The following is a 72,089-nucleotide window of genomic DNA, read 5'->3' on the forward strand; positions in this document are numbered from 1 at the left end:
AGAGTGAATGCATGTATGTTGTACTCGTCTAAGGGTGTTTTGGATGTGCATTTTGCTTTATCCGTTGTGTTTGTTATGTCAATTTACCCGTAGACCTCGTTAGACCTACTTAGGGTTCTCGAGGCAAAAATCAAATGGGTTACAAGAAAAGCAACCATTAAGATGCAAGTAGACTAGCTATGATTGGAAATGAATCGCAAAGGAGGTAACAAATTAAAGCCGCCTTTTCACAAACTAGAGACCTCCCACTAACATAGTGTAGGCTTTCATTTTCAAGTTATATGTTTGACCTAAGACCGCATGCAAATTAAAGCCACGCGCACCACCAGTGGCCACTCACCCGCGCTCCTTTTCTCGCACACTGATGACGTCCTCTCAGTGTCAACATTAGTTGTAAATTGTAATATACATGCACAATACAGTTACATACTTGTGGGAAAAATGATTTAAAATGAATGCCATTTTTATTCATAACGGTACAGTACAATCATGTTGTAACACCGATGATGCCATTGGTGTTTAGTAGGTACAAAGTTACATATTTCACATAGATCCAACAGGAATTTGCCGTTACTGAAATTTCGCAAATTAAATGTGATTTTCTATGTCACACTTTCATATTTGAATGCAAGCAACTCCCTAGGAACTCAAGCAAACTGTTGAGGAAGTGTCATGTACTGGCTTCTGCATCAAGTGTACTTCTGACTCCATCTTGAAATGAGATTGGCTTGATACCAAGAATCTGGGTTAGCTTGGTGATGTCCATGGATATGTCTGGTGGAGAAGCTACCCCTCGATTAACCTGGGCAACAGGTAGCTGCGGGCATTACAAGATATTATAATGGAAAAATAAGCACATGGAAGCAAAATGTTTAAAGGGACCTCAATGCTCAATGTTGGATACTATTTCAGTTGTAAAGTTAAGACCAACTTGTATCTAAAACATCATGCTTATTGAGTAAATGTGTTCTAATAGTACTCGCGTTAACACTAAATAGGCAGATATCATATGGATGCTTCAAAAGTTTGCATCAGCTATAAGTTAAACATGCCCAGATTTTGGATAGCTGTCAAATTAATGGGAAGAAGCAGTGGGTTTACTGCAATGCATGCTTCTCTTTCAGGTGGGCAGGTCGATGTCTGCTTAATACCTGAGGTAATATAAATGTAACTGTTACTATATTTAAAATTGCCATATGGTTTCCTCACACATGGATGCAGTAACAGAAGCTTACAATATGAATGAAGGTTTCCTCACACATGGATGCCATATCGTTCACTCTAGATGGTGAATTTGGTGTTTTGCGGCACCTTGAGCATTTGCTAAATAGTAAGGGATTCTGTGTGGTTTGTGTTGCAGAAGCTGCAGGACAAGTAAGCTGAAATTCACATCTGACTGGCATCTATCTACATCTGACACACCCATACTGAGGCTAGAGGTAGAGGAATCGAAGAGACACGGATCCAAGGAGACATAATCACATTAATAAACCTGACACGCCGCATGGGTTGATTTTGAAACTGATAATTGATAACTTGATATGTATGGTTTGAGGCATGAGAGTCATCGCGGCGAAGGAGAAAAGGCTGTGGTGCAGTTTGATGGACATTTAGTGGAGAAGATCAGGTGGCCACGTAGTGGACCCATGAAGGTATGAAGACTGCGTGCCGAAATTTTGATGACATGGCAGCATGAAGAGCGAGAAATCGCTAGCTGCATTGAGAAAAAATCATAACTGCTGCTGCTAACTTTCATCTATTTTGCTGCTCCAAGACTATATGAACAGTTCTACCAGTTTGGTACTCTCAGTGCAGACAATGCTACAAATGTACTATTAACTTTGAGTAATTTTAAAAGCACCTAGATTCACAGACAACCAAAATGATCATAGAGTATGACAGCTATCCAAAATCTGGTCTTGTTTAACTTATAGCTGATGCAAATCACAATAGAAGAAACTGTCACCTCACTACATAGGCCTGTAGCATCATTAGAAGGCCACAATTTGATCCATACAAGAGCGCATCACTGCATAGAAATGATAGGTAAAATAGAAGAAAAATAGGTGAAGCTTACATGTGTTAGAGTTTGAGCCAAGAGCAGTAGGAGGCATATAGAAGACATTAGATTCCTGCAAGGTATAAATGATACTGCTGGTCAAGGAGCTTTTTGATAGTGCTGGCTGGTCAAGGAGCTTCCTCTCAATTAGACATAAGATTCATGCAGTACTCTCTCTATCTCTCTCTCTTTCTCTATCTCTCTCAGGAACAATACATTCAGTTTTAGTTAATTTGCCTGTAATTGCACAATGACATTCAGTTTCAGGATTGTCTTTGCTTAACAGGAAGAGGCGATGAGGCTAATTTTAACAAAAACAACACTGGCATAATTGTCCAATATAAATTAGACTATTAATATTAATTTGCAGTGCCCATCATATATTAATTATAGAACCCACACAATATCAGGATTGCAAGCATAGGCCAAGATGCCTGAATCAGTCGTCTAGTAAAAAGAGAGCATAGTACCCGAGATCCAAGTCGTTCACGGCAAAGAGAAGAATCGCGAAAAAGACTCCGGAGATCCCTGCATCTGCATGCATGCCACCGGCAACCGGCCAGATTCATCCTTTTCTATAGACCAGACCGAGTAACAAATTAACAACCTTTCAATGCACGTGCCAACTGTTTCAAGCGCAAAGGTTTTTTTATTACTTACCAATTTTTTTTTGCATTCAAAATTGTTATGATTACCCATCAAATTGCAGGCAAATTTATTATGACCGTCTCATTTTGTTTTTTCCTTCCCCTATTTGCATTAAAAATTGTCTAATATTAATGTACATTGGGTGTATTATAATTAAGCCATTAAATTTTTTAAGAATTTGTTTTCCATATAAAAGGCAGGTTGCTTCTGTACCAACACTCGTGGTTGCACGAAAGGCAACACAACAGCCTCGCTTTGCTCCGCTGCAGCAACGGCGTACAGCTCTAAAACACGCAGTATATATATTTTACGAGGCTAAAGTTCATCATAAACAAATAAACCAAACTAAGCATGAGGCTCGCAGCAAGTTCGCCAAAACAAAACACAGTACAAACTACTAATTACATTTGCCAACCAGATAGAGATAGGCCTGCTGGCTGGGCACAGAAACAAAAGGCTGCATACAGAGCATCAAATCCCGAAATCCTTAAAACCCTATTTACCATGGTGATGCAACTGCCAATCAAACTAAAACGACATCCCCATAGCAACATGCAGCACGCCTTCATGTACCATCACGAACTATATTTTCTGGCAGTGCTGTACATCACATTCATTGCTGGTACCATCATATTCGGCAAACTGCTCTTGTGAATCATCTCCGCTTGGAACTTCATCCTCAGCTTGTGCAGTCCCACTTCCAAACACAGCTGCAACACAAGACGTACCAAATGCTTTGTCATTGGGGCCCACATCAACATGCGTGTTCACCTACCAATCAAATAAAGTAATAAGCCACAAGAAAAGAAGGTAAAATCTAGTTGAACAACAGGAACAATTATCTTACATTATTGGCCCGGTATATACTTTCAGGCATACCAGGGATGACCACAGGTAGCACGCTGGCCAGCCGAGGATTGCTTGCAGGAGGTGTCGAAGCTATGAGCCTCATCAGTGTTTCCCTTGCGCTTCTCTCGACTAACGATTCTGCTACTGGCAGCAGAGGCTTCAAGCTCGGGAGCAGGGGAACTGCTGAAGTTATAGAAGGCCCACAACTCACTAGATATGACTGCCCCGACGAACACACATCAATGACTGGGACATGCACAATGGGATCAGACATCAATGGCGTGAATGTTGGAACCTGTGAACCATGTAGGGGGAATAAGTGGTGAAGTGGGGAGTGGAAGGTGAATTAATGGGTCATGTAGTATGGAGGGAAGATTAAGGGAAGGGAGATCAGTTGTATCCAGCTTTACAGAAACTGTTGAAGACGGTGGCTGCTCTCTTGCTAGCAGCGAACTCAAAGGTGGTAGGGGCAGCGGATCTACAGATGTAGCTGGCAGATGCAAAGGGGTGACAATGTATTGCAGTAATGATGGGCATGGTGGGCACCAGCAATAGTAAGGCTTAAACTGTTTCTCCAAAGAAACCTCAGGAGCTGGACAAGTGCCAAGGGAGTAAATAGGCGGCAACAAGGGAAATGAAAGAGGCATGTCCAACGGAACTGAGCTAACATTGTTCTTTGAACAATCTGCATCGCACTTCTCACTGGTAGAATCAGGGTTGATTGTCAAAGGATTTGTATCAAGCGGAGCAGTTAACGGGGCCGACCATTCCGCACGGCGCTTCAGTTTGTCCCTCTCAACAACCCTTGCACATGAAGCCCTTGGTACCCCATCTTTAAAAGTGCCAGATCTCGGACTTAGGCTGGCTTGATAGACAGAGCTTGACTTGGTTGCACTAGTAGCCGAGGCACGGAACCTGGAAGTTTTGGAAACAACTGATTGGAGCTGTAAATATTGATCATGTGACCTTGAAGTACTCAGGAAGCCATTAAGTGGTCCCAACGATTTAACATCACCAATACTTGATGCAAGAAGATAAGCATGTAAATGAGTGGCAAAAGCGTCAAGTCGTGAATTGGAGATGCCAGTGAGATCAGAGAGTGTTGGCCTCCCGTCCAAAAGGTTTTTCATCTATGCACACAAAAACAAGAATAAGAATCCTTATCAGTACGTGTATTGCTATAGATAACACCGTTTTATGTTTTGTTTTCATTTCCATGTAGATAACAATTTGGCATAACGCAGTTAAGATAAAGGCAATGTATATTTATACAAACCTTTGTAAGAAGTTCCATTCCATGTTCCTTGGACTTCTCAGCACACCAGTAGTATAATACTTTAGATTCTGATATTCTGATTAGGAAAGAGCGTCCAGAATTATCAGCTGATATTTCTTCAACCACAACCTCTGGAAATTCAAAGCGAGCAAACTTTCCCATTCACAAATCATTTTCTCAGTGGCCTAGTGACAAGTAGATAGCTTTTAATGAACTGAGAACAGACCAAAAAGAACTTACTGGTTCTAAAATGTCCAAGATACGCACATTATATGATCACGACACCATCTGTTGCAAGACATGCACATTTGAGATAAGTCAGTTCAAGAAAAGTGGAAAATAACGGAATAAAGAGCCATCATAATCAATAGCCAAATACTATCATTGACTAATATTCTCATCACTGCAATTTCTGAGATGATTCAAACATTTCACATAGACATACAAGATTGATATAATGCAAGGGAGGACTTGCTGGTTCCTAGTTCAAGACACAGGAGTGAACATCTAAGAAGACGGAGGACCTCTCGCACTAGCAGAAGACCATAATTTATTACCAGTTACACCCGCAGATGATGAACACCAGACGAAGTCGCAGAGAAGTACCTGCAACTCTCAACGAGCAGCACTGAGATCTGGCGAGGGGAACGCCGCACGGCCTGGGGTGGGGCAGCAAGCGCGGCTCCACGTGCCCTCACGAGGGCCGCTGCCACGTGGCCGGGGCTGGGGCGGCGAGCTTGACTCCGGGCTGCCAAGCGAGGTCTCCATGGCGTGGACAGCGAGATCCGCGGCGACAAAAACCCTAGTCGGCCAGATCAGAGCAGGATACGACGCCATGGATCCCGCTGGCCTCAACCAAGTTGTCGTAGATCCCGCCCCCCCTCGACCGAGCTGCCATAGATCTGGCCCCCCTCGACCGAGCCCATCCTGGCGACGCAAATGGAGGTGCCCATGCCAGGATCTAGAAGCAGCCACCATTGGGATCCGCCCGCCACCACCGCCGTCACCCACGCCAGGATCCCACCGCCCTACGCCCTTAGCCGCCGCTTGTGGTTGTGGATTTGAGAAGAGGAAGGAAATGAGAGGAGAGTGGAAGACAGAGAGCGAGGAGAAAGGGAGAGGAGACAGGAGGGAGCGGCGTCGGCGGGTTGGCAGGCTAGCAGGCCGGCGGCGGCGACTAGAGAGATGGGGAAGATGAGAGATACCCGGGAGACGAGAGAGTGATTGCCATCGCGGGGATCCGGACATGCTGGGGCCCCTGGGCGGGCCGACAGGATGGACGCGGGTGTTGGTGAGGAAGACGAAGACAAAGCTAGGCCTCCCGAGCGTGGGGGGTCGTCCGCAGGCGCAACAAGGGCGGAGCAGCAGAGGTGGAGCGAGCGCAGGCCAACACAGGCGATGGGGAAGGGCGGCGTTGTGGGAGGAGGAGGAGCGGCGGAGCGGCGGCGCGACGGAAGGAGCGAGGCAGAAGAGGATTTAGAAGACTGTGCGAGGAAGGTGCGGGTCAATGGGGATGGGGATTTTTTTGGTCCCTGTGTATGTATACGATGGGAGAGGGATAATGCTGATGTGGGTTGGCCAGGCTGGTATGCCTTGGTGGTTCCAGAAGCCGTGATACATGGACGGTGACTGTACATGGAGGACGAAGGTACAGAAGATCGGACGGTTCACGCTTGTGTCCTGTAGATCTACATGGATCCGTGAGAGGGAAGCAAGGAAGCACTGCCAACCCCAACCACCAACCATGCATGCAAAGCAAACAATGCCCCAGCAGCATGCATGCATGCGTAGTCGCATGCGTGCCGACCACCGTACTAATTAGGCACTGGCCATGCATGCCGAGAATCCACCGTCCCTTGCTACGCGCCACCGTCCATTTGCGTGCCACGTACAATCACCAGGGAAGGCCTACTTCATTGAATGCGTCCACCTGTTTGATCTATCCACCGCCGAACGCATGGAGGAAGGCTAGCTGTGACGCGCTTCATCTGAGCCATGGAACTTCTATCTAACGCACCAGCTAAATAAAACGTACGTGGACACTCTGGGAGGCCGCCGATTCGGCGTGCCATATATCTTTAATATGCTAAGTTCATAACATAAGAACTATATGCCAATTCATATGCTATGATCATAACATAAGAACTATACTCTAGTTCATAAGTATGACTATATTGATAAATACAGAACAAGATTTTGTAGAAAAGCTTCATCTTATTCATACCAAGATCTCTCTCCAAGATGTCAAGTCCCCCAAGGTAGCCTGCCTAGCTCCAAATGACTAAGAAAAGTAAAACAGTATGAGTGTGGAATGAGGTAGAGGCTCCAAATGGTGTGTGTGGGAGAGGGGGCTCTCCCCCTCCTCTTATACTAGCTCAACGATGGTTTGGAGATCATATTCCACTAACATCCCGCCGAAACCGCCTTCAGGGGCATTAATTGAACCGCCGCGACGAAGCTGGGCCCGGGTGTTAGCCACAGGGGGCGGCCACCAACTGGGTGCACCTGCCCCCTGGGTGGCGCCTCCCCGCGCCGCCTCGTGTTGTCGGTTACTCCTTTGTCCTGGACCGTATCCCCATGGGTTTTGAGCCCAAATTCGTCGGTTGAGTGGGCCTTCTTCCTATTCCTTTGCGCAAATTCTGTTTTACGCTTTCCTGGATTGCGCCTTTTGTTTTATTTTCCACTGTATTTGTGTATATGTCCTACAAAACAATGTTCTTCCAAATACATGTGGAATTATATTAGTAGTAATGACATATGTGTATAAGTTTGCTTATTTCTTCTGTTTTTAAATCTTGATTGGCAGTCGGATTTGATCGTTATGGACCGCCAACACCACGTACGCGTGCAATAGGGTGCAGCAGAGTCTGGACTCTTCCTGCCTCAACCCTAATGAATTGCCTCCTCAAATACTACAACATTATCTGCACTCATCGACAACCAGATGGCCATGCTCTACTCCAAGTTCCTCACCACCGGCATCGACACCACCTCCACGGGTCTACTGTGGATCATGCTGAGCTTGTAAAGAACCCCGCTGTCCATGATCAGCTCCACGTCGATATCAAGTCCACATGCGGTGACGAGGCAGAAGCGGTCTCGGAGGAGGCCGTGCAAGGGATGCCATACCTTAAGATGGTGATCTGAAGGGCTTGCCCAAGCACCCGCCAGGCTAGGCCACTACATGTTACCGCACAAGGATGCCACCGACATGGACGTCCATGGGTACTTGATCCCAAAGGACGTGACGGTGAAGTTCATGGTGGCCGTCTAGCCAAGATGGGCCGGGACAAGCAGGAGTGGGAAATCGAGGCGACGGAGTTCACCCTGGCGTGGTTCCTAGAGGGCGGTGACAGTGTGGGCGTGGACATATGACGGGCACTAAGGGGATCAGGATGCATGATGCCAATTGGCGTGGGGCGGACGATCTGTGCCGGGCTGTCCATCGCCATGCTGCCCCTCGAGTCCTTTGTGGCCAACATGGTGAGGGACTTCGAGTGGAGAGAGGCACCCGTACACGAGGTAGAGTTCGGGGAGAAAAGTGAACTCACCACCGTCCTGAAGAAGCAGCACAATAAAAACAAGTTAGAGCAGTGGTGTACGTCCAGATACGGTATAAGGTTTGAATTTAAATATATGATGCAATCTCAAACAATATTTAGAGTCCGATCTCAAGACAAATTGAAATACGCATACGATCAATGGATAATTGTCAAAGCGTCCCATGTTCAAATATACCGAGCTCGCACCACACACATTTGCTGGATAAATTTTCGAGCTGTAAGTCATCTAGAAAAACTATGCAAAAAAGTTGTACTTCTAGTTGCAACACATGGGCATATTTTCTAGTAAATATAAAGGGTGAGGCCAATTGAGAGATCCAACATCCAATTGTCAAAATTGATCTACCTTACTTTTTATCTTTTATCTCAAGCTCTTCCAACCACCTTGCTGTCCAGCACATCTCTTTACGAGATATTTCGACGTTCTAGGTGGCCTTGCCGATCCTAGGACACCCCGCTATGCATCTCCCCGACAACTCTTCCTAGGAGGCATTCGTGGGTTTATTGGATGAAGAACGAGCGTCTAATCAGCCTCGTCAGCCTGCTGGTCGGCCTTGCGGTTGGGACCTCCCTCCACTGCGTGCTTTTTCTGTGTGCGGCCTCGGGCGATCTAGCCCCTACCAGTGCGGTGACCGAATAAGTGTCAACAGTTCATTCTTAACACGGTGCAAGTTTGTGTCATACTCGCAATATCATTTCAAAGATCCGAGGGCTGCTCCGTATAACTAGGGTTATCAAATTCTAACACTAGCGACCCTATGAATACAAAGGGCTATGGCCGATTGGATAAACTAATAATTGAGCTAAAATCATTCCACTATGTTTCTTTCTTAGTTGTCCACACTTTTCCAATCTCCAATTAGACCTAATTTGGAAACACCAATTCCTCCAGGATCCCAGACTTTTCCCGGGGTGAGAAATCCATGGGGATATCATTTTAGTTATTATCTTAGTTCTTATTGCAGGGTTTTCCATCCATGGGTTTGGTCCCCCTTGCTTCTGAAAGGAGCCTAATTGATATATCCCTGTCCTGATGTCGACTCAACATATAGGACAAAGTGACCAGACACGTGTGAGGCACATATTCGTCGTGGAGCATTTTGAGCCTAGACGAAAAAGCGAGGGGGTGGGTGTTAACGTCCAATCCCCAACAATACCTGTTGGCGTCTCTCCATGGGATGCACATCCAGAGGCTTATGTTCTACACATGGCTCTGAGGAACATAGTCCTGCCTCATGGCGATAACATTGAGTCGTTAACTAGCTTGCAGTAGTGGCTACTACTATCAATATGGAGAGACATGCAGTTTGGATTCTTACACTTTTCTCAATCTAAGATGGAGGATGTGATAGCTGACACTATTAGTACTGGACAACAACAAATGTACCCTCACATCATTAGCTATCTGCTACGCACGATTGACTCTAAAAAGAATGGGCTGTTGTACAATGAGTTGACCTGCGAGGTTATGACCTACATGCCAGCAAGTTCGGACGATCATCATTGTGGACAGCGTGCCCATAGGTCTGTTCAAGAGCTGTTACCTATACAGGATAGAGAAGACACAAAATGGTAGATGCAACCCTATAGCAGGCAGAGCAGCAGTCTTGGATTGGAGGAATCTTGAATGTACGAATGCAAGATTTAGACTCTGATGATAGCGACTACTGTGACCCTACGTCAGACGACCACGATGAGGGAGGGTCATCCTCCGGTGGTGTTGTCGACAAAGAGATGGACAATGTTCCACCTACTATAGAGACATTAGCCAAGCAGGCACCGCCTCTAGTGTCCGTTTAGCAACCGTTGGAGCTTGGACAGAGACTTGCTAGGCTAGTTGTTGGCTAGGAAGAAAACCAAAAGTGTAAGGAACGGCAAGAGAGGTGTTTGAAAGCAAATATTGATAAGCAAGCGGAGAGTGTGGTCCTTCTCAAAGAGCAGATGAGCTAGCAATCATTTGCTTTTTGTGAGGCCATCAACCAACAAGGCCAAAAAATCGATCTGATGTGCAATATGTTCACTAGTTACTTTAATCAACTATACAGTGCCCCCGGGGTTAAGGACCCTGATTTTTAGATGCTTCAGTTGTAATGTGGTAGTCAGGTCAACCCCATTGCTGGTTATTGGACTGGTCCTGTTAATACAACTGTCTTCACAGAATTACCCATTGCGATGATGCTACATAAGTAGAGTTCAGCTTCAGGTCCTGATCAGGCTGGTGATCCACCTTCTTCACCCCCTCAGGTCAAGGTGCAAGTCACCATGGAGGCACATACAGAGCCTCTTAGGGCTTCTCCAATGCCTGAGATACCTGAGCTAGCTTCAGGTTCGAATGAGGTAGGTGATCCACCTTCTTCGCCCCCTCAGGTCAAGGTGCAAGCTGCCATGGGGACACATACAGAGCCTCTCGGGGTTTCTCCAACGAACAAGATGCCTGAACCTGCTAATGCTAGTATTACTATAGTCAAGCATAAGTAGAGTTCAACTTTAGCTTATGAGGTAGCTAATTGACCATCTCCGCCCAATTAGGTTGAGGGGCCAGATACTGCGTGTGACGCCACAGTGGCACATACAGAGCCTCCTAGGGATTCCCCAACAATCATGGAGCCTGAAGCAACCACCGAGCCTACTAATCCTACCATTAATAGAGCTAAGTCGAGCCCAAGGTCTAACACTACTACTTCAGTTCGGCAGACCAGAGAGTCCACCATTTGTCTAGGTAACCACTTCACTAAGCATGATGAGACATCAGATTTGGATGATGAGATTTTAGCGTACTCACCAAGTGAGATGCACTCACCAGGTGAGTTCGAAGTCAACAGCACCGTCATGACTTCAATGCCTGCTTCGTCATCATCACCACTTCCTTCGGATGCGTAGTCACCTTGATTCCCTACCGAGGAAGGGACGTACAAGAGATTGGTGATAGTTCGATAGTCGAAGGGAGGGATGCAATAGAAGGTGAGGGAACGGAGGCATCAAAATTTGGATTTAGAATGATTCTTAATGTAATAGCTGAAGTCTTGCTTACGACACAATGTCTATTTTATGGTTCTATAATAAGTTGTACATGTTGAACCATTTTTATCACTATGTTGCCATGTAGGCATCAAAATTTGGATTTAAAATGATTCTTGATGCAATAATTGAAGTCTTGCTTAGGACACAATGTCTATTTTATGGTTCTATAATAAGTTGTACATGTTGAACCATTTTGATCACTATGTTGCCACGTAGGCATCAAAATTTGGATTTAAAACAATTCTTGATGTAATAATTGAAGTCTTCCTTAGTACACAATGTCTATTTTACGGTTCTGCAATAAGTTGTACATGTTGAACCATTTTTATCACTATGTTGCCACTGTAAATTAAACCTAACATCTAAGTGTGATATGAGTGACATCTATCTAGTCTGACTACCTTGTTGCAACTCAAGCTGTTCCTCTTATGCGAGAACTACAGGGTCGAACAACCCCATTACAGGGACACGAAATCTATTGTCCAATGTGTTACAATCGCATAGCATCAGACTTCCTCGTGTGTGCATTTAGAAAAGAGTAATAAACATTGTGTCGATGATTAACATTTAAAATGCTAACGCAGGTGGAAGCATTTGGAATAAAAATATGCGAAGTTACTAAGTTACCTACGGTGTTTCATAAGAGGAAAGAAAACTTCCCTAAAACCTAACTCCCTTTTGAGAGGGGAGACAGGATTCGGCCCATGACCTCCTAATCACCTCATCCGAGCATGTCGGCTACACAAGCCTTTCACATCAAAGCACGAGAAGCAAACACCGTGAAAGATAAAGCGATGCACATAAGTTGCTCTTTGAATTAAAGTAATAAACTAGACTTTCATTACAATTGGAATGACCCTAGATACAATCTACGGCTCAAACAAGCCAGTGCGGACGACATCTCCTGCATGCATGGCCACCACGATGGCCTCCATTGTGGTGGTAAAGTTGCCAGTGAGCTCCTCCTTCTCCTCATTGGCACCAACTAGAAAGCCAGGTTCAAGCAGGCGGAGATCGTGGCCGAAATGAAGCTACGCCGCAGCCAGGTCCAAGGCAGCCCGATGGCGCACCCCGCGAAGGGCCACCATCCTAACCTTTGCTGGCATGGCCTGTAGATGTTCCTCAAGTAGGACACCCCCTGCATTCACATCATTGATGGCGATGAGGGCCGCCTCTCAAAGAGCGGCCAAGTTCTCCTCTAGGGCTGATAACACTAAAAACCATCAAAACAAGGCCGTGGACATTTGGATAGAGCTTCTCGACGAAGGAAACCATACCAATTGTCCTGTCCTAGGCATCAGCAACTCCCACCTGGGCATCAGTAGTCTCCCGCTCTAAGGTGGCAAGGGTAGTCTAGATGGCATCAAGGCAGAGCATGAGCTGACTAACCTCGCCCCCAGGCTCGAAGCGCGGGTAGTGAGCCGCATCCCAATTATGGAGGGGCTCGTGGACTTCCTGGTGGCCAGGGGGAGATGACCCCTCTGATTCCATAGGGTGCATGTCCGAAGAGCGAGCTGCACAGGATAACTGCCCGACCTATAGTGTCACAGCGTGAGAAATGGCCCTAAAAAGATTAAGGAGAAGAGAACGGAATGACTCCGACAACTAAGAAAAAGACCACCTTACCCAAGGTGCCACAAATGGGAGTGGAGACACGGCGGAGCCCACTCCCCTCTGAAGGGTTCTCCATCGGGCTCTTCCCAAGGTCCATCACTCTGGCCAAAGATGCGACTCGCTCGAGGCTGGATAGAAGGCAAAGGAGTACAACAGGAAGACAAAGAAGAGTGGTTGCCTCACTCTTACCTCTCTCATAGATTTATGGCTAAACTAGGCACACTGGGCTGTCTAAGTTTCATGCAAATTTAATACAAATTTAATTGCTGTGGATTTCCAAGCAACAGGTTGCAGCGGGTGCAATCAGAAAAAGAGTAATAGATATTGTCTGGCATATTACAATCACATTGTATCGGACTTTCTCGCATGTGCATTCAGAAAAGAGTAGTACATATTGTGCCCACGATTAACATTTATACAATGCATGACACAGGTGAAAGCATTCAGTCATTGTCCAGCACGTTACAATCACATAGTATTAGACTTTCTGGCATTTGCATTCAGAAAAGAGTAGTACACATTGTGCCAATGATTAACATTTAATATACAATGCCTGACATAGGTGAAAGCATTCAGTCATTGTCCAGCGCGTTACAATCACATAGCGTTGGACTTTCTCATGTGTACATTCATAAAAGAATAATACACATTGTGCCAATGATTAATATTTACAATGCCTGACATAGGTCCAATCATTTGGAATAGAAGTACACTAATCAGTTACTAAGTTACCTACAGTATTTCAAATGTTTCATGGATCAGTTGGTGGCCATTGTGCATTTCACTATCGATGGCAAGCAGATTCGACGTCAAGAGCCGCATCCACTCTTGGCACCAGGCCATGGCATACTCCTTTGTGGGTTGTGCATCGAACAACCAGCGGCATAGCCCGTCGGTCGATTTCTCCATGAAGCACTTTAGGACTTCTTCATCATCAACTCTGGCGACATGACCGGCTTCCACCTTGTGAGGAGCACATGGAACACATCATACCGTTCATTCTGTGGGACGACACTAATGGCAACAAACTGAGACGCCAAACGTGGTACAATGAGCTTATTGATGAATGGCGTCCACCAATCGGTCCCACCGAAAGCGAGCTCATACTGCAGCACCATCTAGTTGTCGCAATCGGCCATGAAGAACCACCTACATAGAGCACCCTGTCAATCTTTTATAGGGAACTCACCCTGTTGGAGGTCAAGCATTTTCTGGGGCAAAATCTCAGATGCCCACCTCATTAGGTGGTCAACCCTCATGTTCGTAGCTGCCATTCATCCTGGCGGTGGCTTGTTGCGGACATTCCAAGTCCGTGCTTTAGGTAAGGAATGATGACACCATCGACAATCCTGTTCGAAACCTTAGGCCAAGCCGCTTGCTTCCATGGCAGCTCAATGTCATAATTTTTGTGCGCGTCTTAACCAGTACACTTCAATAGGAACTTTTGGACCGTGGTCAGTACCTTGGTGAGCATCTGCTATAGAAAGTCCCGATCGATGGTCGACATCCATGGATGCAGGAATATGTTAACTAGAACAATCTCCCAGGAAGCGCCGTACGTGTCGACAGCGCCGAATAGTCCGAGCAACACTACATCATGCAGGAATTCCCTAGCATGAGGGAACTCTAGCAGTAGGTTGTGCAAGAACTATACCAGTTGTTCATGCTGCGGGAATTTGGTGGGAGTCCACGTCTCCTTCAACCATTTCATAATGGGGTCGACCACCAGTTCAATGAGCAGCCCGACATACGGCGAGGAGGCAGATCCATCATCTAAGAGTATGTACTTGAGCTTGCTCACCGCCTCCATCTTCCTATTCGACTGCTCCATCGGATCGTACCACGTCGACTGCTTGAATGTCTCCTGCATGATAGGGACCAACATCTTGCACGCTGTGTCTAGCAGGGACATCTCATTGTAATAGGAGGGATACTTAGTTAACAACTTGGTGAACTCACTGATAACTGTATCTAAGACAACCTTGGTGTGGGTCTGCTATGGGCATGGTGGTGCATGACCTCATCATCATGAGGACTCAAATTGATTGCGCCCTCATCATCAGACGAGGTTGAATCGTTGGAGGGATTATTGGCTGCAAGGATGATGTAGGAGGCATCGGCGCGGTCGATGTCAAGACCCGAGTACCTATGGCGTACTCACACCAAGATGAGGTTGGTGTCCGCTTGGTGGTTGTAGATGGTAGTTAACAACCATTATAAACCATCAATATAACATGCATAAGGGCAAAAATATAATCATCAACGAAGGTCTAGGGGTTTAAACTAACAAATTCCACAAGTTTTTGTGAATCTGTATTTTGTGTAGGGTTTATCCAAAAAATTGTCAAGGTGGACCTACATGTCAAATTTAATCGTGCTTATCCGCAGTGAAATGAACACTAGAGGACTCTCAAAGACTCAAGAGGATTCCACACCTAGGTGGAGACCGAGTGGCTATCAGGTGGGGTTGGCCAGCCCCTAGGGCCGACTGTCAGCCTCCGCATCGCAATGTCGGTTCCCCATCGCCTCCTAGGTTGCATCTATGTTGTCCTTTAAGTTGGTATGATCTAGGGGCTCACGTTGGATGCTCTGGCCCATATATACCAGCCCTTGCCACCCCCCTGAGGCATCCGCAATAGAGATAAGTCATTTGAGAAGATAGAAACCCTAATCATCCTCAAAACTCCATCAATTCTAGGGCATAGCTAGTTAGGCTAGGTCTAGAGGGAGGCAAGCAGGCTTCGCTTGGATTCCTGATCATGTCAAGAGCGTGGTTTGGTGTAATCTTTGTACCCCATGGTTGAAGGTAATATGGGTGAGTTTGAAAGTTAGAACGGTTTATTCTAATCCGAAGGAGAATTCTTGTTTGAACGCATGTGTACTTTTGAGGAGTTGCATCAATGTTTTCAAAATCCTTAAACTCCTGATCCATTTGCTAAGTTTAGCTTTGCTAAGGGACTAGCAAAGGTTAAGCTTGGGGGAGCTTGTTGACGGTAGTTAACAACCGTTATAAACCATTAATATGACATGCATAAGGGCATAAATATAATCACCAACGAAGGTCTAGTTGTCTAAACTAACAAATTCCACAAGTTTTGCTGAATCTGTATTTTCTGCAGGGTTTATCTAGAAAACTGTCAAGGTGGACCTACATGTCAGATTTAATCGCGCTTATCCATAGCAAAACGGACAACAAAAGACTCTAGAAGACTCAAGAAGACTCCACACTGAGGTAGAGCCCGAGTGGCTGCTAGGTGGGGCCAGCTAGCACCACCTGTTGGCCACCCCACCTAGCAGCCACTATCAGCCTTCACGTCGTAATGTCGGTTCTCCACCACCTCCTAGGTTGCATCTACGCCATCCTTTAAGTCGGTTTGATCTAAGGGCTCATGTTGGACGCTCTAGCCTATATATACCAGCCCCTACCACCCCCTGAGGCATCCCCAATAGAGATAAGTCATTTGAGAAGATAGAAACCCAAATCATCCTCAAAGCTCCATCAATTCTAGGGCATAGCTAGTTAGGCTAGGTCTAGAGGGAGGCAAGTAGGCTTCGCTTAGATTCCTAATCGTGTTAAGAGCGTTGTTTGGTATAATCTTTGTACCCCCTCTCTTTTGTATCTCCATTAGTTTTATATGCTTGCTACAATTGTTATGACAATATTAATATTAATCTCATTTATGTTCTTCATTATAATGTTCATCGTCTAGTTTGATTATATGCTTAGTATAGTTGGATTATCATCATGTTCATGCATAAATTCGTATAGCGCTCACTCTAAGAATCCATGGGTGGGTGGTCGACATTGTATAAGCAAGGTGCTTATACGTTGTTTACCTATGGATACACCTTATATTGTAGGTCATGTGGTAGATCATGGACGTGACACTCCCATTGAGTCCTTTGTAGTCCACTCCCTGAATGTAGGTGCACGTAGGATGCGGTTACGAAGGAAGACAAGCTCAGTTCTTAATCTTCCTTAGTAATACCCCTTATGTGTAGATATGACGATGGTCTTAGCAATGATTACTAGGTATAATTGCACTAATCAATGTATGCTTTGACTTGTAATTAAGAATGACTTTGGAATTATTCCTCTAATATTCTTCCTAACCATGCTAATGCTATAGAAAGGAGTACTCTGAGTGATTTATCATTATTATTGATCAATACTTATCATATATATCTTATCCTATGACTTACCCCTGTCATGAGAAGAATATTGGTTATGGTTTACTTATCCATCAATAGTATAAGTTATCAATACATGTCCATACTAGACCTTCCCTATGGTAAAAATATAAATAACGATACCTGGAATACTCTTAGGTGAAGTGCTATAATGGTATATTATCTGTGTGCTTGTTGATTCCTTTTCATTCATATCTATATATTCTTTCTAGTCACATGAAATAATAACAAACTACTTAGTATCATTCTAGTAGTAATACTAGGCAAACCCAACAAGCATCTCTAGCACCATCATTAGGGATGACAACCTAGTACAAGTAATGCTAGCAGATGCAGGCATATCATATGTTACTACTTAAACCAAGTGACAAGTTAATAAATACCAACAAGCATTTTGGCACCATTGTCGGGGAAGGTAGCTAGGCAAAGGAAGTATTGATAAACTTATACTTATTAATGTGATCGAAATAACCATTGACCCTTGCTCAAGCAGAGTTACCTTTGTTTTGTCTACTTTTATATCTTATGTAGGGTAATGTATGATTGGTTTTGGCCTTCCGACAAACTACGTTGATGATCTAGAAGCATTAATTAGGAGGACTAGAGCTAAACTCAAGAAAGTCCTAGATTTAGAATCGAAAGACAACAAGATAAGGTGAAGCTTAACACAAGAATTTGAAGCCATGGCTAACAAGACTCTCTGTGAATTCTCTGCTCCAAGTACATCCAACATCTGAACCAGACCAACAGTCAATATTGGAGACAATGGATTCGAGCTCAAGCCAGCCCTCATCAACATGGTGCAAGAAAGCCAGTTTTGTAGAAAGGCACATGAAGATGCGAGTGCATATCTCCAACACTTCTTAGAGATCTGTAGCACTTTCACCATTAAAGGAGTAACCCAAGATGCCATACTACTTTGCCTTTTCCCATTCTCACTCTTGGCGAAGGCAAAGCAATGGTTCTATGCTAACAAATATAGAAATACTACATGAGATAACTGCTCCACTGCCTTCCTAGTAAAGTTCTTTCCTACAGGCAAGACCAATGCTCTGCATGGGAGAATCTCAAGCTTTTGGCAACAATATGATGAACCTGTCCTTGAGGCATGGGAACGCTTTCAAGATTACATATTAGAATGTCCCCATCATGTGATGGAGAATTGGCTACTCATGTAGATTTTCTACCATGGGTTGACCAACAATACCCGTGAGACTATGGATGCTGCTGCTGGAGGTGCATTCCTATCACTCGTGATTTTAGCTACAACAACTCATGTAGAGAAGATGGCCTCCAACCAAGGTTGGAATGAAGAATGTCTTCAGACCCGCAAGAGAGGTAGAGGTATGCATCAACTCAAGGAGGTTGACATGTTGTCTGCCAAGATGGATTTGCTGATGAAGAAGCTCGAAGATTGAGCCAATGAGAAGCAAAAAGTCATGCACATTCATGATTCATGCATGATGTGTGAAGAGTGTGAAAACACTGGGCATTCAGGGAGCAACTGCCCTAAGACCCATGAGGATGTGAACTTTGACAACAATAACTATTTTTGTCCTTAACAGAATCAAGGATAGAAAGGAGAAGTTTTCTTCCAAGAACAGCATCCAGCAATCTCCTCGACATCCACAAATGTTGTACCTGCCCAAAGAGACAACAATGACCAAGAAGAAGGACAACAGGAGAGGGTGGAAGAACAAGGCCAGGCAGCCACAAGAAGAATCAGTTAACATGATTATCACACTTCGATCAGAGCACGACCTCCACCTCGCTTCACCATTCCTTGCTAAGAGGGATGATCCAGGTGTACCAACGATAGAGTATACCATTGGACAAAGAATCTTCCACAAGACCTTCTGCGACATTGGATCAGGTGTCAACATAATGTCCAAGGTAACATATGAATATTTATTTGGTAACGAACCTTTGTTCCCTACATATATGCAACTGCAGATGGCGGACCAATCAATCCAATTTCTGGAAGGAATAACAAAAGATGTCATGGTAAGAATACATGATCAGTTCACCCCTGCTGATTTCATGGTTTTGGACATGGGAGAAGAAGAAGATGATACACCCATCATCCTTGGAAGGCTGTTCCTCAACACTACCAACATGATCATCTACGTCGGATCTAGACAAGTCGACTTTCACTTCCCTGGAGAAAGGTATGCTGTTATTTTAATAGTTATACCACTTATGATTAGCCAAAGAAGTCCCGCTCTAGGAGATGTCGATCATCCTGAAACCAAATGAACCAATCCCCAAAGAAAAGTTGGGAGGAAGATGAGGAACCTAAAGAAGTTGTAAAAAATGAACCCACTCTGCCAAAGTCAAGTCTAGCAACACCTAAATCACTATCACAAGAGGTGCAACCATCTAGGTCTCCATCTTCGGGACCGACAGATGCACCTAAAGAATAAAGGGCAATTCTCCAGTAAAGTCCTGTCTGAAGGACTTAAAATTTTGAACCCTCGCCGAGAGGTAACATTGGTAGTTATCTATATTTACTTCCTAGGATTGCATGAATTACTTTTTACTTTGGCATATTTACTTTTCTGCTATAGCATTGCATTTAGAAATATTCACTGTGGTGGCAAAAAAATTTAAGCCCCATGTGAATAAATCTACGATGTAAATAAAAAGTTTCATGACTGCATTATATCGTTGCATCATAAATCCTAAGCCCCATGTGAATAAATCTACGGTGTAAATACCCATGGAAATATTCACTATGGTGGCAAAAAAATTTAAAAATACAATACATACATATTTCTTGCATGTATATAAAAATGAAAAATCCAAAAAGATATTAAAAACATCTTGTTAAAAATCTGCCAAAATAGAAATATTTCCAAACCACAAGAACAACTAATCTCTGGACGGCTGACTAGTAACCCTTTTATCCTAATCCATTTCACGAGTTTTGGTATTCTTCTTGATATTTTGCAGGATGATGCACCAAGATCAAGAGCAAATTCACCCGATTGTCTTCATGTCATTCCATCACGAGACGACAAGGACATCTGCTAGCAAATCTGCTCCGAAAAGGATCACTCAACTTCAACATTCGACCGCGCTAACATCTAGCTTGGGGGAAAGGCATCCCCCATATATCTAGCTAAGTATGTCTTTCCCTTTTATTCTATTCTTTCTAAGTCATAAAAAGATGCATAATAAACTAAAAGCAAAATAAAAAATTATTATTATTATCTTTGTCTTAAATATATAATAGTAAGGTGTGATCTTAAAAATAAAAACACAATAAAAAGTGTGTGTCTTGTTTTCTATTTTTAAGAGCTAAATTAATGGACTCTGAGGATAATCTCTTGCAATAGAAATGATGAATAGTTACTCTATCGTAATTCCTTTTAAGTACCTAGTTTTCAGCCATGAATTCTCCCAAGTTTTGGATACGATTGTTTTGATAAAAGAATTTAATCTAAACTTGAAACTCATGGGTAGCATATGCTTAATCTAAGTTTAGGTAATTGACGGATATGATATGAGAAGGTCTGAGCTGTTGTTTATCTTATTCTAAGTGATACTAAAGTTCTGGAGTTTAATCTTTTGAAAAATATGAAAATCCTACATGATGAGCTCTTGTATGACAAAGCTTGAATTCCTACCAAAGCCATACATGATATTTAGATTAGGAAAATTTCCACTTATATGTTGCTTGGTTTGCATTGAGTTTAGTCAAGCTTTGTTGACCCTTATGAGAGGCTTGTCATGATCTTAAAATCAAGATCACGTACACACCACCCAAATATGCACTACTCCTACATTGGGGGTAGGCGCAACAACTTGCCATTCCATCTAGATCCACCCAAAAATGTTTTACTCCTACACTAGGAGAAAACACCAAAAAGATTCATGATAGGATATCCACCAAATAAATGCTCCAAGTTCTTGTTGCTATCTCTCAAAAGTCTTGTTGCAGAAAAGACACATGGGGCTATGCAAAAGTTATTCATAAAAAAAAGAAAAAAAAGAAAAAAAAGAGATCAGAAAAATTGGACAAGTGTCTGAGATATTTAAAACAATGGGTACTTAAATGCCCGCCTGAAAAAAGAGAAAGAGAGTTGAATAAGATAAACTATGTTTTCTTGCAAAGTTGTTTTCAAGTTTCAAAGGAGAGATATGTTTTCAAGCAGCATAGTAGAAATAGGTTAGCCACCATATATATCCACCACATACATCCACACACATGCACATTTTGATTTTATTATATGACTCAACTCTCTTTGGATCTGAGGTTTGACTTTACAATATATGTAATACAAGTATGCTCTTTTATGCTTTCTCCACTCCTATGACCTCCGCATAAGCCTTAGTTGTAGGAAGAGAAAGTCATAACACCACTATTGCCTTGGTGAGGATCCACAAATACCATATATATTGAGAGACTTGAGAGTGTCATACAAAGGAAGCTCTGAGTTTTATTTTGAAAATCTATAAAAACTCTAGAATAATGGTTGAAGAAAGAACTTGAGACATAGTGCTTGACTTGATTGTTTCATCTTTCAATTGCTCAAGACTCAAGTGAAGATTAAAAAACCCCATGGTTGATGGTAATATGGGTGAGTTTGAAAGTCAGATCGGTTTATTCTAATCCGGAGGAGAATTCTTGTTTGAACGCATGTGTACTTTTGAGGAGTTGCATCAATGTTTTCAAAATCCTTAAACTCTTGATCCATTTGCTAAGTTTAGCTTTGCTAAGGAACTAGCAAAGGTTAAGCTTGGGGGAACTTGTTGATGGTAGTTAACAACCATTATAAACCATCAATATAACATGCATAAGGGCATAAACATAATCACCAACGAAGGTCTAGTGGTCTGAACTAACAAATTCCGCAAGTTTTGCTGAATGTGTATTTTCTACAAGGTTTATCTAGAAAACCGTCAAGGTAGACCTACATGTCAGATTTAATTGCGCTTATTCACAGTAAAACGGACACCAGAAGACTCAAGAGGACTCCACAATGAGGCAGAGCCTGAGTGGCTGCTAGGTGGGGCTGGCCAGCCACACCTGCAGGCCGCCCGGCTCCTAGGGCCCATTGTCAGCCTTCGTGTCGCAATGTCGGTTCTCCACCACCACCTAGGTTGCATCTACGCTGTCTTTTAAGTCGATTTGATCTGAGGACTCACGTTGGATGCTCTAGCCTATATATACTAGCCCCTGCCACCCCCTAAGGCATGCCCAATAGAGATAAGTCATTTGAGAAGATAGAAACCCTAATCATCCTCAAAGTTCCATCAATTCTAGGGCATAGATAGTTAGGCTAGGTCTAGAGGGAGGCAAGCAGGCTTTGCTTAGATTCCTGATCGTGTCAAGATCATGGTTTCGTGTAATCTTTGTACCTCCTCTCTTTTGTATCTCCATTACTTTTATATGCTTGCTACAATTGTTATGACAATATTATATTCATCTCATTTATGTTCTTCATTATAATGTTCATCATCTACTTTAATTATATGCTTAGTATAGTTGGATCATCATCTTGTTCTTGCATAAGTTCGTATAGAGCTCACTCTAAGGATCCATGGGTGGGTGCTCGACATTGTGTAAGCATGGTGCTTATACATTGTTTACCTACGGATACACCCTATATTATGGGTCATGTGCTAGATCGCAGACGTGACACTTCTGTTGAGTCCTTTGTATTCCACTCCCCGAATGTAGGTGCATGTAGGATGCGGTTACGAAGGAAGACAAGCTCTATTCTTAATCTTCCTTAGTAATATCCCTTATGTGTAGATATGACGATGGTCTTAGCAGTGATTACTAGGTATAATTGCACTAAGCAATGTTTGCTTTGACTTGTAATCAAGAATAACTTAGGAATTATTCCTCTAATATTCTACCTGACCATGCTAATGCCATAGAAATGAGTACTCAGAGTGATTTATAATTATCATTGATCAATACTTATCATATATATATATATACATATATATATACATATACATATATATATCTTATCCTATGACTTACCCCTGTTATGAGTAGAATATTGGTTATGGTTTACTTATCCATCAATAGTATAAGTTATCAATACATGTCCATTCTTGATCTTCCCCGTGGTAAAAATATAAATAATGATACCTAGAATACTCTCGGGTGAAGTGCTACAATGGTATATTATCTGTGCGCTTAAAGATTCCTTTTCATTCATATCTATATATTCTTTCTAGTAAGATGAAATAATAACAAACTACTAAGTATCATTCTAGTAGTAATACTAGGTAAAACCAACAAGCATCTCTGGCACCATCATTAGGGATGACAACTTAGTATAAGTAATGCTAGGAGATATAAGCATATCATAGGTGACTACTTAAAACAAGTGACAAGTTAATAAATACTAACAGTGGTGCAGTCTGGGGCCAGGGCCAGCACTATAGCCCATGCGTTCCATTATCCGTTGAACCACAAGGTTGTTCACAGCGGTCGTCATCGGTGCCATCGGACAGGGCGACGCTCGATGCACGCCAAGCGGAGCGGAATGGCTGGACCACGATGCCAGGCCCCCAGAGACAAATGGCATGGGTCGCCTGTAATTGACGACAGCAATGGGCATGGCATCCATGTCGGCAACCATGGATCCATCAGCATCGACAATCGTGGCACCACCAGCATCGGCAACTACTGCGCCATCAACATCGACAACCATAGCACCAAGGACAGTGCCAGTGTTGTGCTCTGTTGGTGCCGTATGCTGGATGTTGCCACCGGTGGGCTCGTCGAAGGCCATGGGAAGCGGCGACAGTCATGTGGATGGATGTCACAACAAAGTGGGAGGCAAAAGAAGTTGTGCACTACTAACTTTTTCACTTAAGTACGGGAATGTGTTGTGTAACACCCTAAAATTTGCACTTTTGAAAATAAGATTAAAATGATTCATTTATCAATTTTGTGCTCATAAAAACCTAGGAAAATAATTTTTTTTATTAAATTAAAATTCTTCATAAGCTAGCAACATGGATGTGCATACATACCGGTGCATTTGTTTCTTTGTATTGTGTGGATTTGATTTAAATGGAAAATATGCCAAAATGTTTTTGAAGTTGGCTTTGAAGTAAAAAAAAGAAAATTTGAAAATAAAAGAATTTCAAAAGTTGTAAAAATTATTTTTGGGAAGACTTACTAAAATTCCTCATTTTTACTTGAGTTGAAAAAGTATATTTGAAACCTCATTTGAATTTGACTTTGGTTTAAAAAAATGAAATAGGAAAAAAATTGAAAATGGAAACTCACTTTCTCCCTCTCTCCACTGCGCCGGCCTGTTCAGCTCTGTTCGGCACCGTCCGGCCGCTTCCCGCTCCCCAGTCGGCCTGTGCTTCCGGCGGCCAATCCCGGTCTCCCTCTCCCTCGCTGGCCTAGCTTCGCAGCCAGCAAGGCCCGCAGTGTGCCCCTCCTTTCCTTCCGCGCTCACCGATAGCCCGCAGGTCAGGCCTTTCTCCTACCTCACGTAACTTGGCTGGACTCCACGGCCGAGAGTCTGAGGTCACCTAGCGTCGCCTTGCCTTGCGCCTCAAGCAGCCGGTCTCATAAATACCAAGCCCCGGCACTGCTACGCTCTTGCCGAATCCAAGCGCAAGCTATCGCCTCCATCTGAGCTCACGTCGCTGTCGTCGTTAACATCGCCTGCCGTTTCACCGCTGTCCATGCCCGAGCTCACGCTGCTGCCCAATTGAATCTTGCCAAGGAGCCAAGCCTGTCCGCCGAAGCCGCCGCGACATCATGCTGTTTTTTGGTCAACTCAAGCTAGCCGACGAGCTTTACCCTGTGGAAGTCACTGCTGCTCCGCTAAGCCCGGTGCCGCCTCTGGTCCATCTCTCCGTTCAGTGCCCAGGTGAGCTCGCCGTTGCTCTCTCGGTATCCTAGTGCTGTCCTTTTGGTCAACCGAGGCCCTAGGCCTTTTCTCTAGCTATTCTGGCGAGCTCTGGTCGCCGCTGTACATGGTGCCACCGCCGTGAGCCGTGCATGCATCACCGTGATTCAATTTGCTTGTTAGCTTGTTGACATCATCGTGACATCACTCGCATTTATGGCTATTTTCCTTTGGAAAAATAAATCTAGAAATACAACTCCAAATACACCATTGTGGACATGGTCCATGGTGGACTGCTCTCACAGCACATCCACCGGTTCATGGCCCGCAGACTCGGTCCACAGCATAGTGCACGCACACTTTGCGTTCTAACCCCTGTACTTTTCCATAATCGATCTACTGTTTTATGAGTCTTGTATATCTTTCAAGCTAGCCCCTGTCATCTATGGTTATTTCTATTTTAGCCCAGTCAGCAACCGCAGGCAGCCCAAGCCACACACGTTTTGCAGTTAAGACCCTCTGTTTTTTGCAAATTGACCCGCAGTCCATGATGTATTCCCACAATACGTTTTCTTCTTTTAGAAAGTGTAGTTTCTTCGGTTTAGATCTAAAACATGTTTTTAGTTATTTACAGATTTGCCACTGATTTTGTTTTAGCATAACTTCTCCGTTTTAACTCCGATTTGATCCGTTCAAATTGCGTTATATTCGTAATTTCATAATCTACATGTTCATACTACTGTTAAGTATGTTTTCAACTTTTAAAATTTGTGGTTATATTTAATCTATTATTTTAATAAAGGAAATCTCGTTTACTCCATATCTTATACGTTTTAACTCTGAATTGAACCATTCAAGTTGCGTTAGATTCATAGCGACGGGATCTACATGTTAGTAACAATGTTTATCATATTACTATTTCTGGAATTTCATGGTTTAAATCATATCTTAAATAATAATTATGCAACTGGGTTTTATAAATAAAACATGATCTGTTTTACTTTCGTTTTATATTTCAAATCTAAATTTGACTTCATTCAATTTATAGTATTTATAAAATATCTTATCTATATTTAAAATGAATGAAGCCTATAGTTTTATTTTCCACATATGAAGCAAATCTTTTCATAGTTGTATCTTTTTAACCATAGCTCCGATTAGCGTGCCTATCGCGACTATGTGTTCGTAGCGATGCGTAGAATCGTGTTTCAAAGTCTTTGACTTATTTTTCCTATGATTTGTGTATTGTTCTAATTTAAATCTATTGTTTGCTTCGTGTATGATTCTATGGATGCTTGTGTGGTGCTCTATGATTTTGTCCAGCCGGTGAGATATACGTGGTGATCAAAAAAAGAAGAAGAAGAACGTTGAAGATTAAAGCTTACCGAAGGATCAGTGTTTTAAGGCAAGTATAGCATGGGATCTTTCTTGTTGTCCTATACACCTTTAATCATTTAATTCATACTGCATGTGTCTACCTTGACTGCCACTAAGGATTTTCTAATACTTTATACTTTGTACCTTGATACCTATTGGGTATTGTATTGGGTAGTATGATGCTAGTACTCAACTACAACCATGATCTTGTAACTTGACTAATGGTATATGCAATAAACATTAAAAGATACTTTTTAGCAACATGGAACAAAGGGGCTAGAGCATTGGGTTGTTCTTATGGTGCTCTAGATTCCTCTCCCTAAGGACTTATCTATAAGTGATCATCCAGGACTAATAGTACAACTGTGAGGGCTATATGGCTCTGGCTTTAGTTCAGTATGAGGACCTTTTCTAGCTTGTTAGTGGTTACCTTTATTGGCGCAAGAATAGCTTGCCGAATCAGGTATAGTGCGGCCTCTATCCCCATGTGTATAGGCTACGTGTCAATGTGCCATCAGGAAAGGGGGCTCTACATCTGTTTGCCAAGTGAATCTAATGGTCCTAACTTATTAGCCGAACCTTTGAAAGGCTTCATAGTGAACCCTGCTGACCTTCCTTAGAAGTGGGTCAATAGATTAGCTACCTCGGGCGAAAGGGTAAATCACAACTCATAGTGAAAGTGTACAACCACTACAGAGTGTAAAACTGGTATATCAGCCATGCTCACAGTCACGAGCGGCCTTGGAACATTTACGAAATAGATGATGAACACTGATGATATGAATGATGAAGATGCTCACTAATGGTTAACTGTTTATGCTATTCATTCTTCATGTTTACCTGATCATGTGTTTATGGGCTTGTGATAAACTTGTTGCCACCCAATTGCTAAAAGATGACCCATTAAAAGCTAATCGCAGTTAACCAGTGTTAGCCTTTTGAGCCTCATGAACCCCATGATATATTTGTTGAGTACAACATGTACTTACGCTTGCTTTATTTTTTTAATTATTTGGATAAAAATCCTGGATGGTTACCAGATTGCTAGAGTTTGGAGGAATTAGGCTTGTGATCAACCAGTCAGTTGTCCTTGTGGAACTAGAGTCTTTACCCAAATATCGGAGTTTTCTTTCCGCTGTTTGCTATCTAAGGTTATATTCTTTATACTAGTACGTTATGTATTTAAGCATTGTCTATTGATATTACCCTTATTTGTGGCTATATGTGATATTTGACTTCCTGGCTTACATATGGTGTGTATCTTGTTTTGTTCTTAAAACTGGGTGCGACAAAGTGGTATCAGAGTAATACTGACTGTAGGACGCAAGCCTAGTTAGAAACTGGCTGTCTTAAGGTTTTGAAATTGCTATAAAATCATTGTTCTATAAATCTTGAAATTTTCTTCTCTATTATATATCTATCCATGATATTTATCTCTTCCTTGATGCTTATTTTAAAGTCTTTGTTCTCATCTTCACTCCTTGATTTGATATGCTTTTAGAACTGTTCCTCGTCACCTTCTTGCGTAAGATGAACATAAGTCTTAGGATTTTTACCCCTAGTACAACAAGGACGATAGTATCACTAGTTGAGTCCATGATTGAATTGTGCATCTTTATTGCTTGTTGAATTGTCATTATGCTTATGATTGTTTTGAATCTTTGTAATGATTGCAATGATCTTGTTGGGTGTTCCCACAATTTCATTTAGTTTATAGGCCTAAGGTATAAGGATTAATGAAATAAATAGTTGGGGTATGGTTTTCTTCTGTTCTTCCTATCCTGTCTTTTTGGAGTAGCCTGCACTCTTCGGCTTATATCTCTATTCTTGGACAAGCAAAAATCATGAGAAAAGTTTGGACAATAGTAGACTTCAATATCTTTCTCTGAGTGCAAGAATCAGCTTGATAGCTGTTTTGGTTATGGAGATACGAAAATCAGAAGGCGATGCATCTGTGCTGTTTGCAACATAGAACAGTTCTGTTGTGTACTGTTTTCGACCACCTAAACTGTAGAATTTGGAAAAGTGTTCTATAAGGAAGTTGTGGAGAATTTTATAATCTTTCCAACGATATAAGCTGCAATATCATTGGATTAACAGAATGAGAGTTACAACTGTTTTACTACGCTGCTATTTTTCTACTCGAGGGGAACTTCAGATTTCTTGTTCTTGCCCATACACAAGAGTCTCAATGGGATGTCAGGACATCGTGATACTTGTTAGCTCCTCTGGAAGGAAGATGCAAGCTACCTCTTTGTATTCCCTAGTTTATCTTTTCTTAAGGGGGGTAGCCAAGTGGAAGAATTTGTAAGATGAAGTATCCTATGTTCTAGTTTGCGCAGCGGAATAGTGGTGGTACCCAAAGATGTGAGAGAAACTCAGAGTTTCAATGAGGTTTGGTTAAAGGTTCAACGAAGGTTTATCCAAGATCATAAAGATTTTGGTAGAGCTATCGGAGAAGTTTTCAAGTTAGTTTAGATCAAGAGACCTCAGCTAAGTGTTGACGGAGTCCAAGAAAAGATTGAAGTAAAACCTATGTATTAGCTTTGCCAGATCTAGACAAGAGCTTCATATCTACAATGACGCACCTTGTCAGGGTGTGGAATGTGTCCTTATGCATGAAGAAAAGCAGTGGCTTGTTCATTAAGTCAATTAAGGAAGCGTGAGTTAAACTACCTAACATGTTATCTGGAGTTATTCATTATGGAGCATGGAAGTAATATCTTCTTGGAAGTAAAAGTGACATCTAGGAGGATCACAAGAATCTACAGGACATCTTCACCAAGTTGGTCTTGAGCTTGTGTTATCCTCGTTGGAATGAAATTGGTTATGACTTGGAAAAGTGCTATTACTTCAAGGAGCAAAGTCATGACCGATGCCCTTAGCAACGAAGAATCGTGCTAAGAAGGTTCGGGTGACACCAAGGACTAAGAATTGTATTTCAAGTTTGAGCAACTTGATTGGAACCATTAATGTTTTAAAGTTGATAATTGTAACACCCTAGGTGTTGAGCTTGCATAATTTGACTTGCATTGCATGAGCATGAGCATAGAGCATTCATATATAAGCTTTTACAATTGAAACATGTGATTGAAACATATGAAACATGCTAGTTATTTCATGTCTCCTTGTATCTATGCATATGATCATGAGCATAGAGCATTCATATATAAGCTTTTACAATTGAAACATGTGATTGAAACATATGAAACATGCTTGTTATTTCATGTCTCCTTGTATCTATGCATATGATACATGTAAATGGTTTATGTGAGTCACTAAAACATATTAGCTACACCTAGGATGACTAGTGGAACAATGGTTATGACGGTCACTTTGCATGATCAAGTCCTTAAGTGATGCTATATAGGTTGACTTGGAAAGCGTTATGAGTAACTAATATATGAAATGATTGTGTGACCTTACAAATAGCTTAAACATGTTTAGAATATCATTATGAACAACTTTGGTATTCATGGCTAGGGCTAAATTGGTCACTAAGTCATAGTTCCAGTATAAGTCATCATTTGAATGTAATGGGTTTGACCAAGTTTGAACTATATGATAGAGACTTTGCATGTATGTGGTCACTAAAGCAAAGTTGTAATTTTTGATATGGGGGACAACTTTTATGTTTGGGTCATGAGCTAATTATGTGCATAGCTTAGTCTTTTTGAGCTCACAAAAATCATCAATTCACTGTTTTCAACACTTAGCAAAATTTTTCTAAGTCAGCTACACTGACAATTTGACAAGCTCGACTTTGGGATGAAATAACTCGAGTTTGGTTGAGAATTAGGGCATGAGTTCTAAATAGAAATTGGGGCTGGTACATAGGTCTGCAATTCCCATTTAGGTTGTTTGCACGATGGAGCTACGGATTATCTATTTGATCGCCATGAAATCGCGTAGTCAGGGCTGTATCGGGGCGCTGATGCCTGAACCAGCTCATTCTTCAGTGGCCGACTGGCAACAGAGCCTAGCCACCGCGTGGAGCCGATGGCAAGCCGCGCGTCACCGCCGGTCTGTCCAGCCAGGCAGCGCCGGGCCTGAGCGCGCCTTTATCACCCCCAGCGTCCACTCGTCACGCCTGCGCTCACCATTTTCATTTTCTAGCCTACTCCTTCACCGTTCGCAGCAACGCAGCAGCCGCCATCGCCATCGCTGTCACAGCCGCTCTGCCGAGCTCACCCATGCTCACCGCCGCCCCATTCTCCAATCGACCGCACTCACAGCTCCGCCTCACCCTTCTCCACCCTTCCCACCTTGCCGCGCCCACCATCGTGCCTTTGGTAAGCCGTCGTTCGTGTTGCGCCACCGCGGGTGCATCCTTGTAGGAGCTCCGCCATGGCCACCGCCATGGCCATGCTTCGCCGGAGCACCTCCAACCGCCTAGGTCGCATAGATGTATTTGCCCAGTCACCGTGATGCTGTAGCGTGCCTCGCCTGACTTTGCCGTGGCCGGTGATGGCCGGCGCACCATAGAGCAGCGCCACCGTGCCGCCATGGCCAGCGACGAGCACGCTCCACCACACCTGCACTGCCACCACCTAGGTCACCCAACTCGGTTTGCTCTGTAGATCACGTAGGTCCACTTGCCTCCGCTAGAGGACTCACCAACGACGAGCTATGGCCGAACCGCGTCGATGCAGTGCCGTGCCCTATTTTTGTTTCACTGACGTGTGGGGTCGACTGATAGCAGGTCCCAGATGACAGTGACTGTAGTGCAGTAGGCTAGTTCATTTGTTCCTATTTTTGTGTGCGACTTTGAGCTGTGGAGATCCAAAAATTGTGAACTAAATTTTGCAGTGTTCCTTAGGAAGTGTAGTATTTTATAAAAATAGGAGATGCACAGTTTAGGATATTTTTATTGGAGATTTAAATGTGTTTATATAATTGCTTTTTGTATGTTTACCATTTTGTAAATTTGATATCTTGAGCTAGAAAAATGATAAAAATGTGATTCCAATTTTGTGGCTTTTGTATTGACATGCTCTAGCTAGGAAAAATAATAAGCTTATTGTAAACTTGAATTTAATATAGTCTTTCTATTTATTCATTAATAAATAGCAATTTCTAAAGGAAATTTGTAGAGACAAAAATATGTATTATATTGCCATGAAAATTTTTGTACAGTAGTATGGTACTAATATGATGCTAGGAAAAATATATAATTTGTTGTTTGACACTTTTCTATAGGGTTTACTATTTTTGCTAAAATTAGCATTGCTAGCTTGTCATTTTTGGAAAGCATGTTATGCATGTTAAAATGGTATCAAACTTTTATATTAGTTTATTGAGAGCACTTTTAACCCACTGTAATTTTGTGAGAATTTATGATGCACTTTTGGTATAGGTTTATTATTTAACCTAAGTATCTAAATAAAATAATAAAGGCATTTAAATAAATAGTTTGGGCTTTACCATTATGTTTTCTTGAGTGTATTTGGTATTCTTGAACTGTTGGTAAACTTGGTGCTGTTAAAATTTGAATGCTTACATGTAGTGGAAATATTGTTGCTTTATAATTCGAGTTGGAAGGGTTTTCGGACAGATTCTGTAGTTTGGTATGTTACATAGTAAAAATGATATTTTCTGTAAAAATGGTTAATAACAAAATTGTAGGTAACTTCTTAATATAGCTTGTGTTAAAATTTCAGGACAATAGGCCAAAGGGTTTAGGAGTTATAGCTGTTTAAAGTTAGTATTTCCGAACTGCTTGCTTTCTAGAATTTTTGGACAGCACTGGATTGATTGCCTGTTTTTGTTAAGATATATTGTGAGTTAGCTTTTGGTGATTAAATAAGAGTTGTAGACAATTTTATAAGATTTCCAGAAAGTCCAAGATCATAGCATTTGGATAAGTAGAACTCCTGTTCTGAGTAAAACAAATATCTGCTGTTTTGTAGTGTAGTAAATGAATTGTTGAAGTGTTTGATTAGGTAATCAAGAAGAGATATGCACCTACTCAGTAAAATGTGATACACTTGTTATTACTTTAACAACATGCTGTTAAGAATACTTACAAAAATGCATTCATCATGTATCATCACACTATAATTGTCAGCATGTATGCATTCGTAATATCTTATACCATATTCATGCACCTAGGGTCGACAGAGGAGATAACGTTGCTGGAATTCAACGAAGGAGAGGAAGGGGACCAGCAGGAGATTCCTCAAGACGCAGTTCCCGAAGAAGATGAGTAGACCCCTGAAGAGCTTATGGAGTGCCCTGACCACCGCCTCACTTCCTTTCTGAAAGGCAAGCCCCGGAGCATTCTAAGTCTCCTAGTGTTTTACAAAATATTACTTGAGTCCTTTATGATTGATGCATTAGGTTATAAGAGTTGTCTGGAAACTCTTGATGCATGGAACTACCTTGTCCAGATATATACACCTTTAACCCTGTGTAGGTCTAGGATCAAATATATGCTTAGCCATGCTTAGACCGGTAGAAGTCGGGTGATTTCCTGTCACCTGCGAGATATAGGAGGATACCGAAGCACGGTTGGCTATATTTGCTATCGTGGAAAAGAATCATGGGGTAATGTAAATCGAGGCGGGACAGAGTCTATGGTAGGTTGATTCATGTGATTCCGTCTATGCCGATTAAGGACCGTACCGTTGTTGGCACTGTTTGACAAGATTGAACGCATGCCTATCACTTAGCTGGCCGGATAACTTATTCCAACCGCGAAGCCGAGTAGCTCAACTCAGGCTGGGCCCCGCTTTATCAAAGTGCGCACTCTAGATGGTAGTAAGGATGTGTGGGGAGCCAGACTAAGTCCAAAGGTAGGCTGGGCCTGAACGTCCTGGCATTTGGTGTCCCTAATTGTGCGGCGCTGGGCAAACCCATGAAATGTATACTTGAGTTGTACCAAAGGTGACTTAAGTGACCGTTGATCTGGTCTTCCTGGGTTTGTGTTAGGAATATATTCCCAGCGGGTTGAAATCGATTCGAATCACCATCTCTCCTAGATAGTGAGAAACTTGGCTAGTACCAACATCATAGTAATTGTATTATGGAAGTTGATGGTTCGGATAAATATGGAATTACTATACCTGCTATGGTTACTATTGTATGCTCTTCAAATGATATACCACATGTTTGGCACAGGATAGTTGCTAATTTAGAGATGGATAGTTATAATTAACTTAATAACAGAATTATAATTGTATAATTGAGTTAATCGCTTTTTATGCAAAATGTTGTCAAGCTACCTCTACTTATACAGCCTTGCATAATCCTTGGAGTCAAGTTATTTCTAGTTTATGATGGGTAAGTGTAGCTGAGTACCTTCTCATACTCAGGGTTTTATTCCCATTGTTGCATATGGCATAGTATATCATGGACATTGCATGAGTTGCTTCTATCCGCTATGGATGAGGAGTAAGCCTTGGGCAGGCTTCTTCACTAATCCCTCTATATGCTTTTGTGGACTGTGATCGTAGGTTGGCACTGTATTAAACTATGTTGGAAACACTACTTTCAAACTTAATTTGCTTCTGCTTTTATCTATCAAACTTGGTTTGTAATAACTTTATTTCATACTCTGATGATGGAAATGTATCTGCGAACTTTATGTAATATGTGACATGTACGTTGAATCATGTACGATCTTGGTTGTTTGTGGATCGTTTATCGAGACCCGTCATGGTACTCAACAGACTACCGGGTTTATATGGACTCAAGTATGACAGTGCGACCGTTTGTGGGCCGCCATTGTACTTGTGTTCTTATAAATTGGTCGGTTCTACGACAATAATAGAACCTACTTTAGACCAAGAAAGTAAGAAGGCCTAATAAGTATGGACTAAAAAGGAAAGGTGGCCTAGTGATTGGAGTTACCTAGGCATGGTCCGAAGAACCTGTCAAAATCTTGGAATCAACTTGGCAAGTTACATCGAGTAAGATTAGTAGGTATGCAAAGTAAAGTGGATCCTTGTCAAGACAATGGAACTGCACGAGGGAGTAAAGAATAATCTAAAGATGAAGTATCCCTATCTCTCAGTCGACATCATCCGAATCTCGAGGACGAGATTCATCTTAAGGCAGGTAGAATTGTAACACCCTAAAATTTACACTTTTGAAAATAAGATTAAAATGATTGATTTATCAATTTTGTGCTCATAAAAAAGTAGGAATATTTTTTTTTATTAAATTAAAATTCTTCATAAGCTAGCAATATGGATGTGCATACATACCGGCGCATTTGTTTCTTTGTATTGTGTGGATTTGATTTAAATGGAAAATATGCCAAAATGTTTTTCAAGTTGGCTTTGAAGTAAAAGAAAAGAAAATTTGAAAATAAAAGAATTTAAAAAGTTGTAAAAATTATTTTTGGGAAGACTTGCTAAAATTCCTCAGTTTTACTTGAGTTGAAAAAGTATATTTGAAACCCCATTTGAATTTGACTTTGGTCATGTTTGAATTTGGTTTTAAAAAAATGAAATAGGAAAATAATTGAAAATAGAAACTCACTTTCTCCCTCTCTCCACTGCGCCGGCCTGTTTAGCTCTGTTCGGCACCATGCAGCCGCTTCCTGCTCCCCACTCGGCCTTTGCTTCCGGCGGCCCATCCCGGTCTCCCTCTCTCACGCCGGCCCAGCTTCGCAGCCAGCAAGGCCCGCAGTGTGCCCCTCCTTTCCTTCCGCGCTCACCGACAGCTGGACCCGTAGGTCAGGCCTTTCTCCTACCTCACGTAACTAGGCCGGACTCTGCCACCGAGAGTCCGAGGTCACCTAGCGTCACCTTGCCTTGCTCCTCAAGCAGCCGGTCTCATAAATACCGAGCCCCGGCACTGCTACGCCCTCGCCGAATCCAAGCGCACGCCATCGCCTCCATCCAAGCTCACGCCGCTGTCGTCGTTGACATCGCCCGCCATTTCACCGCTGTCCATGCCCGAGCTTGCGCTCCTACCCAGTTGAATCTCGCCGAAGCCGCCGCGGCATCATGCTATTTTTCTGTCAACTCAAGCTAGCCGACGAGCTTTACCCTGTGGAAGTCACTGCTGCTCCACCAAGCCCAGTGCCGCCTCCAGTCCAACCCTTCGTTCAGTGCCCAGGTGAGCTCGCAGTCGCTCTCTCGGTATCCCAGTGCTATCCTTTTGGTCAACCGAGGCCCTAGGTCTTTTCTTTAGCTGTTCTGGTGAGCTCTGGTCGCCGCTGTACATGGTGCCACTGCCGTGAGCCGTGCATGCGTCGCCGTGATTCAATTTGCTTGTTAGCTTGTTGACATCATCGTGACATCACTCGCATTTATGGCTGTTTCTTTTGGAAAAATAAATCTAGAAATACAACTCCAAATACACCATTGTGGACATGGTCCATGGTGGACTGCTCTCACAGCACATCCACTGGTTCATGGCCCGCAGACTCGGTCCATAGCATAGTGCACGCACACATTGTGTTCTAACCCCTGTACTTTTCCGTAATCGATCTACTGTTTTATGAGTCTTGTATATCTTTCAAGCTAGCCCCTGTCATCTATGGTTATTTCTGTTTTAGCCCAGTGAGCAACCATAGGCAGCCCAAGCCGTGCACGTTTTGCAGTTAAGACCCTCTGTTTTTGGCAAATTGACCCATAGTCCATGATGTATTCCCGCAATATGTTTTCTTCTTTCGAAAAGTGTAGTTTCTTGGATTTAGATCTAAAATACATTTTCAGTTATTTATAGATTTGCCACTAATTTTGTTTTAGCCATAACTTCTCTATTTTAACTCCGATTTGATCCGTTCAAATTGCGTTAGAATTGTAATTTCATAATCTACATGTTCATACTACTATTAAGTATGTTTTCTACTTTTAAATTGCGTGGTTATATTTAATCTATTATTTTAATAAAGGAAATCTCGTTTACTCCATATCTTCTACATTTTAACTCCGAATTGACCCGTTCAAGTTGCATTAGATTCATAGCGATGAGATCTACGTGTTAGTAACAATGCTTATCATATTACTATTTCTAGAATTTCTTGGTTTAAATCATATCTTAAATAATAGTTATGCAACTGGGTTTTATAAATAAAACATGATCTATTTTACTTTCGTTTTATAATTCAAATCTAAATTTGACTTAATTCAATTTATAGTATTTATAAAATATCTTATCTATATTTAAAATGAATGAAGCCTATAGTTTTCTTTTCCACGTATGAAGCAAATCTTTCGGTAGTTGTATCTTTTTAACCATAGCTCCGATTAGCGTGCCTCTCGCGATTGTGTGTTCGTAGCGATGCGTAGAGTCGTGTTTCAAAGTCTTTGACTTATTTTTCCTATGATTGGTGTACCATTCTAATTTAGTTCTATTGTTTGCTTTGTGTATGATTGTATGGATGCTTCTGTGGTGCTCTATGATTTCGTCCAGTTGGTGAGATATACATGGTGATCAAGAAAAAGAAGAAGAAGAACGTTGAAGATTAAAGCTTACCGAAGGATTAGTGTTTTAAGGCAAGTATAGCATGGGATATTCCTTGTTCTCCTATACACCTTTAATCATTTAATTCATACTGCATGTGTCTACCTTGACTGCCACTAAGTATTTCCTACTACTTTGTACCTTGTACCTTGATACCTATTGGGTATTGCATTGGGTAGTATGATGCTAGTGCTCAACTACAAACATGATTTTGTAACTTGACTAATGGTATATGCAATAAACATTAAAAGATGCTTTTTAGCAACATGGAACAAGGGGGGCTAGAGCATTGGGTTGTTCTTATGGTGCTATAGATTCCTCTCCCTAAGGACTTATCTGTATGTGATCATCCGAGACTTATAGTACAACTATAAGGGCTATCTGGCTCTAGCTTTAGCTCAGTATGAGAACCTTTTTCTAGCTTGTTAGTGGTTACCTTTATTGGTGTAAGAATGGCTTGCCGAATCGGGTATAGTGTGGCCTCTATCCCCATGTGTATAGGTTGCGTGTCAATGTGCCATCGGGAAGGGGGCTCTACATCTGTTTGCCGAGTGAATCTAATGGCCCTAACTTGTTAGACGAACCTTTGAAAGGCTTCATAGTGAACCCAGCTAACCTTCCTTAGAAGTGGGTGAAGAGATTAGCTACCTCGGGCGAAAGGGTAAATCACGACTCATAGTGAAAGTGTACAACCTCTGCAGAGAGTAAAACTGGTATATCAGCCGTGCTCATGGTCACAAGTGGCCTTAGAACATTTACGAAATAGATGGTGAACACTGATGATATGGATGATGAAGATGCTCACTAATGGTTAACTGTTGATGCTATTCATTATTCATGTTTACCTGATCATGTGTTTATGGGCTTGTGATAAACGTGTTGCCACCCAATTGCTAAAAGATGACCCATTAAAAGCTAATCATAGTTAACCAGTGTTGGCCTTTTGAGCCCTATGAACCCCATGATATATTTGTTGAGTATGACATGTACTTACGCTTGCTTTATTTTTTTCAATTATTTGGATAAAAATCCCAGATGGGTACCAGATTGCTAGAGTTTGGAGGAATTAGGCTTGTGATCAACCAATCAGTTGTCCCTATGGAACTGGTCTTCACCCAAAGATCGGAGTTGTCTTTCCGCTGTGTGCTATCTAAGGTTATATTCTTTATACTAGTACATTACGTATTTAAGCATTGTCTATTGATATTACCCTTATTTGTGGCTATATGTGAGATTTGACTTCCTCGGCTCACATATGGTGTGTATCTGGTTTTGTTCTTAAAACTGGGTGTGACATGTTGCGACAGTTCTAAACACTGGATGGAGGATGATCAGTAACTGTTGCATCAATGCGATTGAATTGAGATTGGGCCACGTCCGTCGCATTGCCATGGGCATCACAACCATCAAAGTTCGCCCTTTCTGATCGGAGGACGTGGGTGTATAGCTGTTGAGATTATCGGGACCCTAAGACAATCTGACCCTATAAAATATAGATGCTCTGGATCATTGCAAGTCGATGAACAACGAAATGCAGTGCTGACAACTATCAGGGGCTATCCAACTAGTCCATAGAACCCAACTATTAGGGGCTAACAACTAGTTCTAGTCTACAGACCCCAACAGTTAGTTTGCTTTTTTTAGCCATGGATAACTAGTTATAGTCCATCCAAATAGGGTGTAAGATAGTACAATACTAGGAAATCTTTACAGACCAGATAATAGTTCTGATGAAACAACAAAATACAGATCGTGCCAACTCTTGCGCCAAGTTCACCGCAACCATTCATCGTTCGTCTTGCGCACCTCCACCTTGAGCTTAGCTTCATCGTACTCCTGCTTCTCCCATTCCTCGTCCTCATCATCGCTGCAGGTGGCCTCGTGGATCATGCTGAAGAAGCAGGTGTTGCCGACGTTGAGGTGGTTGCTTGCGCAGAACTCATCCCACCCGTACTTGAATGACGTGCGCACTTTGTTGTTCGTGTGGGTCCTCTCCAAGGCCACAAACCAGGACTAATGCGTCACGGGGTCCCGATCTTCACAACGTAGGATGAACACCAGATAACTAGCTTCAAAGAAGCCAAGATAACTTGCTGCAAGCAGCAATAACTAGTGCAACGTGACAAATAAAACTCGAAACCAACCACCGTCTTTAACCGGCAACCTGAATCGAGGATTTGCCCAACTACACTCTCAAGGAACCAACCAACACAGCCTATAATCAATCGAGGAAATCTCAAAGGGAGTTGGAGCACCAATTGAGAGCGGGTGAAGCCGCCGCTGCTGTAATCCCGCGAAGGAAATCACAAGAGCAATGGGGTAGAGACCACTCTCAAGGTTTGTTAGTACACAGCTGAACAAAGGGGGTTTCTGTATTTCGATTATCAAAAGCCTGAGATTGCCATGAGGCAATGGGGTATTTATACTAGGAATAGCCCTCCTAGATATGTGTAAACACAAAACAAAAAAGATAAGATAGACTATGTGAAAGGGGTTCCACGAAATGAATTCCTAGAGAGTTTCCGCATGGCTGTTGGTAATCTGTGCAGTCTTTAGTATTTTGGCAATAACTCCACCTTGGAACTTCAAAATGATGAGCCGTTGGATGCGTTGGAAAGCTAACTTGATAAGCTTTCATACAATGTGCAGAATGCACCACGAAATATTGTAGAATGGTACAGTTTTGCATGGGAAGTTGATTATCATTCAAACTGTTGACCTGCTGACCAATCTTCACTAATGCAGACGTATCTCAACATTGGAAAGTCAAAATCAGTTGAGACCACTTGGGTTTGAAACTAGACTTGACAAGATTTCCAAGAAGTCTTCATGGGCCTTCATAGCTTTTGTGAATAAAAAGTTATGACTGTTTCTTCTTGACGGTTCTGTCATGCAGTGCTGGCCCGAGCGTGGCTCTTCTATGTAATCCTGTCTTGGTGTGTCCTTGTCATTCTCCCTGGTGAACCTAAGCAATAGCAACGTGTACGACTTAGGCAGTATATAATTCTCATTAATATTAAAATGAATTTCACAAAGTAGCGTATTCACCTCTTGTTGGAGCTTCTTTGCTTGACTATGTGTAACCGGTCCATCAATGACTTGGGCTGGTATCGATGTAGGTGATACTTGAGTTGGTGTAGCTTGAAGTGGAGGTTGTAACATGTTGCTCGATGGCATGGTCATATCATCCTCTCCCCTTGAAAAGGAGTCGTCCTCGACTCTAAAGGGTCTTTACTTGTGAATGGTAATAGATCAGCAACATTGAAGGTGTTGCTCACGCCATAACTTACTAGAAGATCTATCTTGTATGCATTATCATTGATCTTCTCAAGAACAAGAAATGGACCATCTCCTCATGGCAACAATTTTGATTTGTGCTGATGAGGAAAGTGATCCTTGCGCACGTGTATCCATACCAAGTCCCCGGGCTCGAATAACACTTTCTTCCTATGCTTGTTCATACTTGCACCCTTGCGTTCTGCCTTGATTTCAATGGCTTCCTTGGTCTTCTCATGTATCTTCTTTACATATGCAGCACGCTTGGAAGCTTCCATGTTGGTTCTCTTCTGCAATGGAAGGGGCAACAAGTCTATCGGAGCAATAGGTTTGAATCCACATACAATTTCAAAAGGACACAAGTTAGTGGTAGAGTGTACTGCCCTGTTATAAGCAAACTCCACATGTGGCAAGCACTCCTCCCAAATCTTCAAGTTCTTTTTCACCATTGTTCGTAGCAACATTGACGATGTTCGATTCACCACTTCAGTTTGTCCATCGGTTTGAGGGTGACAAGTGGTGGAGATCAGGAGCTTGGTCCCAAGTTTGGCCCATAATGTTTTCCAAAAATAGCTCACGAACTTGACATCTCGATCAAACACAATGGTCCTGGGCATTCCATGTAGCCTCAAAATTTCCCTAAAAAATAAATTAGCAATATGTGAAGCATCATTGGTCTTGTTGCATGGGATAAAATGAGCCATCTTTGAAAAACTATCAACCACAACAAAAATAGAATCCTTTCCTCTGAGTTATAGGTAATCCCAACATAAAGTCCATGCTTATGTCTTCCCAAGGGATATTAGGAGCAGGTAAAGGAGTGTATAAGCGATGAGGGTTCAGTTTTGACTTAGCTTTGTCATAGGTGACGCATCGCTCCACAAATCTAATGACATCTCTCCTCATCTTGGGCCAATAGAAATGATCACCTAGCAGTTCATAAGTTTTCTTTTGTCCAAAATGACATGTTAGTCCACCTCCATGTGATTACTATAACAAAAGCAATCTAACCGAAGAATTTGGAACACTAAGTTTGTTAGCTCTAAACAGAAATCCATCATGTATGTGATATTTTTCCCAACCTTTTCCATCATTACAATGATTATATGTGTAACATCCTAAAATTTGCATGATTTTTAAATAGGAAAAATGATTTAATTCATAACATCTTCGTTTTAGCTCCGAATTTTGTGATCTTCGTGTCTGTGTGATCTTAGTGAGACGTAGATTTGTTTTATAAACTTTTTATCTAGATTTTATGCTGATTGTTGTACTATTCTAATCTATAGCTTTTGTTTGCTATGCATGATTGCTTCTGGATGCTTGTATGTTGCTGTGATTATTGAGTATAGACGGTGAGCAATTCATGGGTAATCAAGAGTATGACTTTGACGAGCAGGATCAATAGGAGCACTTTGTTCAAGGCAAGTATAGCATGGGATCATCCTTATTTTCTATCAACTTTAATACATTTAATTTATGTTGTATGTGTCACCTCGATAGGGATTCCCTAGAATTGAACTTATACCTTGTCTCCTATGGGATATGAGTTGGGTAGCTTTGCTAGTGCTCACTTAAACCATGATCTTGTAACTTGGCTAATGGTATATGCAATAAACATTAAAATATGACTTTTTAGCAACTTGGAAACAGGGGGACTGGAGTATTTAGCTACTTTCAAAATGCTTTAGATTCCTCTCCCTAAGGACTTATCAATAAGCGAACATCCGAGACTTACAGTACAACTGTGAGGGCTACATAGCTCTGGTTTTAGCTCAGTATGAGGACCTTTTCTAGCTTGTTATAGGTTACCTTTATTGGCGTAAGAATGGCTTGCCGAATCGGGTATTGGACAGCCTCTACTCTTATGTGTATAGCCATGATGGAATTATGCCATTCGACAGGGGGCTTCCTATATCTGCTTGCCGAGTGAATCTAATGGCCCGAACTTGTTAGACGAACCTTTGAAAGGCCTCATAGTGCCCCTACCTACTCACATTGGAAGTGTTTTGGGAGTAATTAACCCGGGCATATGGGTACCACGAGTCACAGTGAAAGTGTACAACCTCTGCAGAGTGTAAAAGTGGTATATCAGCCGTGCTCATGGTCACGAGCAGCCTTGGACCCTTATGGAATATATGATCACCAAGAATTGTCTGTTTATGCTATTCGTTATTCATGTTTACATTGATCATATGTTTTACTTTGGGATTGAAACAACTTGTTGCTACTCTTATGCTAAAATTGTGACAACTAAAAGTTGAATGCTGTTAAACCTGTGTTAAGCCTTTTGAGCCCCATGAACCCCATCTTACACCTATTGAGTAGGACACGTACTTATGCTTGTTTACTTTCATTGTTTGGAAAAAAAATCCTGGATGGGTAACAGATGGCTATGGTAATGATGACTTTCCTAAGGATTACTTGACTTATGGTCAAACAGTTGACATCCCTGTGATATGAAGCTTCTGCGAGAGATTTTTCATTATACTTTCGCTACATTTATGTGAAGACTATGTCTTATTATTCGTGATGTAATAAACACTTGTGATGATACTATTTATACTTTGTCGGCTTATATGTGTGACTGATCTCTGGGCGCACATAAGATTATGCATCCCATTTTATCCTTAAAATTGGTTGTGACAGATTGGTATTAAAGCCGTGTTGATTGTAGGACGCAAGCCTAGTTAGCAATGGTCGTTTTAGCTTCTTTTGCTTCACTCATTTCATGCTTCACATCTCACCCTTGTTATTTGCTAAATTTTATGCTTCTTTTGCCTCACTCTATTATGAAAACTATTGCTTCTAATTTGACTAAATCTAATTCTATAGATGCCTCATGCCAATAAGACCACTCGCATCTGCACCGGAGGCTACTACCCGCCTCGTGGCTTGTATGAGTCCATGGAGCCACGTGAGGATGAGGAACCCCAGGAGCAAGAAGTTGACTCGCCAGCACCTACACATATGCCTAAGCCATTTCAGGAAGCACCCAAAGAAGAAGAATCCAAATAAGTGGAGGTCATTGTATTGTCTGATGAGGAGGAGGACACCATTCAAGAAGATCAGCCTACCCCTGCCATGGGGATTCTTTAGACCTACAAAGATCTAGTACAAGCTGGGGAGTGAATCCTCCGTCTCGCACCACTAACTTATGGGGATTCTTTAGACCTACTACACTGATTGGGACGCAGCTGTGGAGTATGTCTGCAACGAGCATATGCTCTCTCTAGAGGACACTTATTGGAAGACCAGGGTGTGCATCTCCATCCAAAATGGAGAGAAGGAAGCATACCAGCTGGATTTGAACTATGCGTATCACTGTCACTGTGCCACCATGGAAGATAGCATAGAAGATGCAGCCGTTGTAGCTTGCATGGGTCTCCATCGTCGTCTCTTTGATGATATGAAGGAAGATCAATATCGCTTCCTCCGTCGCCAACACCCTGACTTGGGATGGGCAATAATGGAACCTAAAGGCATGGATCCCACTAGTCAAGTGATGGTGCACTATGCCTATGAATTAGTAGAGAAGAATCGACGGTTGGAAGATCAGTTGAAGGCACAGGAGGCGACCCTTAAGAGATTTCGACAAGTGATAGATGAGCAAAGGGTGTGCCTTAACCTGCCAAGGATCTATGAGGAGCCTCCCCATGAATTTCTCCCATAGGCGTTGGAGTTCCTTTCTATGTAATAAGATGTTAGTAGCACGTGTCAAGTTGAGTCAAGTCAAGTCTAGTAGTGTGATGTGAACTTTGGTGTGCCTAGTTGGATTATTATTATGTTTATGTGTGAGTTGGATTTTTGTAATGAGTGCTGGAACTTTGTGAGCATGTCCGCAAGTTCCATAGTTAAGAATATTAAAGTCTGAGTCAATAAATAAATAGTTGGGTTTGGTACATCTTGTTCTCTTGATCTGTTTTTTGGAATAGTCTGTCCTTATCTCAATGCCGATCTAAATCTACTTGAACTAAAATGATGAAATTTTTATGGGAACAACTAGAATTAAGTATCTTTCTAATGCCTCCAGAATCTCCCTTATACCTAATCTGGTTTGTGAGATATAGCTGTTCCAAGTTGAAGTTTCTGTGCAGTCTAGAATCTGGAATAGATTCGGTTGTGTCCTGTTTTTGAGTCACCTAACTATGGAATCTGGGAATGTGATCTGAATGAAAGTTGTAGATAATTTCTTTAGATTTCCAACCATATAAAGACGCCTATTTTGGATATATGGAACTCGAGATATGACTATTTTACCGAGCTGCTGATGTTGGAACTTGTCCAGAGAATTTTCAGAATGTATTCTATATCTCTATAAGTGTCTATAACTTGAAAATCTCTAAATTTTGAATATTTGTGTTGGATGTCAGATGTATGAAAGAGGAAGAGGCCGAGGTCATGGAGGTGTTCCCCCACATCTACCACCACCACCGCCACCTACTATTAAGCAGCTTCTAGCAGTGCAGACACAGCTTATGCAAACTCTGGTGCAGAATCGGCAGAATCAACCAATTGGTGGAGCACCGCGTGACAAGCGTGGTGAATTCTTGAAGGGTCGCCCCCCGGTGTTTTCCCATGCCACTGATCCACTAGAAGCATATGATTGGCTTTGTGCAGTGGAGAATCAACTCAACATAGCGTAGTGCGATGACCAGCAGAAGGTGTTGTATGCTTCAGGACAACTCTAGGGAGAAGCTCAAGACTGGTGGGAGGCATTCGAGTATGGACATCCCACTAATGCTCCTCCTATCACCTTACAGGAATTTGGAGAGAATTTCAGATCCTACCACATATCTGAAGGATTGATAGAGCTCAAGTAGGAGGAATTCAGAGCTCTAAAACAGGGATCCATGACTGTAGCTGAGTATCGTGACAAATTTGCTCAGTTCTCACATTACGCTCTGAATGAGGTGGCTGATGATGCTGATAAGCAACACCGCTTTCTCAAGGGAATGTATGATGGTCTACAACTATAGCTTATGTCCAATACATACCGCAATTTGCAGATGCTGGTGAATCACGCCATTGTTATTGACAATAAGCACAAAGAGATGGAGACTAGGAAGAGGAGGCTTCAGGGACAGACCTCTGGGAGTAATACCCGTCCGTGCACTAGCCCTCAGCAAGGCTTCTAGCAGAGGTACCAGGGACCACCCAATCAGTGGAATCGTGGTTAGTACCCTGAGCGTAGCCTGAACCAGCAATGTCTACTGTAGCAGTAGCAGAGTGGTCAATAGACAACATGATAGGGAGCGCCTAGCAACACTCCCATGAAGACCAGTGCCCCTAGCACTCCCAACAAGTGTTTCCACTGTGGAAAAGAGGGTCACATGTTGTATAACTACCCGGAGAAGCCCAACCAGCAAAACCCCTAGAGGCAGAGTAGCAACCAGAAGCCACCGCATTATGGGAAGGTGAACCATGTGTCTACAGAGATGGCGCTTGTGGAACCAAAAGTCATGCTCGGTATTTTTGATGTTAATTCCACTCCTGCCACTGTTCTTTTTTATTCTAGAGCTTTGCATTCTTTCATATCACAAGCATTTGTGAGAACGCATAGCATACCCTTATGTGCCATGCAAAATCCCATATTAGTAAACTCACCAGGAGGTAGTATGCAAGCTTCTTATCATTGTCTTCTGACTAGTCTATCCTTAAGGGGGGTAGAGTTCAAATTGAGCCACATTGTGTTGAGAACATCTGGCATTGATGTGATTCTGGGTATGGACTTGATGAAGCAAAATCGGGCAGTCATTTAATGTCAAGAGAAGGTAGTTGTTGTGACCACACCAAATGGGGATAGAATCAGTGTCGATGTTGTAGTACAAGCACAGCCGACAGCCATAGTGAACCAGCTTGATGATCGCATCAACAAGGAGGACCCATTAGTGGATGAGTTTCCAGATGTGTTCCCCGATGACTTGCCAGGTATGCCACTTGACCGTGAGATTGAGTTTATTATTGAATTATTACATGGAACTGCACCTATAGCTAAGAGTCCATATAGAATGGGGGTTAATGAACTAGAGGAACTTAAGAAATAAATAAAGGAGTTACAGGAGAAAGGTTTTATTTGTCCTAGTTCATCACCTTGGGGAGCACCGGTTATATTTGTTGACAAGAAGGATGGTACCCAGAGAATGTGTGTTGATTATCGGTCACTAAATGAGGTTACTATCAAGAACAAGTACCCGCTACCTAGAATTGATGACTTGTTTGATTAGTTGAGAGGTGCTTGTGTTTTGTCTAAGTTTGATCTTCGTTCTGGTTATCATCAACTGAAGGTTCATGCAACTGACATACCTAAGACAACCTTTACTATGAGGTATGGGTTGTATGAGTACACCGTTATGTCTTTTGGTTTGACCAATGCACCTGCCTACTTTATGTACTTGATGAATAAGGTGTTCATGGAGTTTTTGGATAAGTTTGTGGTGGTATTTATCGATGATATATTAGTATTCTCCAAAATAGAAGAAGAGCATGCTAAACATCTAAGGTTGGTCTTGTAGAAGCTCAGGGAACACAAGTTGTATGCTAAGCGAAACAAGTGTGAGTTTTGGTTGAAGGAAGTTTCTTTCCTAGGCCATGTTGTCTCTAATGGTGGAATAGCAGTAGATCCAAGCAAGGTGAGAGATGTATTGAATTGGAAACCACCAACCGATGTGGGAGAGATTTGTAATTTCTTGGGATTGGCTGGATACTACAGGAGGTTCCTAGAGGGGTTTTCTAAGCTTGCCAAGCCTATGACAGCTCTGTTGGAGAAAAATGCTAAGTTTGTGTGGTCCGAGAAGTGTCAGGTTAACTTTGAGGAATTGAAGAAAAGATTGACTACAACCCTAGTGTTGGTTTTGCTAGATTTGAGCAAGAACTTTTCTATCTATTGTGATGCATCTCATCAGGGTCTCGGATGTGTTCTTATGCAAGAAGGAAGAGTAGTGGCCTATGCATCCCGACTGTTGAGAAAGCAAGAGCTAAGCTATCCTACTCATGATTTGGAATTAGCAGCAGTGGTTCATGCCCTAAAAATATGGAGGAACTATCTCATTGGACATAAGAGTGATATTTATATTGAAGTACATTTTCACTCAGATAGATCTGAATATGAGACAACGTCGATGGTTGGAGTTGATTAAAGATTATGATCTAGAATTACACTATCATCTGGGAAAGGCGAACGTTGTTGCTGATGCTCTTAGCAGAAAGTGTTATGCCAATGAGGTGCAAGTGGCACCTATGTCAAGTGAGTTGTGTGTTGAATTTGAGCAGCTGAACTTGGGCTTTGTCACTAATGCAGTGGAGTTCATGATAGAACCCACACTGGAGCAAGAAATACACAAGGGTCAGTTACAGGATAAGAGGTTAGAGGAAATCACGGAGAACATAGTGATTGGTAAGGCACCAGGTTTCAGTATGGATGATAATGGAACTCTATGGTTTGGGAAAAGACTATGTGTGCCTAAGAATAAGGCTATATGGGATGCAATTCTACATGAGGCACATGAGTCTGCTTACTCTATACACCCCGGGAGTACTAAGATGTATTTGGATCTGAAGGAGAAGTATTGGTGGTATGGACTTAAGAGGGATGTGGCTGAATATGTTGCTTTATGTGATACATGTCAGAGAGTCAAAGTTGAACATCAAAGACCTATAGGATTATACAACTAATGAAGATACCTGAGTGGAAGTGGGAAGAAGTTGGTACGGATTTTATTGTTGGGTTACCACGCACTCAGAGAGGTTATGATTCAATATGGGTGATAGTGGATCAGTTAACTAAAGTTGCTCACTTTATACTAGTCAAGACTCATTATAAAGGACCAAAGTTGGCCCAATTATATATGGAGAGGATAGTGTGTCTACATGGAGTTCCCAAGAAAATTATGTCTGATCGAGGTACTCAATTTACGTCTCATTTTTTGCAACAAGTACATAGTTCGTTGGGAACAAAGTTGAATTTTAGTACAACATATCATCCTCAGACAGATGGACAAACTGAGAGGATTAATCAGATATTAGAGGACATGTTGAGAGCTTGTGCATTGTAGTATAGTACAAGTTAGGACAAGAGCTTGCCTTATGCAGAGTTTTTATATAACAACTGTTATCAGAAGAGTCTCAATATGGCACCTTTCGAGGCTTTGTATAGACAAAAGTGTAGAACCCCATTGTTTTGGAATCAAATGGGAGAAACTCAAGTGTTCGGACTGGATGTTTTAAAAGACACAGAAGAACAAGTGAGGATGATTAGGGATAACTTGAGAATAGCACAGTCTCGACATAAGAGTTATGCTGACACTCGGAGGAGATAATTGGTTTATGAAGTCAGAGATTATGTTTACCTAAAGGTACCACCTATGAGAAGTGTGAGAAGGTTTAATATGAAAGGAAAGTTAGCACCAAGGTATATTGGGCCTTTCAAGATTTTAGAGAGACGTGGTGAAGTAGCTTATCAGTTGAAATTGTTTGAGAGTTTGTTAGGTGTACATGATGTGTTCCATGTATCTTAATTAAAGAAGTGTCTGCGTGTACCCAAGGAGCAGATACCATTAGAGGAACTTATAGTTAAGGAAGATCTCACTTATAAGGAATTTCCGATAAAGATTTTAGAGATAGCAGAAATGGTGACAAGGAGCCAGGTTATAAAGATGTGTAAGGTTCAGTGGAATCGGTATATAAAAGATGAGGCTACTTGAAAAAGAGAAGAGGATCTAAGGAAAATATACCCATAGCTTTTTGAGTAAGCATCATCCGAATCTCAAGGACGAGATTCATTTTAAGGGGGTAGAATTGTAACACCCTAAAATTTGCATGATTGTTAAATAGGAGAAAATGATTTAGTTATGCATTTAGTGAGAATTTAAATTTAGGAAAATAATAACTTGGTTAAAAATAAAATCAAATATAGGTCTACATACATGTATGTGCATCCATGCTGCTGCATATTTATTTTTTGATGCTTTGGTTTGATTGGAATTTGCAAAAGAATTTGAATTTGAATTTAAATTGGATTTGAAATTGTGTTAAGAAAATAGAAAATGAGTTTTATTTTTTTTTGTCTCTCCCTTCCTCAATTTCAGCCAGAGCAGCCCAGCTCGGCCTAGCTTCCTACGCGGCCCGCTTTCCTTCGCGCAGTCTGCTCTGTCTCCAAAGCGGCCCAGCAGGCTGGCCCAGCATCGTGCCCGCGCCGTTCCTCTCCCACGCCCTATGACACCGATGGCCTAGCCCCACATGTCAGCCATGTTGTCTTCCATCTCGCGATTGTTTCCATGTCAGACACGACCGCCGCGGCTGAGTCGGAGTCCGCGCCACCCATGGATTCTCCCTTGCCTTGCGTTCCAAGTTGTTCCCGCCCCATAAATAGCGCCCTTGTGTTGCGCCGCCCTCATCTAGCCTTAAAGCGTTAGCCGCCACCCTTGCATTGCGCCAGTCACCGCAAACCTAGCACCGCCACCATCACCGCCCGCCTCACCGAGCACCACGCCGCTCCCATTCGCTTCATGCCGCGGTAAGATACTTAGTCGAGTTCGCCTTGATCTCCTCTATCTCCCGGTGCCCTTGGCTTGCTATTTCATGGTCCGTAGACCGTATTCCATGAGCGCCGCCCGTCTCCGGCCATGGCGTCGCCATCGAAGCTCGCTGCCGGCCTCGCCATCTGCTCTCTCTGGTTTATCTCCAACCGTCCGATCCAAAATCAAGGGCCAAGATTAGAACCTACCCCTTCGCCTGTCGTTTTGCAAAAAGGCCCTTATAATTAGTTGGATCTTAATCCGTCGTCCCTGTATTTATTCTAAAGAGCCCCTTCCTTTTCTTTAAATTGTATCCGCAGTCCTTAGGCAGATTTAAAATCGGGTTTTAATTATTTTAAGTTTGGAAATTAAGTTTCATCTATTTACAAAACTGCCACTACCTTCTGTAGGCCATAAAATCTTCGTTTTAACTCCGATTTGATCCATTCAACTTGCATTAGGTTCATAATTCCATAATCTACATGTTCATACTACTGTTAGGTTTGTTTTTAGATTTTAAAATTTGAGGTTAAATTTAATCTATTATTTTATTAAAGGAAACCTTATTTAATTCATAACTTCTTCGTTTTAGCTCCGAATTTTGTGATCTTCGCGTCTGTGTGATCTTAGCGAGACATAGATTCGTTTTACAAACTTTTCATCTAGATTTTATACTGATTGGTGTACTGTTCTAATCTATAGCTTTTGTTTGCTATGCATGATTGCTTATGGATGCTTGTATGTTGCTATGATTATCGAGTATAGACGGTGAGCAATTAGTGGGTGATCAAGAGTACTACTTTGACGAGCAGGATCAACAGGAGCACTTTGTTCAAGGCAAGTATAGCATGGGATCATCCTTGTTTCCTATCAACTTTAATACATTTAATTCATGTTGCATGTGTCACCTTGATAGGGATTCCCTAGAATTGAACTTATACCTTGTCTCCTATGGGATATGCATTGGGTAGCTTTGCACTTAAACCACGATCTTGTAACTTGACTAAATGTATATGCAATAAACATTAAAATATGACTTTATTAGTAACTTGGAAATAGGGGGTTGGAGTATTTAGCTACTTTCTAAATGCTTCAGATTCCTCTCCCTAAGGACTTATCTATAAGCGAACATCCGGGACTTACAGTACAACTATGAGGGCTACATTGCTCTAGTTTTAGCTCAGTATGAGGACCTTTTCTAGCTTGTTAGAGGTCACCTTTATTGGCATAAGAATGGCTTGCCGAATCGGGTATAGGATTGCCTCTACTCTTATGTGTATGGCCGTGATGGAATTGTGCCATTCGACAGGGGGGTTCCTATATCTGTTTGCCGAGTGAATCTAATGGCCCTAACTTGTTAGACGAACCTTTTAAAGGCTTCATTCCGACCCCTGCCTGCTCACCTTGGAAGTATTTTGGGAGTAATTAACCCGGGCATATGGGTATCACGACTCACAGTGAAAGTGTACAACCTCTACAGAGTGTAAAACTAGTATATCAGCCGTGCTTATGGTAACGAGCGGCCTTGGACCCTTATGGAATAGATGATCACTAAGAATTGTCTGTTTATGCTATTCGTTATTCATGTTTACATTGATCATGTGTTTTACTTTGGTATTGAAACAACTTGTTGCTACTCTTATGCTAAAATTGAAACAACTAAAAGATGAAAGCTGTTAAACCTATGTCAAGCCTTTTGAGCCTCATGAACCCCATGTTACACTTGTTGAGTACGACACGTACTTACGCTTGTTTATTTTCATTGTTTGAAAAAAAATCCGGATGGGTAACAGATGGCTATGGTAATGAGGACTTTCTTGAGGATTACTAGACTTGTGGTCAAACAGTTGACGTCCCTGCGATATGGAGCTTCCGTGAGAGATTTTTCTTTATACTTCCGCTATATTTATGTGAAGACTATGTCTTATCATTCGTGATGTAATAAACACTTGTGATGATACTATTTATAATTTGTTGGCTTATGTGTGTGAATGATCTCTGGGTGCACATAAGATTATGCATCTTATTTTATCCTTAAAATTAGGTGTGACAATATGGTTATGAAAATTTAGGATCATTATTATACATATGTTTCAAACTTTCAAGACCCAAAACCTTTACCTTAACTTTGTTCAACAACACACTCTTTCGAGACAAAGAATCGGCAACAACATTGTCCTTACCTTGCTTATATTTCACAATGTATGGAAATGTTTCGATGAACTCAACCCATTTGGCATGGCGATGGTTCAGCTTACCTTGACCTTTCAAGTACTTCAAAGCTTCATTATCAGAATGGATAACAAACTCTTTTGGCCATAACACCAAAGCATACAATTCTTTATCATACATAGAATAATTCAATTTAGCACCTCCCAGTTTTTCACTAAAATATGCTACTGGCTTACCTTACTGCATTAAAACTCCTATCCCAATTCCACTAGCATCACATTCTACTTCAAAAGTTTTAGTGAAATCAGGAAGAACAAGTACAGGTGCTTTAGTCAAACGTTTCTTTAATTCTTGAAAAGCATTTTCTTGTGAGTTTCCCCATTTAAAATCAACCCCTTCCTAGTCAATTCATTCAAAGGAGCAGCGATGGTACTGAAATCTCTCACAAACCTTCTATAAAAACCAGCAAGGCCATGAAAACTTCTTACTTGACTTACATTCATAGGAGTTGGTCAATCCTTGATGGCTTTCACCTTGGTTTCATCCACTTCTATTCCTTTTCCTAAAACAACAAAGCCAAGAAACACAACGTGGTCTGTGCAAAAACTGCACTTCTCAAGATTAGCAAATAATTTCTCCTTTCAAAGCTCATCCAAAACTTGACGATTGTGATTAACATGCTCATCAAAAGACTTGTTGTAAATTAAGATATCATCAAAGTAGACAACAACAAATTTTCCAATGAAAGCTCTCAAGACATGGTTCATTAATCTCATGAAAGTACTAGGAGCATTAGTCAAACCAAATGGCATAACTAACCATTCATACAGCCTAAATTTTGTTTTAAATGTAGCTTTCCATTCGTCCCCCGTGTTCATTCTTATTTGGTGATACCCACTTCTCAAATCATTTTTAGTGAATATTATGGAACCACTCAATTCATCAAGCATGTCATCTAATCGTGGAATAGGATGACAATAGTGAACAGTGATGTTATTTATAGCTCTACAATCAACACACATCCTCCAAGAACCACCTTTCTTAGGTACTAAGATCACAGGAACAGCACAAAGACTTAAACTTTCACGAACAAAACCTTTATCAAGAAGTTCTTGTACTTGCCTTTGTATCTCCTTGTTTCTTCAGGATTGGTTTGGTACGGTGGGCGGTTAGGGAGTGCAGACCCTGGAATGAGATCAATTTGATGCTCAATACCACGGATTGGAGGTAGTCTAGCCGTTGTTTCTTTTGGAAAAAACATCTCCATAGTCCTTCAAAAGATGAGACACAACACTAGGAAGAGAGGTGATGTTGTTAGCTGAAATTAAAATGTCTTTGCACACAAGTACAAAGAGCACTTGATCTAGGTTGTTCCTCACTTTTCTTAGCTCAAATTTTGTGGCTAGCATAACTAGATGTCCTCCCTCTCCTCTCTTTTTTTTCTCTCAAATTTGGCTTGTGGCTCTCACTCACCGAGTTGTGGATGGAACTCATTTTCTTTTGCTCTTCTCCTCCTTTACTCACTGGACCAATTTCAGATTTCTTTTGTAAGTGCTCAGCCATGATTTGTTGAGGTGTCATAGGCTTGAGTACAAACTTCTTACCTTTCAAATCTAGTGTGTATTGATTTGTTCTCCCACAATATTGAGTATATCGATCATATTGCTAAGGTCTTCCGAGCAGCAAGTGACACATAGACATAGGTGCCACATCGCACTCAATGGTGTCAACATATTCACCAATCTTGAATGGAACTTTCACCTTATATCCAATCTTAATATCTCCTGAATCATTCAGCCAATGGACATGATATGGATGAGGATGTCGCTGCAGCTTCAAACCAAGCTTATCAACCATCTCACGACTAGCAAGATTATGGCAGCTCCCGCCATCAATAATCGCCTTCACTACTTTATCTTGCACTTTTGCTCTGGTTTGAAAAAGATTATGTCGCTGTCCAATTTCATCTTCTTTCATTTGGACACTCAAGATTTGTGCTACAACAAGAGCAGCACCATGCGCAAACTCACATCTAGTATGTTCCTCATCTTCATGGGCTTCTTCAACATACTCTTCCTCAACTTCCTCTTCACTAGCTGAATCATATTCTCCATTATCATTCACAATGATCACACGATTATTTGGACACTCCTTTATTACATGTCCACGGCCTCCACATTTGAAGCACTGAATCCCACTACTTTTGGATGTAGAACCCACTGAAGTAGAGGTGGATGCTGCTGGTTTAGAACTCATGCTTGGGGTAGCAGCATCTTCCCACTAAAAACACCTTGAACATTAGAACAGAAGCCTCCACTTGAGCTCTTTGCCATTGAGGGTGCAGCAGAAAACTTAGAGATTGACTTGCTTCCTCCAGATGCAGTCCTCATACCATATGACAACGGCTTGCTGCTCTTGGCATCTTGCTGTAGTTAGCGTTCAGCTTTGGTGGCTTGATGTACCAAATCAATAAGAGGTCGGTACGGCAGAAACTCTGCAATGCGCTGAATATTGCGATGTAATCCTACCATGAAACATGCAATAGTTTGCTCTTCATCTTCATACACATTGGCTCTAATCATAGCGTTCTCCATATCCTTATAATACTCCTCAATGGAGAAACTTCCTTGCTTCAGATTCTGCAATTTATCAAAAAGATCACGCCGATAGTGCTTCGGCACAAAACGAGTTCTCATTTTTCTCTTCATTTCTTCCCAAGTGGCAATAGGATTTTCTCCATCTTCTTCATGATCATGGAGAAGTTGCTCCCACCATATCAGAGCATATCCTTCAAACTCTAGAGATGCCATTGCCAACTTCTTCTCCTCTGCATAATTATGCTGGCGAAAGATCTTATCCACCTTCAACTTCCATGTGAAATAAGCTTCAGGATCAGACCCTCCATCAAATTTTGGCATGGTAAACTTCAGTTTTCCAAACCTCTCCTCATGGTTGCCTCCTCTATGATGTCGGTGACCAAAACAATATTGAGAATGATTATCATCATCCTCATCTTCAGATTCATCATTGGCATCATTTCTTTGACCTCGACCTCTTCCTCTACCATGAGCAGCACCTCAGTTCCTTCTTTCTTGTTCTCTTGCTCTTCTAGCGGCAGCTCTTCCATCACTATCTTCTCCATCTTCACCATGGTTGCTTGCACCATCATGAGGTTGGCGATGTCCTCTGATTTCAGCCATAAAGGCCTAAAGATCTTGTGTCAACCGATCTTGCTTATCTTCCAAGCTTTGCGTTAGTTCATTGAATTGTGCCATAGTAACACAATCTTCTATGTGAACTCCACCCATCTTCCTGTAAGGATAGCTAAATACGAACAATAGGTTTTTGTGGAATGGAAAATTTTGGTAGCTCTCTCAACCTCACCTCTCTTACCAACCGAAGCTCTTATGAATTCCCTATGGGGTATAGAAAAACAAAATGTGTGGTGGTAACCAAAAGTGATGGCGAGGCAAATACAAGACCAGAGTACCGATTATGATGGTTTTTATGTGGAGCTTGGTGGGGAGTGATACACAAGGAATGCAATCCAAATTCTAGTTGTCGTAAAGTTAAATAACAATATAAACTAGAAGTTCCCTGTCTAGTGCTGACCACAAAATATGAAAGAGGTTAATGGATCACACACACGTGGAAAGAAAATTTTAGAGTTGATGCAAATGAGAAGTATGATTGGGATGCAAGTGTTGCGATCAGACCCAACCAAAATTTTGCACCAAACATAAATAGCAAACTAGCAGCACAACTTGATTTGAAAACTTTCAGCACTTGTGCACATAAACCAACCGATCTTTCAACTTTTCTTTCTCAACTTTTCTCAATTTTTTGCACTATTCTTTCTTCTTCTTTTTCACACACTTTTTTTATAGAATTTAACACAGCAACCAGAGATAACACTTGCACACTTATGATAGAAACAAAAACACAACCAGTAGCTACAACTTGATAGGATCAAAGTTAACGCGAAGGATGATATAGGCTATAGATTTTTTTGTGGGAATTTTAGATATATAAAAGAAGCTCAAGGGACATGCAAAGGAGAATGATCAGCAACTAAAACAAAGACTCTAATGGACTAAAACTTAATAAAACTCACTAAAATAACAGATTGAAACAATGGGCTAAAGCAATATTTTTAGGCTTTTTGGTGGATAGGAAAAACAAAAATATATGTAGCTAAGGGAAAAAAATCCTACTGTGGTAACAAAAGCTTTGATACCAGATGATGCGCCACGGGGTCCCAATCTTCACGACCTAGGATGAACACCAGATAACTAGCTTCAAAGAAGCCAAGATAACTTGCTACATGTAGCGATAACTAGTGCAACTTGACAAATAAAACTCGAAGCCAACCACCATCTTTAACTGGCAACCTGAATCGAGAATTTGCCCAACCACACTCTCAAGGAACCAACCAACATAGCCTACAATCAATCGAGGAAATCTCAAAGGGGGTAGGAGCACCAATTGGGAGCGGGTGAAGCTGCCGTTGCTACAATCCCGCGAAGGAAATCACAATAACAAAGGGGTAGAGATCACTCTCAAGGTTTGTTAGTACACAGCTGAACAAAGGGGGTACGATTATCAAAAGTCTGAGATTGCTATGGGGCAATGGGGTATTTAACTAGGAACAGCCCTCCTAGATATGTGTAAACACAAAACAAAAAAGATAAGATAGACTATGTGAAAGGGGTTTCCCGAAATGAATTCCTGGAGAGTTTCCGCGTGGCAATTGGTATTCTGCGCAGTCTTCAGTGTTTTGGCAATAACTCCATCTTGGAACTTCCAAATGATGAGCCGTTGGATGCGTTGGAAATCTAACTTGACAAGCCTTGACACCATGTGCAGAATGCACCACTTAATAATGTCGAATGGTATAGTTTTGCATGGGAAGTTGATCATCATGCAAATTGTTGACCTGGTGACTAGTCTTCACTAATGCAGACATATCTCAACATTGGAAAGTTGAAATCAGTTGAGACCACTTGGGTTTGAAACTAGACTTGAAAAACTTTCCAACAAGTCTTGATGGGCCATCATAGCTTTTGAGAATAAAAAGTTATGACTAATTCTTCTTGATGATTCTGTCATACTGGCCTAGCCCGAGCGTGGCTCTTCTATGTAATCCTCTCTTGGTGTGTCCTTGTCATCCTCCTTGGTGAACCTAAGCAATAGCAAAGTGCATGAATTTCACATTAATATTAAAATGAATTTCACAAAGTAGCGCGTTCACCTCTTATTGTAGCTTCTTTGCTTGACTACGTGTAATCGGTCCATCAATGACTTGGGCTAGTGTCGATGTAGATGACACTTGAGTTGGTGTAGCTTGAATTGGAGGTTGTAACATGTTGCTCGATGGCATGGTCATATCAAGGACTGCCCAGCCATCTGCAGCTCGATGGCTTTCCACTGCTGGTAGCCGTGCGCTACCTTGAAGTCTACTGGCACGTTCTTCGGTTTGCATAAAAAAGATTAATGAGAAAGACGACATTGGTAACTTGTGACATTGGTACATTCTGCGTCTCGCGCGAGTGCTCACCAGATACTTCACTTTGAGGTGGTACTTCTTTAGGATTACTGCAAAACTCCTCGGCTCCGTGATGGGTAGGGAGAGCTGACTACCGCTGGACTCAAACTCGTGTGGGTACTGCTTGCGGCAGGTGGTAAGGTGGAAGACCTTGACGTTAATCTGTGACCGGCCATCATACCGCAATACAAGAGGGAACCGATCTTGGAGGTCAAGGGAGCAGGCGAAGTGCTTACATCCCTGGTGGAGGTACAAGTGACCGCCGTCGGGGAACACCTCCACCTTCCACCAAGCCAAGCCCTACTCATCGTCTAGACAAAGCTTGAGTTTTTGGCAACCTTCGATAGTCGGGCCATTGCAGCAGGCAGTTTCTATGTGCACAACGATCAACATAGCCAGATAGAGGGACAATTTCATTCCCAAAGGCAAACCCTAGCAGATCGGATTCAGCACACATAAAATGGGCAATTACCCATGTTTCTGCATACAATCCAGGAAGAAGCATCATCATGCACTCTAGGTCACTCTGGCTCGGTCCTGCCATGTGTTCTTGTAGCCCTATCGTGCTAACTAGGGAACTTGATAGTCTTGAGAAATCCTTGCTAGTATCTCTTTGTTCTCGTTCTCCTCTCGTGGGGGGCTTTCTTTTTCTATGGTTCTGGTGTTGTCACAAATGCAAGGAGTGCACAAAGTGTTGGGGCATCAGTGGAGGAGCTAATCATCAACGTAAGTGGAGGAGACGTGCTCTGTTTTCATCAGTGTATGCTTGGGAACGTCAATACTCCGACATCTCTAGTCGAACACACCTTCTGCGGTATGACTGGTTGAGGTTCCTGGGGGAGTGCGACAACCCACAAGGGGTGAAAAGACCTATCACCACCACACTAGGCTTTCAAGTCTCAATCATGTCATGGTTGTCAATTCACTCTCGTGTAGCTTTTAATCCCGCCTTCACTTTCACTTTGCTCTCGGCAACCACATAAGGTTTCTTTGAGAGGAGCAAGTCTCGGCAACCATAAAGCCCTGTCGCCATATAGTTGAACACGTCAGATAGTATTCGTGTTATACGCATTTGTTCAAACATTTTTGTTCACAAAGAAACATTTACCATTATCTCATTGAACACGTGATAGTCCGAGCATTGTAAATCTGACTGGGCCAAACACATCTCACTCTTGCCAACCACACAATGGTTGTTTTGTGCCTGGGTTTGGTGAACCAAACATGTATCAGTAGTGGTAGTAGTAAGCCTGGTGCGGTTGTGATAGGTCTTTTCACTCCTATCCAAGTAGTCACAACAGTCGAGGGGCAGATAGAAGAGTGAAGAGGAGTTGCTTTGGTAAGCAATTTGTCTTTTGAAGAGACATGCAGCGGCTAGCTAGAGATGAGTACACTTACTATCTGACGAGGGATCCAATGGACAGTGGGGGACTTTCTGGCAAGTGCAGTAAAAATGCAACATCTATGCCTCCTCTATTGTTCAATAGATCGAGCAGAGACTTGTTTAGATGAACTTTTCGCTGCATGGCTATTACAAGTTCAACAATTTTTATCTGACACATGCAAATAAGATGAGTTGGGTTCACGACGGATCAGAGCCACCCTCGGCAACCACGCAAGGTTTCTTTGAGAGGAGCAAGCTTGGCCCAATACAGAATAAATGAGCCATAGGTGTTGAAAATTCTACTTCACATGCAAGAAAGTCCTGCTGCCTTATATTTGAACGCGTCGGATAGTATATGTGTCGTACGTATTTGTGCAAATGTACTCCCGACCCCATGTCATAGATTATGAAAAACATTATTTCTTTTAGGAATTATTAAATTAAAAGCCAAGGAGTACACGGTCACATGACCATGACCCTACTACTAGTAATAATAATATTGGATGAAATGACGAGTGAGTGTAGTCGATCACAAACAATGAAATTTTACTACGCACTCCAGAATGTCTGCCAGCTATACAATTGATGTCGTCGTGCCGAGACTCATGCTGTCTCATCAGTGTAAATGGAGGAGACGTGCTCTGTTTTTTTCTACCATCGGTGTAGATACGGTTGCGATTACCGAGGGAGCGTGACGGCACCCACCTCCAAAAAAGATAAATCTTGATGGAGTATCTTGCCTTAGAAGCCTTAGCATCCCTGTGTATAAATAAATCTCTATGGAGTACCTTGCCTTAGAAGCCCTAGCTTCCTTGTGTATACATAAAGCCTAGCCTCACCCTAATTCATATTGTTTACCATTCTACCTTCCAATGACGTCGGTTGCCATGAAGGCTGTCAGGGGCCCAGCTACAGTCCCTGTTTCCTCAAGTGGTTTGGCGGAGGTAGGGCCGATGGCACAACCTGAATTGGTGTTGGTAGAGGCAGCAATGTCCAGTCCCCATAGATGGGTGTTCCCATCGCCGAGACTCACGCCATCTCCTAGGTTGCTACTCTCCATATCGTCCTCGATGACGATGCTAACACCATTGGCATCGGTGGTTCGCTCACCACCATCGGCCTAGGTGTGGTCCCGCTCGCCATTGCCGGATCCGCTCCCCGCATGGGCAGGTCACATGCAGCATCGAGGTCCCCCTCGCCATCCGCCGAGGCTGACAATGAGGCCGACATCTTGGTCGAGGCTGAGGCCATGGCCGACATCTTGGCCGACGCTGAGGTCGAGCTCGATGGCTCTCCGGGCTACATCACGATAGACTTAGAGGATGATCATCTATAGTACTACGCAATGCCTGTTCTCCTAGGCCTGAATCTATTCTTGCATGTCAGCCCATATGGTGGCCTGGTGTGCCCTATCTGCCCCAACTGTAAGGCCCATGGTTGGATCGAGGCCGACGCTAGGGCGCATGTGCTAGTGAGGGCACATGCCCCCCTAGATGGCAACTAAACAAATGACAAGAATGTTGCCCGCCATCGCACCCTGGCAAGGAACCAGGGCTCGATGGCCTAAAGGGATCGTCTGGTCGTGCTGGTTCACTATGGTAGAGAGGTTTGCTGGCTTCAACCAAGGCTGGTTTACCTTGCAGGCGCTGGATTTTGTTCGCACCTATTGGTGCCCTTGTTTCATGACTTGCGTAGAGGCGTAGGATGGAACTCCTCATTAGTTGTGTCAAGTCATGTCAACATATGTAGTTAGGACTAGTTTGCTGCCAGGTGCCATTAGAATTAGTATGAAGTCATGTTAATCATCTGTAGTTAGAAAAGTATGTCTAGGTAGTAGTTGGATGACTTTGAGAAGTGGGATGGCACTTCTCTCCTTTTATTATTATGGTAGATGAAGGCATGGTTATGTAGGCTGAACTCATATCATTGCTGTAATCCACATATATATGAAGTCTGGTTTGCCGTTATCTTTCTATCTAGTAGCATTGATATCCTCTTATTATGCATGTAATGTGCACATTTGTGCAAACATTTTGGTTCGCAAAATATCGTTTACCGTTATCTTTGTGCGCACGTCATGGTTTGAGCATTGTAAACCTGAATGGGCCAAACATATCTCAATCTAACCGTGCAAGGGTTGCTTTGTGCCCTAGTTTGGTGAACCAAACACGTATCAGTAGTGGTAGTAGTAATCATGAGTGGCTTTGATCTGTGTTGAACCCAACTTGTCACTTCGCTCTCAGCATCTGCATAAGGTTTCTTTGAGAGGAGCAAGCCTGGCCTAAATGCAGAATAGAGTAGCCATAGGTGTTGAAATTCTGCTGCGCACGTATCTATGGTGAACCCAACTTGTCTTGTTTGCATGTATGTGATAAAATTTGTTGAACTTGCAACAACCATGCCGTGAGGTGTTCATCTAAACAAGTCTCACCTAGATAGAAAGTCTGATGACCATACATTTGGTATCGTCGTGCCGATTTGTCGTGGTGGAGAGGTCTAGTTTGTTGCCTCGTGTGAAGTCATGTTAATCATTTGTAGCTAGAACTAGTATGTCTAGGTAATAGCTGGATCCCTTTGAGTAGTGGGATGGCACCGCTCTCCTCTTATGGTCAGATGGCACTATGCATTTGTGCAAACATTTTGGTTCACAAAGTAACATTTACCATTATCTTCGTGCGGACTTGATGGTCTGAACATCGTTCGTCTAACCGGATCGGACACATCTCACTCTTGCCAACCGTGCAAGGATACCTTTGTGTGTTGGTTTGGTGAACAAAAAATGTATCAGTAGTGGTAGTAGTCATCAGTGGCTTTGATCTATGGTGAATCCAACTCATGTCTTCCATAAAATTTGTTGAATTTGCAAAAACCATGCACCGAGGAGTGCATCTGAACAAGTGTCGCCTTGATCTATTGCACAACGGAGGAGGCATAGCTATTGCATTTTTTTTACTACACACGCTAGAAACTCCACCACTGTCCATTTGATCTCTTGTCGGATAATAAAAAGTGTAGCCATCTCTAGCTAACTGTTGCATGCCTTTGTAAAAGCAACCAAGAGAAATTGCTTATGAAGGCAACTCCTCTTCACTGTTCAGTCTGCCCCTTGATTGTTGTGACTATGTTTTTGGAGTGAAATAGCTGCAGAGGCTTTCCTCCTGCATCTAATTCACTATTGGCAACAACGCAAGGGTTGCTTTATGCCTCAGTTTGGTAAACCAGACACGTATCAGTATACGTACTTGGCATTTTGGTCGAACTAATTAATGATCTCGTCGTGGTGCTTGATGCATGTTGTGTGAAAAGAATGCTTTATGTCAATGGCTTATGCAGTTTATATGAACCTATAACAAGTACTAGTTGCAGTTGAATGGAATAGTCATGTACACAATAGACAGTCTGCATAGTGTCGTACTGACATCGGTGGACAAGGCCTATGTGTCCACCGAAGCACAAGTTTATAACAACTGAGCATATCGAACATGTTCAAAATACAAAGCTAGAAATCCAAACCAAAGTGTAGTTTTAGAATACATGTTCTCCCGAAGATTATACATGAAATCTCCTATAAGTCATCATCATCTCCAGACATGTGATCTCTGCCGCCACAATTACTATCGTCACTACAATAATGGTTTCTAGTATTATCTTCATCCTCACTACCTTCAAGTATGCCAACTGCTTCCCTCTTATCTCTTAGAAGGTCTTCTAAATTGGCTTGAATGACAGTGCCTTCTCCACCATGACTAGCTTCGTGCAAAACCTGATCACCATCACCTAGCAGGACTTCATGCTCGTTGTTAGAACAGTGATCATCTTGGTGCACTACAAGTTCTATTTCATTCACATTATTCATATCCCTATGTTCGAACTTCTACACGACCCGCCAATCTTTGCCCAAGGAGGTGCAGATAAAAAATATTCCTTGTCTATGTCACGAGAATGAAAGAGTTATCCTTGTACCAGAATGATTTAATGTTGACAGATCTGTAATGTCCATCATCGTCAATGCCTATAGACTTCGTAGTGCCATCTTAATTGTACCAGGCAGAAGAACCACCGTCCTATGGCTTTGTACGCTGGAGTTATAAACCAACTGAATAACTTCTCTAAGGACACCATAAAATTCCACTAATTGGCCTTCATTTGTGATGGCGGTCATGACACCACTGTTCTGTGTATGCAGGGATTTCTCATGGTCAACAGTGATATACCTTACTCCATTAATACTAAAGGCTGCATAGACAAGAACTTGGGTATCAGGACCACATGACAATGCATACAAACCACTGACCTCTGTTGGTTTCTCTCTACGCAGCTCCTTGATCTACACACAAACATGAAACCACCATCACCACAAAGTTGTCGTATAATTCTGCCAATGATCGGCCTAACAGAACTAAAATATGCTAATGATGTACATGAGACTTAAACCATGCTGGAAACTCTACTGCTAGCCTACTATCAACATCATCACTTGCCCCTTGTTCCTCTAAATTTTTTCTGTATATTATGTAGCATATATAAGCATTATTATTGGTAATATTTCATACGTAATATAGGAAATAGCAAATCAACATATAAAAAATCATACATACTGCACATATGCTCCAACCTCGCCACAGATATTAAGCACATACCAAGCTAGCTCGTTAATTTTGGCTTTATCCTTGATGTCCTTTACCCTAATCTGGCCAATGGGCTTGACACCATGCATGAAAACAAAGGTCTCACCAGGTGCTGGCCCACCATGTGGCATATTGTCGTCCCAGTTATATCTTGTATTAACATCATACATGAACCTCTCCCAAATTGCCAACATCTCACTTTCTAAGTAAGCCTCCGCAATTGATCCTTCAGGCCTGGTCCTGTTCCTTAATAAATTCTTTAACATGCCCAGTCGCCATTCTATTGGGTACATCCATCCGTACTACATGGGCCCTCTAAGAAGTGCCTCGTTAGGTAGATGAACAACCATGTGCACCATAACATCAAAAAAGGCCAGTGGAAAAATCTTTTCAAGCTTGCATAGGATGAGTGGGATGTCCTGTTTTAGCTTTTCCACGACTTCTTTCTTCAGAGTTCTACTACACAGTTGCCTAAAGAAGTTCCCAAGTTCTAAAATAGCTTCGTATACAACTTTGGGAACAAAACCTCTTAAGCCTGCAGGTATGATCCTCTAGAGAAGGACATGGCAAGTATGTGTTTTCAGCTTTCCAACTACCTTGGTACCATCTGCACTTATGGATTTTGCTAGGTTGGCTGCATAACCATCTAGAAACTTGACACCTTGAAGGAACTTGCAAAATTTTGCTCCGTGTTTTTCCATCAAGACATAGTGAGCTTCCAAGAATTTAAGCGAGGTGCCTTGCTGCACGCCATGATATTGAGGCCTTATCTTCATATCTCGCAAATCTAGCCTAGCGTTCGTTGTGTCCTTTGTGTTGCCCTCCACTTTCAGTAATGTCCAAAGAATGTTTTCACATATGTTCTTCTCAATGTGCATGACATTAAGATTGTGTGGCAACAACATGTCCTTCCAATACGGTAGCCCCCACCAAGCAGATTTTCAATTATAAATCACTGGCTCTTCTCCACGCTTTTGTTTCCTTTTTCAACTGTACTTACCTGGGCAGACATCTTTTACCTTCTCGAGTTCCTCAAGGAACTCCTATAAGGTGAACTTTTTCGATGCATCTCAGTCCTCAGTTTTTCCATCAAAATCCAAGCTCTTCCTCTAAGGGTGATCCCTAGGAAGGTAACGACGGTGTCCAAGGTAGCCTAGCTTCTTTCTTAGTCTCCTTGACAATGGATTTTTGGCGCAATAAATACATGCATCATAACCTTTTGTAGTTTAGCCTGACAAGGTGCTCAGTGCTGGAAAATCATGTATGCACCAAAGCATGGTAGCGCAGAGTGAAGCCTTTCTTATTATCATGAAGTAGTACATGCAAAGTGTTGACACCCTTCCATAGTTCTTTTAGTTCTTCTATAAGAGGCTACAAGAATACATCAAAATCCTTTCCTAGAGAGGTTGGGCCTAGGATCAGTAGAGACATAAAGCAATTTGATGGGTTCACACATTCCTATGGTGGCAGGTTCAGAGGCGTTACAAGAATAGGCCACAAACTATATGTCGAGCTAAAGTTGCCAAATGGATTGAAACCATCTATGGCGACGGCAAGCCTCAAGTTCCTTAGATCATCTGCAAAAGTTGGGTGCTTTCTATTAAAGTCCTGCCATGCCTTCCCGTCTACTGGATGGCTCATTTCACTGGTATTCTTCTCTCGTTTAGTCTCATGCCATTCGGTGTTCGCTGATGTTCCTCGAGTAGCAAAGATCCTCTACATCCTTGGTATTAGAGTAAAATGCCTTAAAACCTTATGAGGAACCCGCATGCTACCATCTGCATCCTCCCATCTAGACTCTTTGCATTTTGGGCATGCTTGCAATTCCTCACGATCAGCCCAAAACAACACACAATTGTTCTTGCACACATGGATACTTTCATAACCTTGTCCCAATTCTCGAATATATTTTTGGGCCTCCTCACATGATTTTGGTATGTTGCTACTAGGGAATGCATCTGATAGCAATGCCAATAGTGCATCAAAATAGCTATTGCTAACTTGATAGTGGGACTTGATATAGAGCAACCTGACAAGGAAGGAGTATCTTGAGAAGGTAGATCCAGAAGAAATTGATTGCTTCAACTCATCTAACACTCGTTCAAACTTTGGGACTCTTCCAGCCCGCTCTTCAGGTGTCAATAGGTTTTGAACTAAATCATCAAAATCTGGTAATATGTTATTGTCACGCTCCTCCTGCTCCTCCTCTGCAATCCAACCATCATGATGTGATTCATGCACATCTGATGGCACTATAATGTCAGTACATCCTCCCTCTTCCCCATGATGAATCCATGTGGTGTATGTGGGTGGCATTCTGTTTATAAGTAAGCCGTCCTTCACCTGCCGCCAAGTTTTAACCACCTAGTTAAGACAATGTGTACAAGGGCAAGGGATGTTTTGCTCTAGGTATTTTTGTTTAACCATATCCATGAACTCTTCAACTCCTATGGTGAACATCGACGAGAATGGTCTCCCATTAGGAATCTAGGATCTGTCCATCTATTGCAGCAAAAGTATGCAAAGTCCTTTAGAGTTTTGACCATTGGGTGGACAATGCCAAAACTAGCATTAGAACAAAGCATACAGTGCTCGAGAGCACTAATCTGTGCATTTGTTCATATCATACTATGGCATAGTCTGGTTTTCTATTTTTTTGTGACAAAAGCATTGATTTCAATTAAAATTCATACAGAATAGCCTTTCCTTATGTGTTCTTTATTTTATCATATACAGAAAATGAAGTCCTCTAATCATAGAAGAAGGTACTCATACCTTTGTTCTACAAACTAGCACGGCTCGGCTACAAGCTGCCTCTATCGCGGCACACACCTGATCATGCGGACGTCAATGCCACCACGCTCCACATGGAGAGCCCTACCACGCCACCAAAAGGACACGTGAGCCACCACAGTAGACCAAGGATCCTCCTCCTCTGCTACCGCCACAAGTCCAGCGGGCATAGATTTGTTTCCACCTATAGGGATATATCCAATTTAGGTCAACCTGTAACATAGCCAATAGGATACTATAGCGACTCCAAAGAAATGTTAGCATAGCCAGGCATCTAGCGCAATGGTAAAGACGCTCCAATCCTTGGTCTAGATCTTGTGTTCGACTCCCAAGTATCAGACCATTTTTTGAGAAATTAATCCCTGATGGCACACATGGTATAAGTGACACGCAAACCATCGGGTCTCACAGGTCGGATGAAGATGGAGAAAGGTCCCATAGGTATACATGACACGTAGGCCGTTGGGTCCCATAGGTCGGATGCAGAAGGAGTGAGCAGAGACTTCTATGATGAATTGCAAGCGTCAAGTGGCATGCAAGCCATTGGGTCCCATAGGTCGGATGGAGATGGAGAATGGTCCCACAGGTACACGTGACATGTAAGCCATCGGGTCCCATAGGTCGGATACTAAAGGGTCCCACAGGTACACATCGGATGGAGAAAGGACCAAGCAGAAACTTTTATGATGAATTGCAAGCATCATGGATGAGTAACTGCAGGTCCCATAGGTACACATCGGATAGAGAAGGGTCCCATAGGTACACGTCGCATTGAGATATGATCGAGTGAAGATTTTTATAACTAATTTCAAGCGTCACTGATGAGTAATTGTAGGTCCCACAGGGACACGTCCGATGGAGAAAGTACCATGTGAAGGTCTATGACAAAGCCATTCATTATAGATCGAATATTGTTCATCACAGATGTGTAATTAGTTTAATGACGAAGCCCGGTTTGTCATAGTTTTAAAGGAGATCATCACAGATGAGTCGCGCGAGTGATCTGTGATGAAACCCTACGCTATTCTATGACATTTTTTGTCATGATGCCTGATTTCGTCATAGAAAGGGAGGGTTACAGGATTGTCACCACCGATCTATGACGAAACAGAAATATTTTCGTCATAAAAAGTGCTCTTCAATGATGGTTTCTGATTCGCCATTAACATTTTTGTCATAGAAGTGAATATTGCTAGTAGTGAATGTAGTTGGAAAATTTCAACCTCTTAATATGAACATTCAACATCCTATTTTGAGGCTCATGCATCGTTAGATTGCCATGACTTTATTTTCTAGGCAAGGCATAAGATTTGTTCATCATGCCAAATTGCAAGTGCTCTATGCCATGATTAAAAAACTAAAATTGCTTCTGTCAACGAAATATTCAAACATTGGTTAGACTTGTTCAAAGCTTCTATATCCATATCATGCACATCTCTTGTTACTCCTATTGCCACTGGTGTTGGTGCGATGGAGGGTCAAGATGTAGTTTATATTCTAACTCCATGCATTATTACTAATGAGAATTACTTAATGCAAGGACATCATTTGAAATATAATACTGTAGGCAAACTTGTATTCTTCTTTTCGGGGTATACAAATGAGATTCTGTTACTTAACTTGGAACTCCATTTGTATAAGTCCCCAGAGCTAACCTTCGCTCTTGTTGCACAAGAGGAAGCACGTAGGAGTTCTATTTCTGGCAGGTCCACAAGGAGCAGGACTAGGAATGAAGCAAGCAGCTCATAGTAACCATAGCCGGCACCTTCACCAGCTGTGCCACAGGCATTCCATGCAGGGTGGTTACTGACTAGGCAAGTACCGAGGTTTACACCCACGTACCACCCTGGTTGGGGTCATACTCCATAGCCACATGAGGCTAGAGGATTGAGATGGCAAGAAGCGAACGACACAACATGGACAAGGCAGCCTCACTCCTCCGACTCCGAGGGACTACCGCCACCTGTTCATCCACGACAGTCTGTTTCAGACCATCATGGGTGGGAGGATGTCAATACCCGACTCGGAGGATTAATTGAAGATCCACACAGGTGAGATACAAAATACTCTAAACACTCATGAGCAGGATATGGCCTAGTGGCAGCATCAGCAGCAGCAATAGATGGCGCAAGTGAACACACAACTGAAGCAATAGTATGACGAGCAAATGGCCTATTGGCGGTTCATGGGGTACAGTCCGGGACCGTAGACTTCGAGCTAGCTTGGGGGAGGACCCCGCAGAGGTATCTTGTATATTTTAAATTTTTGCATTTATTTAATTATTAGCATTTAAAAATTCTATAAAATTAAAAATACTAAAAAAGGAAATATGATAAAAACAACAAAAATATTTAATCCACTCCACATATGTGTTTAAGAATGTTTAGTTTCTCCTATGTTGAAACGATGAATAGTTGCTTTGTCTATAATTCATCTGTGCTTAGTATTCTCCAAGATTTAAGTTTGTTAGCTAAAATGCCTCACCCTAAATTTGAAACATGTGGGTTGCAAAAGCTATCCGGAGTTTTCAATTTTAAAAATGCAAAAATCAAAAGTTCCTCAATGATTATGAATTCCTGCTATGGCCATATGACAATATGCAAATGCAAAACTTAGCCACATGCTACTTGAATTCACATTGAGTTTTGTCGAATTGTTTGTGACCCTTGTTGAGATTCTCATCATGCACCCATGATCAAGATTCACGTACACCCACAAATAATATGCTCACTCTTATACTGAGAGTTACGCAAAAACATTTTTCCGTCCACCTAAATAAATACTCCATTCATTCATCATGAGTCTTTCTCTCCAAAGTTTTCATATGCCAAAAAGAGTATGGGGCTATGCTAAAAAAACATATCCATGCTAAAAGCATGACGGAAAAAATGCATGCCTAAGAGCATGAAGAAAAGAAAAGAAAGAAATAAAGATAGCCCTACTTTTCAAGGCAATTATGAAAAAGAGATAGTCATGATCAAAGGAGTACAAAAAAATATTTAGAATTTGGAATCACTTTAAAATTCGACACACTAGCACTTCTTGATCAAAGTGTATGACTTGTATTTCCTTGGATCCGGTTTTTGACTTAACAATATATGTGATGTAAGTATCCCTCTCACTCACACCTACCCAAGACTCCACTCAAAGCCTTTAGAGATAGGATGAAAGGAAGGCAAAAATATCAAATACCATGGTGAGGATCATACACATTGAGGGATTGAGTGAATCATTTGAGGAACTTGTATTTTATTTTGCAAAACTCATAAAACCTCCAGATAGAAGGTTGATCAAAGAATGAATGATTAGTATTTCTCTTAAACTTTTTCTATCTTGCAACCACCCAAGACATGGAAAAGCAATAAGCCCCACAGGAATTAAGTTAAAAGAGTGGATAGAATGCCAAACTTATTTGAATTGCGGAAGAATACTTGGTTATACGCATGGCACTTGTGAATTGTATTGGCATAGTAGCAACTCCTGAGCAACAACCAATTACTTAGCTATTTGCTCGGGACGAGCAAAGGTTAAGCTTGCGGGATCTTGTTGGCGGTCCTTAACAATCAATTTGATCCGCCAAATAAGACATAAAAAGAGGAGAAACTAGCAATCTTATGCACATATGCATTCCCTGTTGACTCAATTCCACATGAATTTCTAGATTGTTGTTTTGCAGGACCTAAACACGAATACCTGGGAAAATACACCAGAAGGCGTGTTCCAATAAAGTGTAACATTGAATTACGCAAAGGAATAATAAGAAAGGCCCATCAACTCAGATTATCTAGGCGCGAAACCACCCAAGGAGCAGCCCAAGTCTAGTTCGGAGTCCACCACGCGAAGGCGGTGACGAGTGGAGCCAGTCAGGATACGAGCGCACCCCCAAAAGCCCCTCTTGGCCACTCCTTCGAATGGCAGTGTCCAGACGGCATGTAGAGGCGGTGGAGACTGGGGTTCCCACTAGATATCTTCTCCAAACCACCATAGAGCCCTATATAAATATAGGTATAGAGCTCCCCTCTCAACACACACCTCTCTTGGAGCAACACCTCACTCCCTCTTGTATTTTACCTTTTAGTAGTTGTTTAGAGCAAGGCAAAAGTACCTTGGAGGGCTTGGCTCCTTGGAAGAAGAGATTCTTGGTATGAATAGAATTATGAGTTCTTCCAAAGTCTTGTCCTCATCTTATACTATAGTCATACTTATGAACTAGAGTATAGTCTTTATGTTATAATCTTGACATATGAACTAGTGTACATTTTCTATGTCATGAGAGTAGCATACATGACTTTATGCTTAACCATTCATATAACTCATATAATTAGATTAGAGCTAAGTTAAGGTGGTTGTTCATCGTGCCTTCGGGTGTGCCCAATTCTTTTACTTGTCAATCCGTAGGGTCAGAGTCCCGAGGGGATTTGGGCAGTTTCTGTGTACACGAGCGTGGTGCTCGGGTATGGAGAGACAGGTGAATGCATTGTCCTTTTCCACGGTTGAGGGGTAGGCGGCAGGTGGTGATAGCCCTGTCCATCCCTTGTGTTGCCCCATGTTCGTTTATGGTGTAGGAGTCTAAATTGTCACACAAGCTTGCTGGCAGACCAGTACTCGGTGGCCTCCTGACTTGCTTCGTACTTAGCACTAAAACTAATTATGTAACTTGAATGATTATTAACTAATCTTTGTATGACTATACTAGAACATGCCTGCTCTACTTAAGATTATTCTTTTATTCTTTATTTTCCTTTTATCTTTTAGAAATTCCCAAGTGCGTGTCCACTATCTTGATTATGCCATCTTACCCTTGTATTAAGCATTGGTTTACTTTGCAAGTATATTATTGAGCCCATATCCATACTAGACTCTTAATCAATTAATGACTTCCTTTAGGAAAATATAAATAACGATACCCTAAATACTTTCGGGTGAAATGCTACAATGATGGCTCCGTGCGTTTGCGGATAAATATCTAAAACTGTTAACTATCAAGGCTTTACCATGTCACATTGCTAATTATTAGTAATGTTCCTAAGTATTGCCAATAGGCATTTCTGGTGCCTTTACTGAGGATGGATTCTATCTCCATACTTGGTGATTGCGTTAAGAAATGCCAACACCAGCACTCGGCACGGTCGCCTGCCCTGACCGTCGCCTCCCAATCCCATAGTCGCAGAAGTCCCTCACTATATGCCCGTAGCCCCTCGCCCTGGGTCCATCGTCGAATCCAATGGACACCGCCGCCCTAGCCCCCTACCGCCCCAGCCCGCTGCCCTAAGCCTACAGTCCACTACTACACATATCATTTGTAGGGGCGGCTCGTGTATTTGTTGGGGCGGTTTTGCCAGCCATCCCAACCAAAGCGTGATTACAAATCGAGGATTCACAGGGGCGGTTGGCTAACCGGCCCTAGAATTATGATTTGTAGTGGCGGCTGATGATTTGTAGGGGCGGCTCCGTTTTCAGAAATTCTCAAATATGGGCCAAAAATAGGAAATTTTTTTTGACCAGGAAGGCCCTACCGGTCAACCAACCACCCGCTCCGTTTCCCAAACTTCTCAAGTCTCGACACTTTTTGCGCGCTTCGCGACTAGCAGGATTCGAACCCGCGACCTCCCCCACGTGCGGTACTCTTCTAACCACTACATCTCACACTCAGTATTGTCTATAATGGATTTTCTTTCTCCTCGTATTATCTTAATTGAATTAAAAATGATTGTTTGAGACCCTAAATGAATTCAAATATAAACGTTGTCAACTACAGAGTTGTATAACTCTTTGGGATCTACAACTTTCATTTTGGTTGTTTCTCCATCCGAGGTCGTTTAAAAAATTCAAATTTCAAATTTGAGAAATTCAAATGTAGTTTTCCTTGACAAAATGATTTCAAATGAAAAAGTTGTCGACTACAAAGTTCTATAACTTTC

At 42.1% G+C, this 72,089-nt stretch overlaps 2 protein-coding genes, 1 non-coding gene and 1 pseudogene across 3 annotated transcripts; all 4 read right to left on the reverse strand.

The window, feature by feature from the left end:
- Positions 1–3,003: 3,003 nt before the first annotated feature.
- LOC136551278 (uncharacterized) lies at positions 3,004–4,972 on the reverse strand (annotated as a pseudogene).
- Positions 4,973–18,271: 13,299 nt separating this feature from the next.
- LOC136553028 (small nucleolar RNA R71) lies at positions 18,272–18,377 on the reverse strand. Its single transcript, XR_010782934.1, has one exon. It is a non-coding gene; the product is annotated as a small nucleolar RNA R71 (small nucleolar RNA).
- Positions 18,378–38,628: 20,251 nt separating this feature from the next.
- On the reverse strand, positions 38,629–40,409 carry LOC136548361 (B3 domain-containing protein Os03g0212300-like). Its single transcript, XM_066539921.1, has 2 exons — positions 40,272–40,409; positions 38,629–38,847 (listed from the first exon to the last, which is right to left on the reverse strand). The coding sequence occupies exons 1-2, from the start codon at positions 40,407–40,409 to the stop codon at positions 38,629–38,631; spliced, it is 357 nt and encodes a 118-aa protein (XP_066396018.1).
- Positions 40,410–53,483: 13,074 nt separating this feature from the next.
- LOC136548362 (uncharacterized) lies at positions 53,484–54,969 on the reverse strand. The gene is made up of 3 exons (XM_066539922.1): positions 54,759–54,969; positions 54,281–54,717; positions 53,484–54,098 (listed from the first exon to the last, which is right to left on the reverse strand). Exons 1-3 carry the CDS (start codon positions 54,967–54,969, stop codon positions 53,484–53,486), a joined length of 1,263 nt encoding a protein of 420 aa, XP_066396019.1.
- Positions 54,970–72,089: the final 17,120 nt, after the last annotated feature.

This window comes from Miscanthus floridulus, chromosome 4 (genome assembly GCF_019320115.1).
Source record: "Miscanthus floridulus cultivar M001 chromosome 4, ASM1932011v1, whole genome shotgun sequence".
Classification (NCBI taxonomy): Eukaryota; Viridiplantae; Streptophyta; class Magnoliopsida; order Poales; family Poaceae; genus Miscanthus; species Miscanthus floridulus.

What these genes read in the sequence shown, in the direction of transcription:
- LOC136548361 (XM_066539921.1), bottom strand. Translation starts at nt 40,409, where the DNA reads ATGGAAGCTTCCAAGCGTGCTGCATATGTAAAGAAGATACATGAGAAG. An exon ending in TATTCGAGCCCGGGGACTTG is followed by an intron (nt 38,848 to 40,271) that starts GTATGGATACAC and finishes GTGGCCTTGGAG; the next exon opens with AGGACCCACACGAACAACAA.
- LOC136548362 (XM_066539922.1), bottom strand. Translation starts at nt 54,969, where the DNA reads ATGGTGAAGATGGAGAAGATAGTGATGGAAGAGCTGCCGCTAGAAGAG. An exon ending in GGAGGCAACCATGAGGAGAG is followed by an intron (nt 54,718 to 54,758) that starts GTTTGGAAAACT and finishes AATTTGATGGAG; the next exon opens with GGTCTGATCCTGAAGCTTAT. An exon ending in ACCGACCTCTTATTGATTTG is followed by an intron (nt 54,099 to 54,280) that starts GTACATCAAGCC and finishes AGGTGTTTTTAG; the next exon opens with TGGGAAGATGCTGCTACCCC.